This window comes from Somniosus microcephalus, chromosome 34, assembly GCF_052327205.1.
Source record: "Somniosus microcephalus isolate GS21.2 chromosome 34, FLI_Smic_1.0, whole genome shotgun sequence".
In the NCBI taxonomy this organism is placed as follows: domain Eukaryota; kingdom Metazoa; phylum Chordata; class Chondrichthyes; order Squaliformes; family Somniosidae; genus Somniosus; species Somniosus microcephalus.
The window spans coordinates 3,183,223-3,239,518 of record NC_141020.1 but is presented as its reverse complement, the minus strand read 5'-3'; the positions used below and the strand labels follow the sequence as shown (position 1 = coordinate 3,239,518).

The following is a 56,296-nucleotide window of genomic DNA, read 5'->3' as shown; positions in this document are numbered from 1 at the left end:
AGTTTCAATGAGATCCCCTCTCATCCTTCTAAACTCTAACGAATATAAGCCTAATCGACCCAATCTCTCCTCATACGTCATTCCTGCCATCCCAGGTATCAGTCTGGTGAATCTTCGCTGCACTCCCTCCATGGCAAGAACATCCTTCCTCAGATAAGGCGACCAAAACTGCACACAATACTCAAGGTATGGTCTCACCAAGGCCCTGTACAACTGCAGCAAGACATCCTTGCTCCTGTACTCGAATCCTCTCACTATGAAGGCCAACATAGTATTTGCCTTCTTAACCGCCTGCTGCGCCTGCATGCTTACCTTCAGCGACTGGTGCACAAGGACACCCAGGTCTCGTTGCACTTCCCCTTTTCCCAATCTATTGCTGTTCAGATAATAATCTGGCTTCCTGCTTTTGCCACCGAAGTGGATAACCTCGCATTTATCCACATTATACTGCATTTGCCATGCATCTGCCCAATCACCCAACCTGTCCAAATCATACTGGAACTTATCGAAGGCCTTCTGAAAATCCAGATACACCACATCTACCGGTTCCCCTTTGTCTACTCCACTAGTTACATCCTCAAAGAACTCCAACAGGTTTGTCAAACAGGATTTCCCTTTCTTAAATCCATGTTGACACTGCCCAATCTTACTATTAGTTTCTAAGTGCTTAGTTATTGCATCCTTTATAATAGATTCCAGCATTTTCCCAACTACTGATGTGAGGCTAACAGGTCTGTAGTCCCTGTTTTCTCTCTCCCTCCTTTCTTAAATAGCGGGGTTACATTTGCTATCCTCCAATCTGCAGGAACCGTTCCAGAATCTATAGAATTTTGGAAGATGACAACCAATGGGCCCACTATCCTAATGGCCACCTCTTTCAAAACCCTAGGATGTAGGTCATCCGGTCCTTGGGATTTATCGACTTTTAGTCCCATTTATTTAGCAATATTGCTTTGGACATGGGACTACAGGACCTTGAGCTTTAACAGGTCTTTTCCTGTTGCTGCACATGTTGTGATAGCCCACAATTTAAGCAAGCACAAAATAGACTCAAATGAAGAAGATTCTCAGGTTCCGATGAAGAGGACCATTCCGTGTGACAAGTGGTGTGTTTTTGCTTTCCAATCTGCTCTCCAGTTTCGCTTCCCTTACCCCCCACCCCTGCTGAAAGTGCAACTTTAACTTTAAAGCTCAAACAGCCAGAAAAAGGGCATTGACTTTCCAATCAGAAGTTAGATCAGCGAGAGTTCCGGTGAATTTCTTTGAAGCAACTCTGTGGTGAGCTGAACAGGATGTTGTGCGAGTCTTGTCTCCATCCAGTGTATGCCAGGGAGGAGTAACTCTCAGACACGGTCCCTCAACTGACATAAGCCACAGATTTCTCGAGAGTGAGGACACACACGGATCGATAAGCAGGGGATCGTTTTGGAAATTTGCCATTGCAATTTTGTTTTTGGAAGAACTTTTTTTTTTAACGCAAATTAGCAGCACACTATTGAGGAACTGACAGTTTGAGCATCCTGTCACAAGACCAGAGTGAGATTGAGCAGCCAAAGGCTGTAACGCAAAGACTGCAGAGGAGTCAACATGGTAAGTGATTGGTATTTTTTAAATCTTTGGGTTATCTCACCATTTTCTTACATATTTCGATATAAAGAGTAATTGTGGCAGATGTCTCTCCTCAATCCTCCTCCCACTTTTACTGACACCACCCTTCACAGGCTCATTTCACTTGCCCCTCGACAACAACTAACTTCAGGTCCTCCCTGTTTTATGTGTTTTGTATGTGACCCTAGATACTGAGTGTGTGCTGGCTGTTCAAGTGTGGGGGCATCACATCTCAGGTTAATCTAGTCCTTACCTGACATCACACACACACACACACATCAATACACACACACACACACACACACACACACACACACACAGACACACTCACATCAATACACACACACACAGACACAGACACACACACACAGACACACTCACATCAATACACACACAGACACACTCACATCAATACACACACACACACACACAGACACAGACACACACACACACACACACACACAGACACACTCACATCAATACACACACAGACACACTCACATCAATACACACACACACACAGACACACACAGATGCACACACACACACATCAATACACACAGACAGACACACAAATCAATACACAGGCACACACAGACACACATTTGGTAGCGGGCGAGTGATCGGGAGCAGGCACCCTGACGATTCTTTCCTCCTTCCAAGCTTAGGGATTCTGAGGTGAATTCCTGCACTCAGCTGGGACCAGCTAACTGCCCAGACCAGGATCAAACACACATGACGCACACACAGACACACGCACACAGACACACATGGTCTGCGCGATCACATTGCTTGGTGCATTTATTAGCTGAACCACAGGAAGCTTTGAAAATGGTGCATAGAAATAAGAAACGAAATACATTTGAATTTTAATGTGATTTATTGAGTGTGGAGTCTGGGGCTGAGGCTGCAGGGGGTCAGGGCAGGATCAGACCGCTCTGTGATAAACCTCACCTCTCAGTCTGTCCACGCTCACCATGGACAATGAGCCTCAGTATTCTGGGCTCAGGGTGGGGGGTCTTTGCACCATCCAGGTGAGGGCAGGATTTGGGGGTCAGAGCTAAGGCGCAACAGGCCGACAACACTCACAGTCTAAGCTCATCCATTAAATCCTGGGAGTGTTCCCAGAGGGGAGAAACTGTCCTAAAATATCAACTAGACGCCTCTGGTTTTTTTTAAAAATGGTTCACGATTCCAGTGCCCCGGTGCGATGGGTCCGTCCTCATTCGCGTTTTGAGTGAATTATCATCAGCAGCAGAGGAAATCTCAGGCCACGAGCACAAACCCTTCACCCTCCCGACCTGCAGTAGTCCGACACAAACTGGCTGAGTCAGTGAGGATTGACCGAACCGTCCCCATGGTCGGTTCCGTTCCGTTAGCCAGTGCGTTAACCCACTGGGATGGAAGGGAGAGTGAGAGAGAATTTAGGTGTGTCGGGAACGGTAGTATAGTGGTTACGTTACTGAGCTCGTCATCCAGAGGCCTGGACTAATGATCCAGGGCCGCGAGTTCAAATCCCACCACGGCAGCTGGGGAATTTAAAGTTCAGTTAATTAAATAAATCTGAAATCAAAAGCTAGTGTCAGTAATGGTGACCATGACACTTCCGGATTGTTGTAAAAACCCATCTGGTTCACTAATGCCCTTTAGGGAGGGAAATCTGCCACCCTTACCCGGTCTGGCCTATTTGTGACTCCAGACCCACAGCAATGTGGTTGACTCTTAACTGCCCTCTGAAATGGCCCAGCGAGACCCTCAGTTATAACAAACCGTGACAACGTTTGCAACGACTGCAGCCCTTCTTGAGGGCAAGTAGGGACGGGTAATCAATGGTGGCCTTTTCAATGATGCCAACACCCTGTGAACGAGTAAAAAAAACTCCCAGCCCTCTGAATCACACACCTTGGAGTTTAACATTTCAGTTTAGGTAAATATTAAAGCCACATTCTTTAATGTTTTCACTCCAGGTTCATTTATAATCTACGCAGTTAGACATTTTCAACATTTTCACATCCTCTTCCTCATCTATAGTCTTGTTTCAGCCCCTCCCCACCACAGTCACTTCCTGTTCAGGCCGAGTTTGTTTCTTTTATCGATTGTGTTATCCTCCCCTCCTCCTCTTCTTGGGTAACAGGCCTTCGAAATTTCACCAGATTGGCCGTCCTTCGCGTGTGAGGCCAGGCAGCAAGTGTTGGCTGTCTATTCACCACTGGGGGTCTCGCGACTGAGTCTGAACTTATAGAGTCAAGCGTCATAACGGCACAGAAAGAGGCCATTCAGCCCATCGAGTCCGTGCCGGCTCTCTGTAAAGCAATCCAGTCAGTCCCATTCCCCCGCTCTATCCCCGTAGCCCTGCAAGTTTATTTCCCTCAAGTGCCTATCCAGTCTCCCCTTGAAAACATTGAGTGTCTCCGCTTCCACCACTTCCGTCGGCAGCGAGTTCCAGGTCCTCACCACTCGCTGCATAAAAAAGTTTTTCCTCACGTCCCCCCCTGTATCTCTTGCCCAAAACCTTAAATCTGTGTCCCCTAGTCCTTGTACCATCAACTAGTGGGAACAGCCTTTCCCCGTCTAGCCTATCCAAGCCTGTCATAATCTTGTACACCTCTATCAAATCACCCCTCAACCTCCTTTGCTCTAATGAAAACAAATCCAGCTTCTCCAACCTGTCCTTGTAGCTAAGATCCCCCATCCCTGGAACCATTCTGGTAAATCTCCTCTGCACCCTCTCAAGGGCCTTCACATCCTTCCTAAAGTGTGGTGACCAGAACTGGACACAATACTCCAGTTGTGACCTAACCAGCCCTTTATAAAGATTCAGCATAACTTCTCTACTTTTGTACTCAATACCTCTATTTATGTAGCCCAAGATCCCATATGCTTTGCTAACCACTCCCTCAAGATGTCCCGCCACCTTCAGGGACCTATGCACATTAACTCCCAGGTCCCTCTGTCCCTGCACACTCTGTAAAACTGTGCCATTAAGTGTATATTGTCTCTCCCTTCTGCCAAAATGCATCACCTCACACTTCTCTGTATTAAACTCCATCTGCCACTTGTCTGCCCATTCTGCTAGCCTTTCTATGTCCTGTTGCAGTTGATTGGGATCATCATCACTGTTTTCCACACCCCCAAGTTAGGTGTCATTGGCAAATTTGTCTTCACACACGATTCCCACAGAGAGAGATCAGGGGGGGTGGAGGGGAGGTGGCTGATTTTCCACTTCTGACACCACTGTAAGATTAGGATCACAGGCCACACACAGATTACCCAAAGGGTTTTAGGAGTTGCAAGGCTTTTATTAAAGATTACAGTTTTAAAGCATAATCAGATATTACATATAGTTTAAGCCGAGTATAATAGACATACAACCCGTGACAGTAGGAGCGATCTACGACTCCCGAATTGGAATGCCACGACCGGACGGACGGGGAGGCAGTCGGGTGGTCTCGGATTGGGTGGATTCCTGCAGTCTGCTGCAGCGGTCACTTCCGTTGGGTCATCTCTGAAGCTGTTGGAGGTGTGAGGCCATCAGCCACCTCAGAGGCTAAACTTGACCAAGGTGTTAGGCCGTAGCCACCTCGGGGAAGCCTTCGCCCCTGAGTGCCCGATTTCCTCTCTCGGTCGTCTATATTTATAGTTATTTCGGTGGGCTGGTAATCACCTGGTGTCAATCATTTGATCCCCATCCTATTGTCCAATTGTGAAGCGGGAAGGCAGCCCTGGCCATCCCTTTCTGCATGACTGACGAGGCCTCCCTCTTATCTTTCTGAGGAATGTTTTATGTTTCTTTAAGGACACTTTATGACTTTTCGGCTCCACATTGTCTATTATCCCACTACCCTGTGTTGTTTTGCATTTTACAATTCCCTTATCACTTCTATTTGTCTTTTGGTGCTTATTATTCGACCTCGCTGGCATTTCTGCTCTCTGTTCCCGGCTGCATGTCGTCAGTCTCTGTTCTTAGGTTCAAAGATGGGTTTTAATTCTAACAGCTATTTCTTACAACACGATTCCCACAGAGAGCGATCAGATGTGGTGAATGGCGGTGGCGGGGGGGGGGGGGGAGGTGGCTGATTTTCCACCTCTCTGAACTTGGGGGCAAATTTGAAATTTTATTCTGAAAAAGGAAAGACTCGCATTTCTCCAGCGCCTTTCACCACCTCAGGATGTCCCAAAGCGCTTTACAGCCAATGAAGTACATAAGAACATAAGAAGTAGGAGCAGGAGTAGGCCATTCGGCCCCTCGGGCCTGCTCCACCATTCAATAGGATCATGGCTGATCTGAACCTAGACTCACGTCCACTTCCCTGCTCGCTCCCCGTAACCCCTAATTCCCTTATCAGCTAGGAAACTGTCTATCTCCGATTTAAATTTATTTAATGTCGCCGCTTCCACAGCTCTCTGGGGTAGCAAATTCCATAGATTTACTACACTCTGAGTGAAGAAGTGTCTCCTCATCTCAGTTTTGAAAGGGCAGCCCCTTATTCTAAGATTATGCCCCCTAGTTCTAGTCTCACCCATCAGTGGAAACATCCTCCCCGCATCCACCCGATCAAGCCCCCTCACAATCTTATATGTTTCGATAAGATCGCCTCTCATTCTTTGGAATTCCAATGAGTAGAGGCCCAACCTACTCAACCTTTCCTCATAAGTCAACCCCCTCATCTCTGGAATCAACCGAGTGAACCTTCTCTGAACCGCCTCGAGAGCAAGTATATCTTTTCTTAAATATGGAAACCAAAACTGCACGCAGTATTCCAGGTGTGGCCTCACCAATACCCTGTATAACTGAAGCAAGACTTTCCTGCTTTTATACTCCACCCCCCTTGCAATAAAAGCCAAGATTCCATTGGCCTTCCTGATCACCTGCTGTACCTGCATACTAACCTTCTGTGTTTCATGCACCAGGACCCCCAGATCCCTTTGTACTGTAGCACTTTGCAGTTTCTCTCCATTTAGATAATAACTTGCTCTTTGATTTTTTCTGCCAAAGTGCATAACCTCACACTTTTCAACATTATATTCCATCTGCCAAATTTCTGCCCACTCACTTAGCCTGTCTATGTCCTTTTGCAGGTTTTTTATGTCCTCCTCACTCACTGCTTTCCCTCCCATCTTTGTATTGTCGGCAAACTTCGATAAGTTGCACTTGGTCCCCTCCTCCAAATCGTTAATATAGATTGTAAAGAGTTGGGGTCCCAGCACTGACCCCTGCGGAACACCACTTGTCACTGATTGCCAACCTGAGAATGAACCATTTATCCCCACTCTCTGTTTTCTGTTAGATAGCCAATCTTCCACCTATGCCAGTATATTACCCCCAATCCCGTGATTTTTTATCTTGTGCAGTAATCTTTTGTGTGGCACCTTGTCAAATGCCTTTAGGTAGTCCTTTTTGAAGTGTAGTCACTGTTGTAATGTGGGAAACGCGGCAGCCAATTTGCGCACAGCAAGCTCCCACAAACAACAATGAGATAATGACCGGATCATCTGTTGTTTTAGTGATGTTGGTTGAGGGATAAATATTGGCCAGGACACCGGAATAACTCCCCCCTGCGCTTCTTCGAAAATTGAAAACAGTTATCTTGATTTTACAAGCTTCCTGGGTCAATATGTGGGTGGAGAAAAATTTCAAAACAAAAGGCCCATGCCTTTGGATAAGGAATCTGCCTGTTCCCGTGGTGGTGATGGGAGGTTACTGAGCCCACGGCAGTGTTTGAAGAACAGGGAGTCTTGGCCAATATTCCTCCCTCGGCCGTCACTCAGAACTACAGATTAATATGCCGCTGCCTGTGAGATCTTGCTTTGCGCGGAGTAAATACAGCCCCCTGATTGAGAGGCCATTCCTCCCCACCCACAACGCATTGCAAGGTGACGCCATGTATTTTTTTGCGGTGCTTCTTCCCGTTAGTCGGATTCGCTGGTCGTGTGCGAGGTGGATCCCCAGCTCCTGGAGCGGCTGAAGAAGTTCCGCTTCCGCAGGGAGATGACCAACGCTGCGATCATCAGTGAGTAAGAGCGCCAGGCGCCCACGGCAACGAGGCTTCCGCGCGACGACCCCCTCTGTCACCCCTCCCACCCCCACCCCCGGGCATGGGATGCCTCCCTCCATGGAGTGAGCGGGGGCCGCTCTCCTCCGCTCTGTACCCCGGGGAAAGCTCAGGTACAGCAGGCAATAAGGAAGGCAAATGGCATGTTGGCCTTTATTGCAAGGGGGTTGGAGTATAAGAGTAAGGAAGTCTTGCTACAATTGTACAGGGCCTTGGTGAGACCACATCTGGAGTACTGTGCACAGTTTTGGTCTCCTTATCTAAGGAAGGATATACTTGCCTTGGAGGCGGTGCAACGAAGGTTCACTAGATTGATTCCTGGGATGAGAGGGCTGTCCTATGAGGAGAGATTGTGTAGAATGGGCCGATACTCTCTGGAGTTTAGAAGAATGAGAGGTGATCTCATTGAAACATACAAGATTCTGAGGGGGATTGACAGGGTAGATGCTGAGAGGTTGTTTCCCCTGGCTGGAGTGTCTAGAACTAGGGGGCATAATCTCACGATAAGGGGTCGGCCATTTAAGACTGAGATGAGGAGGAATTTCTTCACTCAGAGGGTTGTGAATCTTTGGAATTCTCTGCCTCAGAGGGCTGTGAATGCTGAGTCTTTGAGTATATTCAAGGCTGAGATCGATAGATTTTTGGACTCTCGGGGAATCGAGGGATATGGAGATCGGGCGGGAAAGTGAAGCTGAGGTCAATGATCAGCCATGATCTTATTGAATGACGGAGCAGGCTCGAGGGGCCGAATGGCCGACTCCTGCTCCTAATTCTTATGTTATGTTCTTAGGTGGGAAGGGTGTTACGGGCGCTGCCCCTTCGGAAGGGCAGATCGACGAGGTTTGGTGGGTGGGGCAGCAAGGCCAGGGATAATGACCTGACCCTGCACCGGAGTTGTGCCCAGCCAGAATGGGGGAGGGGTTGGGGGAGGAAAATCAGCCCTTAAATCTCCTCCCTACCCCAGACAGTGACTCCCCCCTGCCCTCCCTCCCCCCCCACCCAACCCCTCGCCTGAGCTGGTTCTCAGGAAGAAGCAAGCTGCCCAAACTGACCTCATCTCACCCAGTCGCTGCTGAGCCACTTCGATGACTGGTCCAAATTCAGAGGCACTTTTACGGCGAAGGAGTGCCGGTGACCGCACTCACGGTCTCGCCGGTGTGACCGCGCTCACGGTCTCGCCGGTGTGGCCGCGCTCACGGTCTCGCCGGTGTGGCCGCGCTCACGGTCTCGCCGGTGTGGCCGCGCTCACGGTCTCGCCGGTGTGGCCGCGCTCACGGTCTCGCCGGTGTGGCCGCGCTCACGGTCTCGCCGGTGTGGCCGCGCTCACGGTCTCGCCGGTGTGGCCGCGCTCACGGTCTCGCCGGTGTGGCCGCGCTCACGGTCTCGCCGGTGTGGCCGCGCTCACGGTCTCACCGGTGTGGCCGCGCTCACGGTCTCGCCGGTGTGGCCGCGCTCACGGTGCTCTCGTAAAGATCCAACTGGTTCACCGATGTCCTTTAGGGAAGGAAACCCGCCGTCCTTACCCGGCCTGGGCCTATATGGGACTCCAGACCCACACCAATGGTGCTGACTCTCAAGTGGCCTACAAGCCCCTCATTCATATCAAAACACCAACAAAGAATAACAAGATCTTCACCACACGGACTGCAGCGTTCAAGAAGAAGGCGGCCCACCACCGCATTCTCAAGAGCAGCTGTTGGACGGGCAATAATTGCCGGCCTTGCCAGCGACGCCCACATCCCGAGAATAAATTAAATAACCTCGTGCCGTGCATTTACCCTCGGGGAGTCTTTTACCTTTCTACAAATGTCAACATTTTGCTTGTCTTCTCTCTTCTAGTCAAAGTTGACAAAGTAAACCAGCAGATGGTACTGGAGGAAGAGCATGAGGTGAGTGTCTTGCCGCTGAATTACTGACAACCTGTACAATGTTTGGGACCTTAGACAGCAAGTGTTACCCAAACTGCAAGTGGTCATGGTTGCGGCGCCCATCACCCCCTGTGCTCGCTGACCTACACTGGCTCCTGATCCGGCAACGCCTCGATTTTAAAATTTTCATCCTTATTTTCAAATCCCTCCATGGCCTCCTCGCCCCTCCTGATCTCTGTAATCTCCTCCAGCCCCACAACCCTCCTAGATCTCTGCGCTCCTCCAATTCTGGCATCTTGTGCATCCCTGATTATAATCGCTCCACCATTGGCGGCCGTGCCTTCAGCTGCCTGGGCCCCGAGCTCTGGAATTCCCTCCCTAAACCTCTCCGCCTCTCTCTCCTTCCTTAAGACGCTCCTTAAAACCGACCTCTTTGACCCAGCTTTTGGTCACCTGTCCTAATATCTCCTTATGTGTCTCGGGGTCAAATTTTGTTTGATAACGCTCCTTGGGACGTTTTACTATGTTAAAGGCGCTACAGGAATGCAAGTTGTTGTTGATGGGTTTCTGCCTGAGTTACCCAGCCAACCAGAAAATAAAACCCCTGTTGGATTCGGCAAAACCCACAGTGTGAAGAGGCTGAGCTTGTCCCCAAAGTGCGGATTGTGAGCCTGGTGTTGTGCAGCATTGTCAGCACTTCCCATTCAGTCCCCAACTGATCGACCCACAGAATCGTCTGTTTCGACGCAGACATCCGGAAAATGAACAGAAACTAAAGGAGGTTCGAAGTTTTCTTCTAATTCCTCCTCTCCTGCTGACTCTTCCGCTGGACACTAGTTGCTCGCAGTTAATGGATGTTCTTCAGGAGTGAGCCCAGGCTGTGGGTGAGGGGCTGATAGGCTTCCCTCCATGGCCCGGAGATCATCACACATCCCTGAACCCCATCCCGTCCTCACCCAATGTCACTTTCCATCGGGGGGAGGAGGGGTCATTGAATGGTGATCAAGGGCGGGAAACCTGGCTGATTTTCCTGCTCGCTCTCCCATTGGTACTGAGGCTGACTGCAGTGCTCCAAAGGCTGCCTCGTCTGAGATCATCTCAGTCAGCACTCAGGCTGAGACTCAAACTTGGGATCTTCCTGATCCTGTAGCGCTCAGCGCCACACGAAGTCTTCACCCGCTGATCCTTGATGGAGTTGTGACGGGGCCTGGTGCACGGATGGAATGCTGGCCCTTAACAGTGTGCCCATCAGTGGGAACGGTCGCTGTGTGTAAGACTGGCCCAGGCTGACATTGTAAAAACTGTCATGAATCTTATCATGGCTCATGAAGTAACACTGGGCGGCCAGCTGGTGGCGCCGTCCAAGGAGTATAAATACTCGGGCATGGGCCCAGCTTGCTCAGGATGTTTCTGTAACCAGGAACTAGTGATGTAACTAGAATCTCATGGTTTTGAAACAGTTGATTAAAGCCTTGTTTTATACTCAAACCAAGCTCTCAGTAGTCTTTTCACATCAAAGACGGATTGTGTGTAAACGTACGATATGAGGGTGAATGTTTGCACCAGTCCGCACCGCAGTCCCTGGATTTATCGCGCATATCATGAGTTCATGAGAGACGCCAATCATTTTTTAAACCTATGTCTTTTCCTTTTAGGACATTTCTCCGGATTCACTAAGGAACGAATTACCAGAGAGGCAGCCTCGATATCCTTTAGCAAAGAACTACCTTATCCTGTCCCAAAGCACTTCACGTACAGTGAATTATTTTGGCCAGTAGTCATGGTTCTTATGGAGCCAGATATTGGAGCCATTTTGTGCTCATCATGATCTTACAATGAGATGAGTCACCAGTTAACATAGGAAAATAGGAACATAGGAACAGAAGGAGGCTATTCAGCCCCTCGAGCCTGCTCCGCCATTCAATGAGATCACGGCTGATCTGTGACCTAACTCCATATACCCGCCTTTAGCCCATATCCCTTAATACCTTTGGTTAATAAAAAGCTATCAATCTCCGATATAAAATTAACAATTGATCTAGCATCAATTGCCATTTGCGGAAGAGAGTTCCAAACTTCTACCACCCTTTGTGTGTTGAAATGTTTCCTAATTTCACTCCTGAAAGGTCTGGCTCTAATTTTTAGACGATGCCCCCTAGTCCTGGAATCCCCAACCAGCGGAAATAGTTTCTCTCTCTCTACCCTATCTGTTCCCCTTAATATCCTGAAAACTTCAATCAGATCACCCCTTAACCTTCTAAATTCCAGGGAATACAACCCTAGTTTGTGTAATCTCTCCTCGTAATTTAACCCTTGGAGTCCGGGTATTATTCTGGTAAACCTACGCTGCACTCCCTCCAAGGCCAATATATCCTTCCTAAGGTGCGGTGCCCAGAACTGCTCCCAGTGCTCCAGGTGTGGACTAACCAGAGTTTTGTACAGCTGCAGCATAACTTCTACCCCCTTGTACTCTAGTCCTTGAGATATAAAGGCCAACATTAAGAACATAAGAAATAGGAGCAGGAGTCGGCCACACGGCCCCTCGAGCCTGCTCGGCCATTCGGCCCCTCGAGCCTGCTCCGCCATTCAATAAGATCATGGCTGATCATCGACCTCAGCTCCACTTTCCCGCCCGATCTCCATATTCCTTGATTCCCCAAGAGTCCAAAAATCTATCGATCTCAGCCTTGAATATACTCAAAGACTCAGCATCCACATCCTCTGGGGCAGAGAATTCCAAAGATTCACAACCCTCTGAGCGAAGAAATTCCTCCTCATCTCAGTCTTAAATGGCCGACCCCTTATCCTGAGACTGTGCCCCCTGGTTCTAGACACTCCAGCCAGGGGGAAACAACCTCTCAGCATCTACCCTGTCAATCCCCACATAGAATCTTGTATGTTTCAATGAGATCACCTCTCATTCTTCTAAACTCCAGAGAGTATCGGCCCATTCTACACAATCTCTCATCATAGGACAGCTCTTTTCCATTCCATTAGCCTTACTGATTATTTTCTGTACCTGCTCATGACATTATAATGATCAGTTCACCTGAGCAACCTTATCTGAGGAAGGATGTTCTTGCCATGGAGGGAGTGCAGCGAAGATTCATCAGACTGATACCTGGGATGGCAGGAATGACGTATGAGAAGAGATTGGGTCGATTGGGCTTATACTCACTGGAGTTCAGAAGAATGAGAGGGGATCTCATTGAAACTTATAAAATTCTAACAGGACTAGACAGACTGGATGCAGGAAGGATGTTCCCGATGGCGGGGGAGTCCAGAACCAGGGGTCACAGTCTAAGGATAAGGGGTAAGCCATTTAGGACAGAGATGAGGAGGAATTTCTTCACCCAGAGAGTGGTGAACCTGTGGAATTCTCTACCACACAAGGCAGTTGAGGCCAATTCATTAAATATATTCAAGAAGGAGTTGGATATATTTCTTAAGGCTAAAGGGATCAAGGGATATGGGGAGAAGGCAGGGACAGGGTACTGAATTTGGATGATCAGCCATGATCTCAATGAATGGTGGAGCAGGCTCGAGGGGCCGAATGGCCTACTCCTGCTCCTAATTCGTATGTGCGTATGTATGTTCGTATGTTCGTCTGTACGTTATAAAGGAGGAGCGGTCCAGTTGCTGAGCCGCCGGCTCCTCCCTGCTCCGTGTGGCTCCGATGACATCAGGTTGACCCTGTCAGAGAGGTTGTGGCACAACAGAGAAATTGTTTGTGTGGTGACATCGTCAGTTATCTCTGCGTAGTTCAGCTGAAGAGTTCATACAAAAGCAACCCACGTCCCAATCTTGCAACAGACCTGGCCGCATCCAGATATGGCTGGTGAGGTCATCACCTTGACAACAGGCTTCATTTCACATTTCTCTCTTTTTGCAAATTTGGTGGCACGATTTGACCAGATTGGCAGCGTCTCATTAAGGCTACCAGCTGGCTCACTGGGTCTTCAGTACACTCTTCCGCTCTGGCTTGGAATCCAGCCCAGAATGACGAGATGCAACTCTTTCTGTGCTGATAAAGGCCCTTAGTGTTTGGGCGTTCTCGAACCCATTACTCAGTGGGTGTGGGACCAGGGCAGAGGACGGCCGCGAGTTCGGCACAAACTAATAATCTCACTCAGAGAGAGGCAAAAGGACAGCTGCTGTGGGCAATGTAAAAATGTCACACTGTGCAGTAAGGGCACTGTTCCCAGGATGGGGCTGCAGCACAGTGTAGAGGGTGCTTTACTCTGTATCTAACCCGTGCTGTACCTGCCCTGGGAGTGTTTGATGGGACAGTGTAGAGGGTGCTTTACTCTGTATCTAACCCGTGCTGTACCTGCCCTGGGAGTGTTTGATGGGACAGTGTAGAGGGTGCTTTACTCTGTATCTAACCCGTGCTGTACCTGCCCTGGGAGTGTTTGATGGGACAGTATAGAGGGAGCTTTACTCTGTATCTAACCCGTGCTGTACCTGCCCTGGGAGTGTTTGATGGGACAGTGTAGAGGGAGCTTTACTCTGTATCTAACCCGTGCTGTACCTGCCCTGGGAGTGTTTGATGGGACAGTGTAGAGGGTGCTTTACTCTGTATCTAACCCGTGCTGTACCTGCCCTGGGAGTGTTTGATGGGACAGTATAGAGGGAGCTTTACTCTGTATCTAACCCGTGCTGTACCTGCCCTGGGGGTGTTTGATGGGACAGTGTAGAGGGAGCTTTACTCTGTATCTAACCCATGCTGGACCTGCCCTGGGAGTGTTTGGTGGGACAGCGCAGAGGGTGCTTTACTCTGTATCTAACCCGTGCTGTACCTGCCCTGGGAGTGTTTGATGGGACAGTGTAGAGGATGCTTTACTCTGTATCTAACCCGTGCTGTACCTGCCCTGGGAGTGTTTGATGGGACAGTGCAGAGGCTGCTTTACTCTGTATCTAACCCGTGCTGTACCTGCCCTGGGAGTGTTTGATGGGGACAGTGTAGAGGGAGCTTTACTCTGTATCTAACCCGTGCTGTACCTGCCCTGGGAGTGTTTGATGGGACGGTGTAGAGGGAGCTTTACTCTGTATCTAACCCGTGCTGTACCTGCCCTGGGAGTGTTTGATGGGACAGTGTAGAGGGAGCTTTACTCTGTATCTAACCTGTGCTGTACCTGCCCTGGGAGTGTTTGATGGGGACAGTGTAGAGGGAGCTTTACTCTGTATCTAACCCGTGCTGTACCTGCCCTGGGAGTGTTTGATGGGACAGTGTAGAGGGAGCTTTACTCTGTATCTAACCCGTGCTGTACCTGCCCTGGGAGTGTTTGATGGGGACAGTGTAGAGGGAGCTTTACTCTGTATCTAACCTGTGCTGTACCTGCCCTGGGAGTGTTTGATGGGACAGTGTAGAGGGAGCTTTACTCTGTATCTAACCCGTGCTGTACCTGCCCTGGGAGTGTTTGATGGGACAGTGTAGAGGGAGCTTTACTCTGTATCTAACCCGTGCTGTACCTGCCCTGGGGGTGTTTGATGGGACAGTGTAGAGGGAGCTTTACTCTGTATCTAACCCGTGCTGTACCTGCCCTGGGAGTGTTTGATTGGGCAGTGTAGAGGGAGCTTTACTCTCTATCTAACCCGTGCTGTACCTGCCCTGGGAGTGTTTGATGGGACGGTGTAGAGGGAGCTTTACTCTGTATCTAACCTGTGCTGTACCTGCCCTGGGAGTGTTTGATGGGACAGTGTAGAGGGAGCTTTACTCTGTATCTAACCCGTGCTGTACCTGCCCTGGGAGCGTTTGATGGGACAGTGTAGAGGGAGCTTTACTCTGTATCTAACCCATGCTGTACCTGCCCTGGGAGTGTTTGATGGGACAGTGTAGAGTGAGCTTTACTCTGTATCTAGCCCGTGCTGTACCTGCCCTGGGAGTGTTTGGAGTGTTTGGTATGTATCTACTGAAGCTACAGCACCAATGCAGATTAATTGATCTTTTTCTCAGTGCTGTTTGCAAATTAACGGTCGTGCTTGTCTGCAGAACAATGATCAGAATTTCAAAGTAATTAATTGGCTGTGAAGCACTTTGGATGTTTGAGAATGCGAAAGACACTGTATAAATGCAAATGATTTCTTCCTTCTCATTATTGATTATTCTCCATTATTATTAATTATCTTTGTTATTATTATTGATTATACTTATTATTGATAATTCCAAACTATTATTAATTTTCCTGATTATCATTAATTATTCCTACCCATTTTCAATGGGAGCTGTTTATATTTCTTCCTTGACAACTGAGCAGATTTATAGTTTACAGCTATAAGTACGTGCACCATGACAACAGGGTTTCCTACCCAATGTGCTTGATTTTCAGCAGCCCGGTGGGTAAGTACATGGGTCCATCTCTCGAACCACCTGTGATCTGAGAGCCTGGGCAACATTGTGACTGATCGGAGACCTATCTTGCTTCCAGTGATAGTGGCCACTGTTTTGCCATTGTTTGATGGGAAGTTGTGTCTGATGCTCATTGACGTAATGAAACTCACTGTGCACTTGGTTCGAGTATAAAGCAAGGCTTTAATCAACTTGTTTCAAAACATGGAGGTCTAGTTGTCCTTCACTAGTTCCTGTCTTACAAAATGTCCTTGGGCAAGCTGGGCCCATGCCCGAGTATTTATATCCCTTGGACGGCGCCACCAACTGGCCGTCCAGCGTTATTTCATGAGTCGTTTCCTCATGAGGATGAGATTTACAACACTCATTTTTCATGAGTTGACTCTTGGCCAGGATTCATTTCCAGAGGGAAGACGCACGACAGAGGTGAGGATCTGAGTTCACGCTGCCCGTGAGGAGCCCCACCCACCAACCACGCAGGTCAGGAAATTATGGCCGGCACATTCGCCAGTTCCCAATACGCGTGTCCTCACAGGCAGGGTGAACTCGCAAGATCACCATCCACCGTCCACTGGCTCATATCTCTGTAAATAGTGCATCGCCGTTCCTTTTCTCAGATACCTTTGCATTGCATCTAAAGAAACTATATATGGCGGAGGTGCGGGCAGGTGTAATTGCTGGATCATTAGGCTACTGAAGGAGCTAGAGCTCCCAGACCCCTGCTCCGCTATCCAGGTGGAGGATTTGTGAGAGTTTGTGTCTGGTAAAACTTTGCGTGACAGGTGGTTGGTCCAAAGTAAAAGTGTAATATTACAAAGAACTCGCTTCCTTCCCTAATCTCCCGCCTCTTACTGAGGTTTGGATAGTTGGGTCGGTGTGGGCCTCTCTCCAAGTGACCACTCTCCAAGTGTGAACTCGGACATCGAGTGTCACCAGGTGATTTGACCAGAAAGTAAGTCACAGCCAATCCTTAAAACAGGGAGATTTAGGGAGGGAATTCCAGAGCTCAGGGCCCAGGCAGCTGAAGGCACGGCCGCCAATGGTGGAGCGAAGGAAGCCGGGGATGCTCAAGAAGCCGAGAATTGGAGGAGTGCAGAGATCACGGAGGGTTGTAGGGCTGGAGGAGGTTACAGAGACAGGAAGGGGCGAAACCACGGAGGGATTTGAACATGAGGCTGAGAATTTTAAATTTGAGATGTTCGGGAAGCAGGAGCCATTGTAGGTCAGCGAGCACAGGGGGTGATGGGTGGACGGGACTCGGTGCGAGTTAGGACACGGGGCAGTGAGCACAGGGGGTGATGGGTGAACGGGACTGGGTGTGAGTTAGGACACGGGGCAGTGAGCACAGGGGGTGATGGGTGGACGGGACTCAGTGCGAGTTAGGACACGGGGCAGTGAGCACAGGGGGTGATGGGTGGACGGGACTGGGTGTGAGTTAGGACACGGGGCAGTGAGCACAGGGGGTGATGGGTGAACGGGACTGGGTGTGAGTTAGGACACGGGGCAGTGAGCACAGGGGGTGATGGGTGGACGGGACTGGGTGTGAGTTAGGACACGGGGCAGTGAGCACAGGGGGTGATGGGTGGACGGGACTGGGTGTGAGTTAGGACATGGGGCAGTGAGCAGGGGGTGATGGGTGGACGGGACTCGGAGTGAGTTAGGACACGGGGCAGTGAGCACAGGGGGTGATGGGTGGACGGGACTCAGTGCGAGTTAGGACACGGGGCAGTGAGCACAGGGGGTGATGGGTGGACGGGACTGGGTGTGAGTTAGGACACGGGGCAGTGAGCACAGGGGGTGATGGGTGGACGGGACTGGGTGTGAGTTAGGACACGGGGCAGTGAGCACAGGGGGTGATGGGTGGACGGGACTGGGTGTGAGTTAGGACACGGGGCAGTGAGCACAGGGGGTGATGGGTGGACGGGACTGGGTGTGAGTTAGGACACGGGGCAGTGAGCACAGGGGGTGATGGGTGAACGGGACTGGGTGTGAGTTAGGACACGGGGCAGTGAGCACAGGGGGTGATGGGTGGACGGGACTCAGTGCGAGTTAGGACACGGGGCAGTGAGCACAGGGAGTGATGGGTGAACGGGACTGGGTGTGAGTTAGGATACGGGGCAGTGAGCACAGGGGGTGATGGGTGGACGGGACTGGGTGTGAGTTAGGACACGGGGCAGTGAGCACAGGGGGTGATGGGTGAACGGGACTGGGTGTGAGTTAGGACACGGGGCAGTGAGCACAGGGAGTGATGGGTGAATGGGACTCGGTGCGAGTTAGGACACGGGGCAGTGAGCACAGGGGGTGATGGGTGGACGGGACTCGGTGCGAGTTAGGACACGGGGCAGTGAGCACAGGGGGTGATGGGTGGACGGGACTCAGTGCGAGTTAGGACACGGGGCAGTGAGCACAGGGAGTGATGGGTGAACGGGACTGGGTGTGAGTTAGGACACGGGGCAGTGAGCACAGGGGGTGATGGGTGGACGGGACTGGGTGTGAGTTAGGACACGGGGCAGTGAGCACAGGGGGTGATGGGTGAACGGGACTGGGTGTGAGTTAGGACACGGGGCAGTGAGCACAGGGGGTGATGGGTGGACGGGACTCAGTGCGAGTTAGGACACGGGGCAGTGAGCACAGGGAGTGATGGGTGAACGGGACTGGGTGTGAGTTAGGACACGGGGCAGTGAGCACAGGGGGTGATGGGTGGACGGGACTGGGTGCGAGTTAGGACACGGGGCAGTGAGCACAGGGAGTGATGGGTGGACGGGACTCAGTGCGAGTTAGGACACGGGGCAGTGAGCACAGGGGGTGATGGGTGGACGGGACTCAGTGCGAGTTAGGACACGGGTCAGCGAGCACAGGGGGTGATGGGTGAACGGGACTCGGAGTGAGTTAGGACACGGGGCAGTGAGCACGGGGTGATGGGTGAACGGGACTTGGTGCGAGTTAGGACACGGGGCAGTGAGCACAGGGGGTGATGGGTGAACGGGACTCGGAGCGAGTTAGGACACGGGGCAGTGAGCACAGGGGGTGATGGGTGAACGGGACTGGGTGTGAGTTAGGACACGGGGCAGTGAGCACAGGGGGTGATGGCTGAACGGGACTGGGTGCGAGTTAGGACACGGGGCAGTGAGCACAGGGGGTGATGGGTGAACGGGACTTGGTGCGAGTTAGGACACGGGGCAGTGAGCACAGGGGGTGATGGGTGAACGGGACTCGGAGCGAGTTAGGACACGGGGCAGTGAGCACAGGGGGTGATGGGTGAACGGGACTGGGTGTGAGTTAGGACACGGGGCAGTGAGCACAGGGGGTGATGGCTGAACGGGACTGGGTGCGAGTTAGGACACGGGGCAGTGAGCACAGGGGGCGATGGGTGAACGGGACTTGGTGCGAGTTAGGACACGGGGCAGTGAGCACAGGGGCGATAGGTGAACGGGACTGGGTGCGAGTTAAGACACGGGGCAGTGAGCACAGGGGGCGATGGGTGAACGGGACTTGGTGCGAGTTAGGACACGGGGCAGTGAGCACGGGGTGATGGGTGAACGGGACTCGGTGCGGGTTAAGACACGGGGCAGTGAGCACAGGGGCGATAGGTGAACGGGACTGGGTGCGAGTTAAGACACGGGGCAGTGAGCACAGGGGGCGATGGGTGGACGGGACTCAGTGCGAGTTAGGACACGGGGCAGTGAGCACAGGGGGTGATGGGTGGACGGGACTCGGTGCGAGTTAGGACACGGGGCAGTGAGCACAGGGGGTGATGGGTGAACGGGACTTGGTGCGAGTTAGGACACGGGGCAGTGAGCACAGGGGGTGATGGGTGGACGGGACTCGGTGCGAGTTAGGACACGGGGCAGTGAGCACAGGGGGTGATGGGTGGACGGGACTCGGTGCGAGTTAGGACACGGGGCAGTGAGCACAGGGGGTGATGGGTGGACGGGACTCAGTGCGAGTTAGGACACGGGGCAGTGAGCACAGGGGGTGATGGGTGGACGGGACTCGGTGCGAGTTAGGACACGGGGCAGTGAGCACAGGGGGTGATGGGTGGACGGGACTCAGTGCGAGTTAGGACACGGGTCAGCGAGCACAGGGGGTGATGGGTGGACGGGACTCGGTGCGAGTTAGGACACGGGGCAGTGAGCACAGGGGGTGATGGGTGGACGGGACTCAGTGCGAGTTAGGACACGGGGCAGTGAGCACAGGGAGTGATGGGTGAATGGGACTCGGTGCGAGTTAGGACACTGGTCAGCGAGCACAGGGGGTGATGGGTGAACGGGACTCGGAGTGAGTTAGGACACGGGGCAGTGAGCACAGGGGGTGATGGGTGAACGGGACTTGGTGCGAGTTAGGACACGGGGCAGTGAGCACAGGGGGTGATGGGTGAACGGGACTCGGAGCGAGTTAGGACACGGGGCAGTGAGCACAGGGGGTGATGGGTGAACGGGACTGGGTGTGAGTTAGGACACGGGGCAGTGAGCACAGGGGGTGATGGCTGAACGGGACTGGGTGCGAGTTAGGACACGGGGCAGTGAGCACAGGGGGCGATGGGTGAACGGGACTTGGTGCGAGTTAGGACACGGGGCAGTGAGCACAGGGGCGATAGGTGAACGGGACTGGGTGCGAGTTAAGACACGGGGCAGTGAGCACAGGGGGCGATGGGTGAACGGGACTTGGTGCGAGTTAGGACACGGGGCAGTGAGCACAGGGGGTGATGGGTGAACGGGACTTGGTGCGAGTTAGGACACGGGGCAGTGAGCACAGGGGGTGATGGGTGAACGGGACTGGGTGTGAGTTAGGACACGGGGCAGTGAGCACAGGGGGTGATGGGTGAACGGGACTCGGTGCGGGTTAGGACACGGGGCAGTGAGCACAGGGGGCGATGGGTGAACGAGACTGGGTACGAGTTAGGACACGGGGCAGTGAGCACAGGGGGCGATGGGTGAACGGGACTGGGTGTGAGTTAGGACACGGGGCAGCGAGCACAGGGGGTGATGGGTGGACGGGACTGGGTGTGAGTTAGGACACGGGGCAGCGAGCACAGGGGGTGATGGGTGGACGGGACTCGGTGCGAGTTAGGACACGGGGCAGCGAGCACAGGGGGTGATAGGTGAACGGGACTCGGTGCGAGTTAGGACATGGGTCAGCGAGCACAGGGGGTGATGGGTGAACGGGACTGGGTGTGAGTTAGGACACGGGGCAGCGAGCACAGGGGGTGATGGGTGAACGGGACTGGGTGCGAGTTAGGACACGGTGGCAGCAGAGTTTTGGATGATCTGAAGTTGACGGAGGGTGGAGGATGGGACCCTGGCCAGGAGAGCGTTGGAATAGTCGAGTCTGGAGGTGATTAAAGCACGGATGAGGGTTTCAGTGGTAGATGGAGTGGAAGGTGGGCTCATTGTAAGTGACGGAGGCAGCAGCCTGATGGTCCGTCACCCAGCCAAGGTTTGCGAGGCGATGATGCTGGGTGGTTTACAGAACGGTCTGCAGCTACTTCCAGAGACCCTGTAAGCTCCTGTATATATGTATATATATATATGTAATGCACAGCAAGAAAAGGAATGGTGATCCATTGATGCCTGGAGCCGTTTGGGGAGCTGGATTACTCACGTTGGAAGTTCATCATCTCAGTTCATGGCCAAGGAGAGCAACAGTCAGGTGCTTTTCCCACAGGGACTAATGGGAACTTAGAAAGTGAGTCACTGCCCACTGGATCAGGGGCCGAGTGGGGGGACTACTTTTCAGTCTTTGTCATTCATTATGTAGAGTGGAGGTTAGAATGAAAATGGTCATTGTATGACCCCAACACCCACCCTTACCGTCTGTGTCTGATTTCACTCATTGTTCACTTATCCTTAGGGAGTCAGCCCGTGGCTCAGTGGGCAGCACTCTCGCCTCTGAGTCAGAAGGTTATGAGTTCATATTCCCACTCCAGGGACTTGGGCACAAAATTCCAGGCCGACACTCCCAGTGCCAATGCTGAGGGAGCGCTGCACTGTCGGAGGTGCCGTCATTCGGATGAGACGTTAAACCGAGGCCCCGTCTGCTCTCTCAGATGGACGTAAAAGATCCCATGGCCACTATTTCGAAGAGCAGGGGAGTTCTCCCCGGTGTCCTGGGGCCAATATTTATCCCTCAATCAACATCACTAAAACAAATGATCTGGTCATTATCACATTGCTGTTTGTGGGAGCTTGCTGTGCGCAAATTGGCTGCCGCGTTTCCTACATTACAACAGTGACTACACTTCAAAAAGTACTTCATTGGCTGTAAAGCACTTTGAGACGTCCGGTGGTCGTGAAAGGCGCTATATAAATGCAAGTCTTTCTTTCTTTTATCCTTGATATTGACCTGAAGCCTACAGCTAACTGCTCTCCCCTTTGGCCGCAGGATGTAATCCCCAACAGCAGATGATGTATGCTGGGAGTAAGAACAGACTGGTGCAACTCGGAGAGCTCACCAAGGTGGGTACATCGCAGGAACAAGTGCTCTTCAATACGCCCCTCAATACCATTTGTTGTTAAATGCTCTCACTTTTCTCCTCTTCTCAATGATTTGTGTCGGATGCAGTTCCACAGGCAGCCTTCAGCACCTCGCCCATTCTTTGTGTGAGGTTAGATAGTGAGTTTGGCAGGTTATTGAACCATGGGGGTAATCACAGCCGCGTTATGTCTGGCCTGGAAATGACCAGGGGGAGGAACTCGGGTGGATATCATCCAGGAACATTGTACCACCCAACGATCCCAATCTCACCCAACGATCCCATCTTCACCCAACGATCCCAATCTCACCCAACGATCCCATCCTCACCCAACAATCCCCATCCTCACCCAACAATCCCAATCTCACCCAACGATCCCATCCTCACCCAACGATCCCAATCTCACCCAACGATCCCATCCTCACCCAACGATCCCATCCTCACCCAACGATCCCAATCTCACCCAACGATCCCATCCTCACCCAACGATCCCATCCTCACCCAACGATCCCATCCTCACCCAACAATCCCCATCCTCACCCAACGATCCCAATCTCACCCAACGATCCCATCCTCACCCAACGATCCCATCCTCACCCAACGATCCCAATCTCACCCAACGATCCCAATCTCACCCAACGATCCCATCCTCACCCAACGATCCCATCCTCACCCAACGATCCCATCCTCAGCCAACGATCCCAACCTCAGCCAACGATCCCAATCTCACCCAACGATCCCAATCTCACCCAACGATCCCATCCTCACCCAACGATCCCATCCTCAGCCAACGATCCCAATCTCACCCAACGATCCCATCCTCACCCAACGATCCCATCCTCACCCAACGATCCCATCCTCACCCAACGATCCCATCCTCAGCCAACGATCCCAATCTCACCCAACGATCCCAATCTCACCCAACGATCCCATCCTCACCCAACGATCCCATCCTCACCCAACGATCCCAATCTCACCCGACGATCCCATCCTCACCCGACGATCCCATCCTCACCGGACATTCCCATCCACACCCAACGATCCCATCCTCACCGGACATTCCCATCCTCACCCAACGATCCATCCTCAGCCAACGATCCCATCCTCACCCAACGATCCCAATCTCACCCAACGATCCCATTCTCACCCAACATTCCCATCCTCACCCAACGATCCCAATCTCACCCAACGATCCCAATCTCACCCAACGATCCCAATCTCACCCAACGATCCCAATCTCACCCAACGATCCCATCTTCACCCAACGATCCCATCCTCACCCAACGATCCCATCCTCACCCAACGATCCCAATCTCACCCAACGATCCCATCCTCACCGGACATTCCCATCCTCACCCAACGATCCCATCCTCACCCAACGATCCCAATCTCACCCAACGATCCCAATCTCACCCAACGATCCCAATCTCACCCAACGATCCCATCCTCACCCAACGATCCCATCCTCACCCAACGATCCCATCCTCACCGGACATTCCCATCCACACCCAACGATCCCATCCTCACCGGACATTCCCATCCTCACCCAACGATCCCATCCTCACCCAACGATCCCATCCTCACCCAACGATCCCAATCTCACCCAACGATCCCATCCTCACCCAACGATCCCATCCTCACCCAACGATCCCAATCTCACCCAACGATCCCATCCTCACCCAACGATCCCAATCTCACCCAACGATCCCATCCTCACCCAACGATCCCATCCTCACCGGACATTCCCATCCTCACCCAACGATCCCATCCTCAGCCAACGATCCCATCCTCACCCAACGATCCCAATCTCACCCAACGATCCCATCCTCACCCAACATTCCCATCCTCACCCAACGATCCCAATCTCACCCAACGATCCCAATCTCTCCCAACGATCCCAATCTCACCCAACGATCCCAATCTCACCCAACGATCCCAATCTCACCCTAAGATCCCATCCTCACCCAACGATCCCATCCTCACCCAACGATCCCAATCTCACCCAACGATCCCAATCTCACCCAACGATCCCATCCTCACCCAACGATCCCATCCTCACCGGACATTCCCATCCTCACCCAACGATCCCATCCTCACCCAACGATCCCATCCTCACCCAACGATCCCAATCTCACCCAACGATCCCAATCTCACCCAACGATCCCAATCTCACCCAACGATCCCATCCTCACCCAACGATCCTATCCTCACCGGACATTCCCATCCTCACCCAACGATCCCATCCTCACCGGACATTCCCATCCTCACCCAACGATGCCATCCTCACCCAACGATCCCAATCTCACCCAACGATCCCAATCTCACCCAACGATCCCAATCTCACCCAACGATCCCATCCTCACCCAACGATCCCATCCTCACCCAACGATCCCATCCTCACCCAACGATCCCATCCTCACCCAACGATCCCATCCTCACCCAACGATCCCAATCTCACCCAACGATCCCATCCTCACCCAACGATCCCAATCTCACCCAACGATCCCATCCTCACCCAACGATCCCATCCTCACCCAACGATCCCCTCCTCACCCAACGATCCCCTCCTCACCCAACGATCCCAATCTCACCCAACGATCCCATCCTCACCCAACGATCCCATCCTCACCCAACGATCCCATCCTCACCCAACGATCCCATCCTCACCCAACGATCCCAATCTCACCCAACGATCCCATCCTCACCCAACGATCCCATCCTCACCCAACGATCCCAATCTCACCCAACGATCCCCTCCTCACCCAACGATCCCCTCCTCACCCAACGATCCCATCCTCACCCAACGATCCCCTCCTCACCCAACGATCCCATCCTCACGCAACGATCCCATCCTCACCCAACATGCCCATCCTCACCCAACGATCCCAATCTCACCCAACGATCCCAATCTCACCCAACGATCCCAATCTCACCCAACGATCCCAATCTCACCCAACGATCCCAATCTCACCCAACGATCCCATCCTCACCCAACGATCCCATCCTCACCCAACGATCCCATCCTCACCCAACGATCCCAACCTCACCCAACGATCCCATCCTCACCAGACATTCCCATCCTCACCCAACGATCCCATCCTCACCCAACGATCCCAATCTCACCCAACGATCCCATCCTCACCCAACGATCCCATCCTCACCCAACGATCCCATCCTCACCCAACGATCCCAATCTCACCCAACGATCCCAATCTCACCCAACGATCCCATCCTCACCCAACGATCCCATCCTCACCGGACATTCCCATCCACACCCAACGATCCCATCCTCACCGGACATTCCCATCCTCACCCAACGATCCCATCCTCACCCAACGATCCCATCCTCACTCAACGATCCCAATCTCACCCAACGATCCCATCCTCACCCAACGATCCCATCCTCACTCAACGATCCCATCCTCACCCAACGATCCCATCCTCACCCAACGATCCCATCCTCACCCAACGATCCCATCCTCACCCAACGATCCCATCCTCACCCAACGATCCCAATCTCACCCAACGATCCCATCCTCACCCAACGATCCCATCCTCACCCAACGATCCCATCCTCACCCAACGATCCCATCCTCACCCAACGATCCCAATCTCACCCAACGATCCCCTCCTCACCCAACGATCCCAATCTCACCCAACGATCCCAATCTCACCCAACGATCCCATCCTCACCCAACGATCCCATCCTCACCCAACGATCCCATCCTCACCCAACGATCCCATCCTCACCCAACGATCCCATCCTCACCCAACGATCCCATCCTCACCCAACGATCCCATCCTCTCCCAACGATCCCATCCTCACCCAACGATCCCAATCTCACCCAACGATCCCATCCTCACCGGACATTCCCATCCTCTCCCAACGATCCCATCGTCACCCAACGGTCCCATCCTCACCGGACATTCCCATCCTCTCCCAACGATCCCATCCTCACCCAACGGTCCCATCCTCACCCAACGATCCCATCCTCACCCAACGATCCCAATCTCACCCAACGATCCCAATCTCACCCAACGGTCCCATCCTCACCGGACATTCCCATCCTCTCCCAATGATCCCATCCTCACCCAACGATCCCATCCTCACCCAACGATCCCATCCTCACCCAACGATCCCAATCTCACCCAACGATCCCAATCTCACCCAACGGTCCCATCCTCACCGGACATTCCCATCCTCTCCCAATGATCCCATCCTCACCCAACGATCCCATCCTCACCCAACGATCCCCTCGTCACCCAACATTCCCATCCTCACCCAATGATCCCAATCTCACCCAACGATCCCCTCCTCACCCAACGATCCCATCCTCACCCAACGACCCCAATCTCACCCAACGATCCCATCCTCACCGGACATTCCCATCCTCACCCAACGATCCCATCCTCACCCAACGATCCCATCCTCACCGGACATTACCATCCTCACCCAACGATCCTATTCTCACTCAACACCCACTTCTATTTGTGGTCATTGAATATCAATCAGCAGTGTAAAAGAAAAAGTTAGCACCTGATCGACATCACTAAAAGTTACTGGAAACATGTATCTGCACCGTCGATTTTTGAATGTTCCCCCGCATGTTTCACATTCTCCATATTCCTTGAAGATCTGATACCTCACCCAGGTGTCTGTTCCTGAGATTGGGGTGTTGACAGGTTGACTGTGAGTGGCATTACAGCAGAGCCATGACTTGTGCACTCACTCCATGGATAGCCGTCAGTATGGGGACCCTGGCCTCCCTCTCTCTAAGTAAATCAGCACAGACCGAAGGATCCAACCTGGGATGGTCTGGTCTGGTCTGTGCCTCTCATTGCTCCACCTGATGACACCCTCACCCACTGAGCCCAGGACCACTCTCCAAACCCTGTAAACCCCCGGGGATTCCCTGCAGGATGAGTCCTGGCTCATCACCTGAGCATCTCGGTCTCCAAAACAATCGTGGTATGATCCAGGGAAAGGAAAATGGTGGGCAGAAGATTCTCGTCGATGAGCTGCCACTGATGAAGCTTTCAAACCTTTCATAGAAACATAGAAACATAGAAGATAGGAGCAGGAGTAGGCCATTCGGCCCCTCGAGCCTGCTCCGCCATTTAATGAGATCATGGCTGATCATCCAAATTCAGTACCCGGTCCCTGCTTTCTCCCCATATCCCTTGATCCCTTTAGCCTTAAGAAATATATCCAACTCCTTCTTGAATATATTTAATGAATTGGCCTCCACCGCCCTCTGTGGCAGAGAATTCCACAGGTTCACCACTCTCTGGGTGAAGAAATTCCTCCTCATCTCTGTCCTAAATGGCCTACCCCTTATCCTTTCTGCTCTTTCCTAACTGAGAATCGACTTTGGCTTCATAATATTAGCGACGGGTCATCTGAGATTTTCTAAGAGTTTGATAAGGAAGCTTTGTGTGTACCGATAGTGCTCTCATGCTCCGCATTATCTCTCATTGATTGAAAACAGGTCTTCGAGATTCGGAGCATTGAGGAACTCACAGAGGATTGGCTGCGTGAGAAACTGGCGTTCTTCCGCTGAATCCGTGATTCTGGCCTCGGCCCTTTAGGTTGCAACACTGTTTAATTCAGAAAATTTCATTTGGTTTATTGAGGGATATTAAACAAATTTTACTTTATTTCATATTGGATTTTTATTACCATATAAATAAATGAAATCACAAAAGCTTTAGTGACTTGATGTTCAGACTGCACCTCAACCATCCCTATTCAAATATTAGATTTCAACTTCAAGTCATTTTTATACAAAGTTTTCTCTCCGCCTGGTGTAGTGGGAGCTTTACTCTGTATCTAACCCAAGCTGTACCTGCCCTGGGAGTGTTTGATGAGACAGTGTAGAGGGAGCTTTACTCTGTATCTAACCCGTGCTGTCCCTGCCCTGGGAGTGTTTGATGGGGCAGTGCAGAGAGAGCTTTACTTTGTATCTAACCCGTGCTGTACCTGCCCTGGGAGTGTTTGATGGGGCAGTGTAGAGGGAGCTTTACTCTGTATCTAACCCGTGCTGTATCTGCCCTGGGAGTGTTTGATGGGACAGTGTAGAGGGAGCTTTGCTCTGTATCTAACCCCGTGCTGTACCTGCCCTGGGAGTGTTTGATGGGACAGTGTAGAGGGAGCTTTACTCTGTATCTAACCCAAGCTGTACCTGCCCTGGGAGTGTTTGATGAGACAGTGTAGAGGGAGCTTTACTCTGTATCTAACCCGTGCTGTCCCTGCCCTGGGAGTGTTTGATGGGGCAGTGCAGAGAGAGCTTTACTCTGTATCTAACCCGTGCTGTACCTGCCCTGGGAGTGTTTGATGGGGCAGTGTAGAGGGAGCTTTACTCTGTATCTAACCCGTGCTGTATCTGCCCTGGGAGTGTTTGATGGGACAGTGTAGAGGGAGCTTTGCTCTGTATCTAACCCCGTGCTGTACCTGCCCTGGGAGTGTTTGATGGGACAGTGTAGAGGGAGCTTTACTCTGTATCTAACCCGTGCTGTACCTGCCCCGGGAGTGTTTGATGGGACAGTGTAGAGGAAGCTTTGCCCTGTATCTAACCCCGTGCTGTACCTGCCCTGGGAGTGTTTGATGGGACAGTGTAGAGGGAGCTTTACTCTGTATCTAACCCGTGCTGTACCTGCCCTGGGAGTGTTTGATGGGACAGTGTCGAGGGAGCTTGACATTGTATCTAACCTGTGCTGTACCTGCCCTGGGAGTGTTTGATGGGACAGTGTAGAGGGAGCTTTACTCTGTATCTAACCCAAGCTGTACCTGCCCTGGGAGTGTTTGATGAGACAGTGTAGAGGGAGCTTTACTCTGTATCTAACCCGTGCTGTCCCTGCCCTGGGAGTGTTTGATGGGGCAGTGCAGAGAGAGCTTTACTCTGTATCTAACCCGTGCTGTACCTGCCCTGGGAGTGTTTGATGGGGCAGTGTAGAGGGAGCTTTACTCTGTATCTAACCCGTGCTGTATCTGCCCTGGGAGTGTTTGATGGGACAGTGTAGAGGGAGCTTTGCTCTGTATCTAACCCCGTGCTGTACCTGCCCTGGGAGTGTTTGATGGGACAGTGTAGAGGGAGCTTTACTCTGTATCTAACCCGTGCTGTACCTGCCCCGGGAGTGTTTGATGGGACAGTGTAGAGGAAGCTTTGCCCTGTATCTAACCCCGTGCTGTACCTGCCCTGGGAGTGTTTGATGGGACAGTGTAGAGGGAGCTTTACTCTGTATCTAACCCGTGCTGTACCTGCCCTGGGAGTGTTTGATGGGACAGTGTAGAGGGAGCTTGACATTGTATCTAACCTGTGCTGTACCTGCCCTGGGAGTGTTTGATGGGACAGTGCAGAGGGAGCTTTACTCTGTATCTAACCCGTGCTGTACCTGCCCTGGGAGTGTTTGACGGGACAGTGCAGAGGGAGCTTTACTCTGTATCTAACCCGTGCTGTACCTGCCCTGGGAGTGTTTGATGGGACAGTGTAGAGGGAGCTTTACTCTGTATCTAACCCTATGTTATACCTGCCCTGGGAGTGTTTGATGGGACAGTGTAGAGGGAGCTTTACTCTGTATCTAACCCGTGCTGTACCTGCCCTAGGAGTGTTTGATGGGACAGTGTCGAGGGAGCTTTACTCTGTATCTAACCCGTGCTGTACCTGCCCTGGGAGTGTTTGATGGGACAGTGTAGAGGGAGCTTTACTCTGTATCTAACCCGTGCTGTACCTGCCCTGGGAGTTTTTGATGGGACAGTGTAGAGGGAGCTTTACTCTGTATCTAACCTGTGCTGTACCTGCCCTGGGAGTGTTTGATGGGACAGTGTAGAGGGAGCTTTACTCTGTATCTAACCCGTGCTGTACCTGCCCCGGGAGTGTTTGATGGGACAGTGTAGAGGAAGCTTTGCCCTGTATCTAACCCCGTGCTGTACCTGCCCTGGGAGTGTTTGATGGGACAGTGTAGAGGGAGCTTTACTCTGTATCTAACCCGTGCTGTACCTGCCCTGGGAGTGTTTGATGGGACAGTGTAGAGGGAGCTTGACATTGTATCTAACCTGTGCTGTACCTGCCCTGGGAGTGTTTGATGGGACAGTGTAGAGGGAGCTTTACTCTGTATCTAACCCGTGCTGTACCTGCCCTGGGGGTGTTTGATGGGACAGTGTAGAGGGAGCTTTACCCTGTATCTAACCCCATGCTGTACATGCCCTGGGAGTGTTTGATGGGACAGTGTAGAGGGAGCTTTACTCTGTATCTAACCCGTGCTGTACCTGCCCTGGGAGTGTTGGGCAAACAGAAACTGCAGTGTGTGCAATTCTTTACCCAGTTATCAGTCAGAACAGGTTGTGCCTGGGTGAGAATTGTCTGCTATGCAACGGTGCTTTAAGCTGGAGTTGTGATTTTGGGGTTTACTCCCGACACCACGCTGGGAAATCGAGCAGTAGGTCACCACACACACAGAATACTGGCAACTCCAGGGCCAGTAGAATAAGTTGGATCGATGCTTTATTATGTTGCAGAGCAGCCACTGGGGGAGGTGCGTGTTTGCCATCAGCTCGGCTTTGTGAAGGCTGGGGATGAAGCAGTCGTGGGTCGAGGCCTCGCGGTGGGAGATATTTGAGGGGATAAATTACCAACAAGTACTTCCTTTAACGTAGAAAACATCCCAAGATGCTTCGCAGGTGTGTAAGGAAACAAATGGACTCGGAAGCAACGATATAGATATCAGGAGGGGCGACCGAAAACTTGGTCAGAGAGGTCGGATTTAAGGACCATCTTAACGGAGGAGAGAGAGGCGGAGAGGTTTAGGGACGGAATTCCAGAGCTCAGGGCCCAGGCAGCTGAAAACACGGCCGCCAATGGTGGAGCGATGGGAATCGGGGGATGGGCAAGAGGCCGAGAATTAGAGGAGCGCAGAGATCTCAGGGGTTGTGGGGCTGGAGGAGATTACAGACATTGGGGGTTGGGGGGGTGAGGCCATGGATGGATTTGAAAATGAGGAAGCGAATCTGGCATTAGATAGGAAGTGTATTGTCTTAGTGATTTTTCCATAACACCAATAAACTGAATGGGGAAAAATTGGGTTGCTTTGCGCCTCCTGTTAGCACCCCCAGGAGGCGCAGAGCCCCTAGTGCTCGGGCGCCGCGCCACTAACGCCTCCCGCGAAATTCAGCGGGAGGTTAGCGGCGGCGGTAGCCATCGGCGTGCGCAACGCCCCGGCTGCAAACCTCAATCGCGCCCCCTGACCTATCACCGAACCATTTGTCCGACAGGGTCAGGGTGGCCTTTGTGCAGCCGTGGTGGCGCGAGTTAAAGGGGCAGGTGTCGGGCGGCCATTTTTTTTTGGGCTGACTGCCAGCACCTGTCCCCTCTCCCCCTCTTTGATTCGAGGCGCCGGCTGCGATCGCTCAGCCCGGCACCCCGCTCCTGGCCCTGGTGGTCTGGCAGAGCCCCGGTGTGCGCGGCGCTAGGCCCCTCCCCTTTAATCAGGGGAGGGAGGCATGCAGAACCGCGGTGCCATGTTTCAGTTGTATTATTGGGTGGTAGCGATCCAGGACGGAGGGGGGAGCACTTCCAGTAGCGGCCCCGCCTCCTGCCTGGGGCGCTACCACTCAATTTACGGCGCGGGGGCGCTAACTTTTTCAGGGCGCTAAAAGTAGTGCCTCGGCCTCCCAAAGAGGGCGCCACCGAATTTCTCACGCGCACACACAGAGACACACGCACATGCATGCAGACACTCGTGGGCACGCACACACACATGTTTGCACATACGTGCCCAGACACGAGAACACGCTCGCACACACACGGACGCACCTTCCAGCAGGAAGAATGTTGGCTTCTATTTCTTGCCCAGTGAGCGTCAGCACCTTCAGGAACTGTACCCCAGTGAGAGTATGCACCTTCAGGAACTGTACCCTAGTGAGAGTCAGCACCTTCAGGAACTGTACCCCAGTGAGAGTCAGCACCTTCAGGAACTGTACCCCAGTGAGAGTCAGCACCTTCAGGAACTGTACCCCAGTGAGAGTCAGCACCTTCAGGAACTGTACCCCAGTGAGAGTCAGCACCTTCAGGAACTGTACCCCAGTGAGAGTCAGCACCTTCAGGAACTGTACCCCAGTGAGAGTCAGCACCTTCAGGAACTGTACCCCAGTGAGAGTCAGCACCTTCAGGAACTGTACCCCAGTGAGAGTCAGCACCTTCAGGATCTGTACCCCAGTGAGAGTCAGCACCTTCAGGAACTGTACCCCAGTGAGAGTCAGCACCTTCAGGAACTGTACCCCAGTGAGAGTCAGCACCTTCAGGAACTGTACCCCAGTGAGCGTCAGCACCTTCAGGAACTGTACCCCAGTGAGCGTCAGCACCTTCAGGAACTGTACCCCAGTGAGAGTCAGCACCTTCAGGAACTGTACCCCAGTGAGCGTCAGCACCTTCAGGAACTGTACCCCAGTGAGAGTCAGCACCTTGAGGAACTGTACCCCAGTGAGAGTCAGCACCTTCAGGAACTGTACCCCAGTGAGAGTCAGCACCTTCAGGAACTGTACCCCAGTGAGAGTCAGCACCTTGAGGAACTGTACCCCAGTGAGAGTCAGCACCTTCAGGAACTGTACCCCAGTGAGAGTCAGCACCTTCAGCAACTGTACCCCAGTGAGAGTCAGCACCTTCAGGAACTGTACCCCAGTGAGAGTCAGCACCTTCAGGAACTGTACCCCAGTGAGAGTCAGCACCTTCAGGAACTGTACCCCAGTGAGAGTCAGCACCTTCAGGAACTGTACCCCAGTGAGAGTCAGCACCTTCAGGAACTGTACCCCAGTGAGAGTCAGCACCTTCAGGGACTGTACCCCAGTGAGAGTCAGCACCTTCAGGAACTGTACCTCAGTGAGAGTCAGCACCTTCAGGAACTGTACCCCAGTGAGAGTCAGCACCTTCAGGAACTGTACCCCAGTGAGAGTCAGCACCTTCAGGAACTGTACCCCAGTGAGCGTCAGCACCTTCAGGAACTGTACCCCAGTGAGCATCAGCACCTTCAGGAACTGTACCCCAGTGAGAGTCAGCGTCTTCAGGAACTGTACCCCAGTGAGCGTCAGCACCTTCAGGAACTGTACCCCAGTGAGCGTCAGCACCTTCAGGAACTGTACCCCAGTGAGCGTCAGCAGCTTCAGGAACTGTACCCCAGTGAGCGTCAGCACCTTCAGGAACTGTACCCCAGTGAGCGTCAGCACCTTCAGGAACTGTACCCCAGTGAGAGTCAGCACCGTCAGGAACTGTACCCCAGTGAGAGTCAGCACCTTCAGGAACTGTACCCCAGTGAGAGTCAGCACCTTCAGGATCTGTACCCCAGTGAGAGTCATCACCTTCAGGAACTGTACCCCAGTGAGAGTCAGCACCTTCAGGAACTGTACCCCAGTGAGAGTCAGCACCTTCAGGAACTGCAGCCCAGTGAGAGTCAGCACCTTCAGGAACTGTACCCCAGTGAGAGTCAGCACCTTCAGGAACTGCACCCCAGTGAGAGTCAGCACCTTCAGGAACTGTACCCCAGTGAGTGTCAGCACCTTCAGGAACTGTACCCCAGTGAGAGTCAGCACCTTCAGGAACTGTACCCCAGTGAGCGTCAACATCTTCAGGAACTGTACCCCAGTGAGAGTCAGCACCTTCAGGAACTGTACCCCAGTGAGAGTCAGCACCTTCAGGAACTGTACCCCAGTGAGCGTCAGCACCTTCAGGAACTGTACCCCAGTGAGAGTCAGCACCTTCAGGAACTGTACCCCAGGGAGAGTCAGCACCTTCAGGAACTGTACCCTAGTGAGAGTCAGCACCTTCAGGAACTGTACCACAGTGAGAGTCAGCACCTTCAGGAACTGTACCCCAGTGAGAGTCAGCACCTTCAGGAACTGTACCCCAGTGAGCGTCAGCACCTTCAGGAACTGTACCCCAGTGAGAGTCAGCACCTTCAGGAACTGTACCCGAGTGAGAGTCAGCACCTTCAGGAACTGTACCCCAGGGAGAGTCAGCACCTTCAGGAACTGTACCCCAGTGAGCGTCAGCACCTTCAGGAACTGTACCCCAGTGAGAGTCAGCACCTTCAGGAACTGTACCCCAGTGAGAGTCCGCACCTTCAGGAGCTGTACCCCAGTGAGAGTCCGCACCTTCAGGAACTGTACCCCAGTGAGAGTCAGCACCTTCAGGAACCGTACCCCAGTGAGAGTCAGCACCTTCAGGAACTGAAGCCCAGTGAGAGTCAGCACCTTCAGGAACTGTACCCCAGTGAGAGTCCGCACCTTCAGGAACTGTACCCCAGTGAGAGTCCGCACCTTCAGGAACTGTACCCCAGTGAGAGTCAGCACCTTCAGGAACTGTACCCCAGTGAGAGTCAGCACCTTCAGGAACTGTACCCCAGGGAGAGTCAGCACCTTCAGGAACTGTACCCCAGTGAGAGTCAGCACCTTCAGGAACTGTACCCCAGTGAGAGTCAGCACCTTCAGGAACTGTACCCCAGTGAGAGTCAGCACCTTCAGGAACTGTACCCCAGTGAGAGTCAGCACCTTCAGGAACTGTACCCCAGTGAGAGTCAGCACCTTCAGGAACTGTACCCCAGTGAGAGTCAGCACCTTCAGGAACTGTACCCCAGTGAGAGTCAGCACCTTCAGGAACTGTACCCCAGTGAGAGTAAGCACCTTCAGGAACTGTACCCCAGTGAGAGTCAGCACCTTCAGGAACTGTACCCCAGTGAGAGTCAGCACCTTCAGGAACTGTACCCCAGTGAGAGTCAGCACCTTCAGGAACTGTACCCCAGGGAGAGTCAGCACCTTCAGGAACTGCACCCCAGTGAGAGTCAGCACCTTCAGGAACTGTACCCCAGTGAGAGTCAGCACCTTCAGGAACTGTACCTCAGTGAGAGTCAGCACCTTCAGGAACTGTACCCCAGTGAGAGTCAGCACCTTCAGGAACTGTACCCCAGTGAGAGTCAGCACCTTCAGGAACTGTACCCCAGTGAGAGTCAGCACCTTCAGGAACTGTACCCCAGTGAGAGTCAGCACCTTCAGGAACTGTACCTCAGTGAGAGTCAGCACCTTCAGGAACTGTACCCCAGTGAGAGTTGTTAAGTATGTGTATTGTATTGAACAATTAACACAAAGACTTAAACGTATAACTCAAACAGGTCTTTACTGGTTGGAGGTAGGGACTATACATAGGTCTTTACTTCATGCCCACAGGCGGGAACTGAGGGGAGATCAGTACCCACAGTACTATTTATACCCCTATGGCCAGGAGTGGTACTGCGTATCACTACGCCCAACAAGTCGTGCAGTCCTGTCCATAGGTTCAAAGTAGCACACATATTACATACACAACAAGAGTCAGCACCTTCAGGAACTGTACCCCAGGGAGAGTCAGCACCTTCAGGAACTGTACCCCAGTGAGAGTCAGCACCTTCAGGAACTGTACCCCAGTGAGAGTCAGCACCTTCAGGAACTGTACCCCAGTGAGAGTCAGCACCTTCAGGAACTGTACCCCAGTGAGAGTCAGCACCTTCAGGAACTGTACCCCAGTGAGAGTCAGCACCTTCAGGAACTGTACCCCAGTGAGAGTAAGCACCTTCAGGAACTGTACCCCAGTGAGAGTCAGCACCTTCAGGAACTGTACCCCAGTGAGAGTCAGCACCTTCAGGAACTGTACCCCAGTGAGAGTCAGCACCTTCAGGAACTGTACCCCAGGGAGAGTCAGCACCTTCAGGAACTGTACCCCAGTGAGAGTCAGCACCTTCAGGAACTGTACCCCAGTGAGAGTCAGCACCTTCAGGAACTGTACCCCAGTGAGAGTCAGCACCTTCAGGAACTCTACCCCAGTGAGCGTCAGCACCTTCAGGAACTGTACCCCAGTGAGAGTCAGCACCTTCAGGAACTGTACCCCAGTGAGAGTCAGCACCTTCAGGAACTGTACCCCAGTGAGAGTCAGCACCCGGGGAACTGTACCCCAGTGAGAGTCAGCACCTTCAGGAACTGTACCCCAGTGAGAGTCAGCACCTTCAGGAACTGTACCCCAGTGAGCGTCAGCACCTTCAGGAACTGTACCCCAGTGAGAATCAGCACCTTCAGGAACCGTACCCCAGTAAGAGTCAGCACCTTCAGGAACTGTACCCCAGGGAGAGTCAGCACCTTCAGGAACTGTACCCCAGTGAGAGTCGGCACCTTCAGGAACTGTACCCCAGTGAGAGTCAGCACCTTCAGGAACTGTACCCCAGTGAGAGTCAGCACCTTCAGGAACTGTACCCCAGTGACAGTCAGCACCTTCAGGAACTGTACCCCAGTGAGAGTCAGCACCTTCAGGAACTGTACCCCAGTGAGAGTCAGCACCTTCAGGAACTGTACCCCAGTGAGAGTCAGCACCTTCAGGAACTGTACCCCAGTGAGAGCACCTTCAGGAACTGTACCCCAGTGAGAGTCAGCACCTTCAGGAACTGTACCCCAGTGAGAGTAAGCACCTTCAGGAACCGTACCCCAGTGAGAGTCAGCACCTTCAGGAACTGTACCCCAGTGAGAGTCAGCACCTTCAGGAACTGTACCCCAGTGAGAGTCAGCACCTTCAGGAACTGTACCTCAGTGAGAGTCAGCATCTTCAGGGGAGAAGTGGAGAAATTAATAAAAAACCTCTTGTTTTAAGCTGACTGTAACTGAGATGTAATGACTAGAATAACCCAGTGGATGGCAATGACTCATTGGGTTTGACATCCCTTCTGCAGGGATGTGCTGTTCCGTGTAACACGCTGATATAATTGTTCAATTAAAGCCTTAATTCAAATATCAAAAAGCCTTCCTTGAAAATAAAACAACAATGAGGAAGAACAGAGCTGTTCGGGGACCTTTACCAAGTCTGCTACCTTGGCTGGGGCCCAACTCCTGCCACAGAATTTCTGTCTGCGCTGGTTTCGCTCCAGAGCAGCAGACACAGACAGTGTAACCCGGAGACAGCAATCGCACGCTCACTACCCGCCGGATCCATCACTGCCACACGCCCTTAGTAAGTGTGGAGGCTGGGATCTTGCTGCCCCGGGGGACTCAATCCAGGTTTATATCACAATCTGCTGGTGAAGTGAATTCAGACCCAAAGCAATGATTGCAATGTTCCTTCCTCGAGGCTGTAAGACCATCCCCGCTAACCATGAACCATCATCACCCTGTATCCTGGTCTTTGTACTGTGGCCCCTATACCTGTAACCCATCCCCATTATCACAACAACAACTTGCATTTATCTAGCGCCTTTAACGTAGTAAAACGTCCCAAGGCGCTTCACAGGAGCGATTATCAGACAAAATTTGACCCTGAGCCACATAAGGAGATATTGGGACAGGTGACCAAACGCCCGGTCAAAGAGGTCAGTTTTAAGGAGCATCTTAAGAACATAAGAATATAATAGGAGCTGGAATCGGCCATTCGGCCCCTTGAGCCTGCTCCACCATTCAATAGGATCATGGCTGATCATCGACCTCAACTCCACTTTCCAGCCCGATCTCCATATCCCTCGATTCCCCGAGAGTCCAAAAATCTATCGATCTCAGCCTTGAATATACTCAAAGACTCGGCATTCACAGCCCTCTGGGGCAGAGAATTCCAAAGATTCACAACCCTCTGAGTGAAGAAATTAAGTGGCCGACCCCTTATCCTGAGACTGTGACCCCTGGTTCTAGACACTCCAGCCAGGGGCAACAACATCTCAGCATCTTAAAGGAGGAGAGAGGGGCTGAGAGGTTTAGGGAGGGAATTCCAGAGCTCGGGGCCCAGGTGGCTGAAGGCACGGCCGCCAATGGTGGAGTGATGGAAATCGGGGGATGGACAAGAGGCCAGAATTGGAGGAGCGCAGAGATCTCGGGCGGGTTGTGGGGCGGGAGGAGGTTACAGAGATAGGGGGGGGCAAGGCCGTGGAGGGATTTGAAAACAAGGATGAGCATTTTGAAATCGAGGTGTCGCTTAACCAGGAGCCGATGTAGGGAGGTTGAATGGTGGGGGTGGGGGTGCGAGTGGGGGCGGCTGGAGGAAGGAAGTCATGTGATAAAACCTCCAGGACTATGTCCACCCAGAGTTGGCGAACTCTCGTTGTATTCCTGGACCATGGGACAGCGACTAAGGGGAAGAGCGACTGCCACAGGTCCCTGGCACTGACTACAATACACCAGGGGCATGTGAAATGGAGACCAGGAACCAGATAAAGGCCAAGTTTAGATTAAAAGACCCCTTCCCTATCAGAGAGGAGCCATTTATACAAGGGAGCAGGGAGTAAGTGCCTGGGGCAATGGCAGACGCAGCATCAATCAAACAGGCTTGGCGACCATAGCCCAGATGAATAATCTGCTTTGGACCTTTGCCTCAGAGACCAGAATAATTCAATCCTGAAGGTAACAGAGATTAAACAATCAGTTTGATCCCACCCTCTTTAAAACTCACCTATCCATTATTTATTGAGGCGTAAAATAACACCCTCAATAATGTCCCCTCTCAACGGAAGATCCCTCTCTCTGGGGTACAGGTCTCTCTCTCTCTGGGGTACAGGTCTCTCTCTCCCTGGGGTACAGGTCTCACTCTCTCTGGGGTACAGGTCTCTCCCTCCCTGGGGTACAGGTCTCTCTCTCTCTGGGGTACAGGTCTCTCTCTCTGGGGTACAGGTCTCTCTCTCTCTGGGGTACAGGTCTCTCTCTGGGGTACAGGTCTCCCTCTCTCTGGGGTACAGGTCTCTCTCTCTGGGGTACAGGTCTCTCTCTCTCTGGGGTACAGGTCTCTCTCTCTGGGGTACAGGTCTCTCTCTCTCTGGGGTACATGTCTCTCTCTGGGGTACAGGTCTCACTCTCGCTGGGGTACAGGTCTCTCTCTCCCTGGGGTACAGGTCTCACTCTCTCTGGGGTACAGGTCTCTCTCTGGGGTACAGGTCTCTCTCTCTGGGGTACAGGTCTCTCTCTCTCTGGGGTACAGGTCTCTCTCTCTGGGGTACAGGTCTCTCTCTCTCTGGGGTACAGGTCTCTCTCTCTCTGGGGTACAGGTCTCTCTCTCTCTCTGGGGTACAGGTCTCTCTCTCTCTGGGGTACAGGTCTCTCTCTCTGGGGTACAGGTCTCTCTCTCTGGGGTACAGGTCTCTCTCTCTCTGGGGTACAGGTCTCTCTCTCTGGGGTACAGGTCTCTCTCTCTGGGGTACAGGTCTCTCTCTCTCTGGGGTACAGGTCTCTCTCTCTGGGGTACAGGTCTCTCTCTCTGGGGTACAGGTCTCTCTCTCTCTGGGGTACAGGTCTCTCGCTCTGGGGTACAGGTCTCTCTCTCTCTCTGGGGTACAGGTCTCTCTCTCTCTGGGGTACAGGTCTCTCTCTCTCTGGGGTACAGGTCTCTCTCTCTGGGGTACAGGTCTCTCTCTCTGGGGTACAGGTCTCTCTCTGGGGTACAGGTCTCTCTCTCTCTGGGGTACAGGTCTCTCTCTCCCTGGGGTACAGGTCTCTCTCTCTCTGGGGTACAGGTCTCTCTCACTCTGGGGTACTGGTCTCTCTCTCTCTGGGGTACAGGTCTCTCTCTCTCTGGGGTACAGGTCTCTCTCTCTCTGGGGTACAGGTCTCTCTCTCTGGGGTACAGGTCTCTCTCTCTGGGGTACAGGTCTCACTCTCTCTGGGGTACACGTCTCTCTCTCTCTGGGGTACAGGTCTCTCTCACTCTGGGGTACAGGTCTCTCTCTCTCTGGGGTACAGGTCTCTCTCACTCTGGGGTACAGGTCTCTCTCTCTCTGGGGTACAGGTCTCTCTCTCTGGGGTACAGGTCTCTCTCTCTCTGGGGTACAGGTCTCTCTCTCTGGGGTACAGGTCTCTCTCTCTCTGGGGTACAGGTGTCTCTCTCTCTGGGGTACAGGTCTCTCTCTCTCTGGGGTGCAGGTCTCTCTCTCTCTGGGGTACAGGTCTCTCTCTCTGGGGTACAGGTCTCTCTCTGGGGTACAGTTCTCTCTCTCTGGGGTACAGATCTCTCTCTCTCTCTGGGGTACAGGTCTCCCTCTCTCTGGGGTGCAGGTCTCTCTCTCTCTGGGGTGCAGGTCTCTCTCTCTCTGGGGTACAGGTCTCTCTCTCTCTCTGGGGTACAGGTCTCTCTCTCCCTGGGGTACAGGTCTCTCTCTCTCTGGGGTACAGGTCTCTCTCTCTCTGGGGTGCAGGTCTCTCTCTCTCTGGGGTACAGGTCTCTCTCTCTCTGGGGTACAGGTCTCTCGCTCTCTGGGGTACAGGTCTCTCTCTCTCTGGGGTACAGGTCTCTCTCTCTCTGGGGTACAGGTCTCTCTCTCTGGGGTACAGGTCTCTCTCTCTCTGGGGTACAGGTCTCTCTCTCTCTGGGATACAGGTCTCTCTCTCTCTGGGGTACAGGTTTCTCTCTCTCTGGGGTACAGGTCTCTCTCTCTCTGGGGTACAGGTCTCTCTCTCTCTGGGGTACAGGTCTCTCTCTCTCTGGGGTACAGGTCTCTCTCTCCCTGGGGTACAGGTCTCTCTCTCTGGGGTACAGGTCTCTCTCTCTGGGGTACAGGTCTCTCTCTCTCTGGGGTACAGGTCTCTCTCTCCCTGGGGTACAGGTCTCTCTCTCTGGGGTACAGGTCTCTCTCTCTCTGGGGTACAGGTCTCTCTCTCTGGGGTACAGGTCTCTCTCTCTGGGGTACAGGTCTCTCTCTCTCTGGGGTACAGGTCTCTCTCTCCCTGGGGTACAGGTCTCTCTCTGGGGTACAGGTCTCCCTCTCTCTGGGGTACAGGTCTCTCTCTCTCTGGGGTACACATCTCTCTCTCTCTCTGGGGTACAGGTCTCTCTCTCTGGGGTACAGGTCTCTCTCTCTAGGGTACAGGTCTCTCTCTCTCTGGGGTACAGGTCTCTCTCTGGGGTACAGGTCTCCCTCTCTCTGGGGTACAGGTCTCTCTCTCTCTGGGGTACAGGTCTCTCTCTCTCTGGGGTACAGGTCTCTCTCTCCCTGGGGTACAGGTCTCTCTCTCTCTGGGGTACAGGTCTCTCTCTCTCTGGGGTACAGGTCTCTCTCTCTCTCTGGGGTACAGGTCTCTCTCTCTCTGGGGTACAGGTCTCTCTCTCTCTGGGGTACAGTTCTCTCGCTCTCTGGGGTACAGGTCTCTCTCTCTGGGGTACAGGTCTCTCTCTCTCTGGGGTACAGGTCTCTCTCTCTGGGGTACAGGTCTCTCTCTCTCTCTGGGGTACAGGTCTCTCTCTCTCTGGGGTACAGGTCTCTCTCTCTGGGGTACAGGTCTCTCTCTCTCTGGGATACAGGTCTCTCTCTCTGGGGTACAGGTCTCTCTCTCTCTCTGGGGTACAGGTTTCTCTCTCTCTGGGGTACAGGTCTCTCTCTCTGGGGTACAGGTCTCTCTCTCTCTGGGGTACAGGTCTCTCTCTCTCTCTGGGGTACAGGTTTCTCTCTCTCTGGGGTACAGGTCTCTCTCTCTCTCTGGGGTACAGGTTTCTCTCTCTCTGGGGTACAGGTCTCTCTCTCTCTGGGGTACAGGTCTCTCTCTCTCTGGGGTACAGGTCTCTCTCTCTCTGGGGTACAGGTCTCTCTCTCTGGGGTACAGGTCTCTCTCTCTCTGGGGTACACGTCTCTCTCTCTCTCTCTGGTACAGGTCTCTCTCTCTCTGGGGTACAGGTCTCTCTCTCTAGGGTACAGGTCTCTCTCTCTGTGGTACAGGTCTCACACGCACTGGCCACTCTCGGTATCTTGGTCATTTGACCAGTCTTCATGCTTCATGTTTGTACCCAGGCGGTGAGTTTCGGCAACTGATATTATGGGATGGGGCATCAGAACCAACTGTGATCCTCTCCTCAATTGATGTTGTTACACTCACACTTACATACTCACACACTCACACTCACACTCACTCACACACTCACACTCGCACTCACACTCACACTCGCACTCACACTCACACTCGCACTCACACTCACTCACACACTCACACTCGCACACAAACTGACACTCACATTCGCACTCACACTCGCACTCACACTCACACTCGCACACACACTCACTTTCACACACACTCTCACACTCACACACACTCACTCGCACACACACACTCATATGCACACTCACACTCACTCACACTCACACTTGCACACACACACACTCGCACACACACTCGCACACACATTCACACTCACACTCACACTCGCACACACACATGCACTCACACTCGCACACACACTCGCACACACATTCACACTCACACTCACACTCGCACACACACTCGCACACACACATGCACACACACTCGCACACACACTCACACACACACTCACACTCGCACACACACTCGCACACACATTCACACTCACTCACACTCGCACACACACTCGCACACACACATGCACACACACTCGCACACACACTCACACACACACACTCACACTCGCACACACACTCGCACACACACTCGCACACACATACACTCACACTCGCACTCACACTCGCACACACACTCGCACACACATACACTCACACTCGCACACACACTCACATACAAACACGTGCACACACACACACACACACTTACATTCACCACACACAGATACACACATTACCCAGCGGGGGTCACGGGATGGTAGCGGGACTGTGCCCCTCCTCCTCTAGCTGTGCCCTCCGAGTGTTGGTTCAGTTTATCCAGCCCCTGTTTGGTTTCGAACCAATGGGGAGAAGGGTGACGGTGGCTGAAGGTGGTGGCTTTGTCGGATTAAACAAAGAAAGACAGGCCATTAAGCGATGACAGTGAGAATAGGTACAGGGCAGCTGCACTGAAATATAAATTGAAGGCTGGAGTGGAAATTCGTGAGCAGTGCACTGACTGATCGAGATCATTAACGGGCAAAGGCAGAGCTTGCAAAAAGTGAGCTCAGTCCAGCCAGCTTTGTCAGTGAGTCTCCATTCCCAGTGACCAAACCCGAGATTGGGGCAGGAGAGATGCTGAATTGCTTTTAAGTTGTGTGTGTGTCTGTATCTGAATCTCTCTCACGGGCGCAGTAACCTTCAGTGTGAAACGCCCTGATCGCCGGCCTCCCCGAACTCGCTTTAGAAACAACTGATGCTGCTCCTGCTTGTCAGGCTCCAGGTACTGGTACCGTGTTATGGTGCAGGGTGGGAGAGGGTGTCAGGGTGGGAGGGGGGTGTCAGGGTGGGGAGGGGTGTCAGGGTGGGAGGGGTGTCAGGGTGGGAGGGGGGTGTCAGGGTGCGGAGGGGGGTGTCAGGGTGGGGAGGGGGGTGTCAGGGTGGGAGGGGGGTGTCAGGGTGGAAGGGGGGTGTCAGGGTGGGGAGGGGTGTCAGGATGGGAGGGGGTGTCAGGGTGGGGGGGGTGTCAGGGTGGGAGGGGGGTGTCAGGGTGGAAGAGGGGTATCAGGGTGTAGAAAATATAGGGACAGAATGATCTCCTGGACGAGTTTCGATCGCCTAGATGGGTCGGAGAGGAATTTCCCAGATTTTTTTCTCCCAAATTGGCCATTGGGTCTTTTATCTGGTTTTTCGCCTCTCCCGGGAGATCACATGGGTTCGGGTGGGATGCAGAGTGATAGAAGATTTGAGGTTAGGATCAGATCAGCCATGATCTTATTGAATGGTGGAGCAGGCTCGAGGGGCCGATTGGCCTACTCCTGCTCCTATTTCTTATGTTCTTATGTTCTTATGAGGGGGGTGTCAGGGTGGGGAGGGGGTGTCAGGGTGGGAGGGGGGTATCAGGGTGGGGAGGGGGTGTCAGGCTGCACTGCTCTCTCGGGTGGATGCAAAAGATCCCACGACACTATTTCGAAGAGCAGGGGGAGTTCTTCCCGGTGTCCTGGGGCCAATATTTATCCCTCAATCAACATCACTAAAACAGCTGATCTGGTCATTATCACGGTGCTGTTTGTGGGAGCTTGCTGTGTGCAAATTGTCTGCCACGTTTCCTACATTACAACAGTAACTACACTTCAAAAGTACTTCATTGGCTGTGAAGGGCTTTGGGACGTCCGGTGGTCATGAAAGACGCTGTAGAAATGTAAGTCTTTCCTTCGTGGTGATGCCCCCCTTGGTTGATCGGCCCTGGTTCTTGGGGCAGACCCCGCCCCCCACCCCGGGGATCAAGGCCCATTTCGCTCCCTGTCTCTTGGATCAGCGAAGAAAGTGAGATTGCGAAGAGGGAGCGATATTTCCGATCGGGTTCCTCTGCGGTCAGGGCGAGGCGGTAACTGCGTCGCAGGCAGGTGCCCCGGCCCAGGAGCCGAGCGCGGAACGTGGGTGGTGCCAAGGGGAGGGGGAAGGGAGGGGAGTCTAACCCTCAGTCTGGGGTGCGTCTGCTGACCAGCTCCGGCCGCGGGCAATCTGGGCTGCGTCTGACTGCTCAAGAGGGGAGGAGTGAACATCAGGCAGACTGCAGTTAGCGGAGAAATAACAAGGTGAAAAGTTTCATCAAAGTAATAATTATGGTGCTAAAGCTCTGGCAGTTTATCGCACCTGAAAACATTTCTCTTCATCGGCACCACTCAAAATAAACCAAAGTGTAAAATGCATCAGGTATATTTTTAAGCTTCCGATAATCGCGTGAAGATTGTAAAAACTCGAGCATGTAATTAGCTGCCTGTCTCTACACACAGCTCCCCACACTCACTCGCACAGTGAGTCGTCCCGTGTCAAAGTGGGGTCTGTGGCAAAAACGTTAAGGGTCTGGGTGACTTTGACAGCCACAGGCAGTGCCGTCCTATGTTGTCTTATTAAGAAAGGTTGAGCAGGTTGGGCCGACACTCATTGGAGTTTGGAAGAATGAGAGGGGATCTTATTGAAACATATAAGATTCTGAGGGGGCTCGACAGGGTAGATGCTGAGAGGATTTTCCCCTCGTGGGGGAATCTAGAACTAGGGGGCATAATTTCAGAATAAGGGGGCACCCTTTTAAATCGGAAATGAGGAGGAATTTCCTCTCTCAGAGGGTCGTGAATCTTTGGAATTCTCTTCCCCAGAGAGCTGTGGAGGCTGGGTCACTGAATATATTTAAGGTGGAGATGGACAGATTTTTGAATGATAAGGGAGTCGAGGGTTATGGGGAGCGGGCAGGGAAGTGGAGTTGAGGCCAAGATCAGATCAGCCATGATCTTATTGAACGGCGGAGCAGGCTCGAGGGGCCGAATGGCCGACTCCTGCTCCTATGTCTTATGTTCTTATGTCCGCGCCCTGGTGTGACGGCCACAGGTGGCACCGGCTCTGTGACAGCCTCCTGGCTGATGTGAAGACTCCTCAAACATTGCTCCTCAGTGAAGTTGATGTAGCAGTGACTCCTCATGGACCCGCTGTGGCTCTGGCCCTCCACCTCCTCCCTCTTGTCCCGGGCGCTCCTACACGCTGCTGTCTTTCTCGCGGCTTACCCTCGTCCACCAGCCCCGACCAGAGCACCCAAGCCTCCGGTCAAACTGTGTCGAAGGCGGCCGACACCAGCAAGGGCTGCTCAGCATCAAACTTAACTTTTCAGAGTCAGAAAACAGGCCAAAAAAACACCCAGAGGTTGCCCAGCCTGAAATAACTCGCACCAAGTCCCGTTCACCCATCTCCCCTGTGCTCACTGACCTACATTGGCTCCCAGTTAAGCAGCGCCTCGATTTCAAAATTCTCATCCTTGTTTTCCAATCCCTCCATGGCCTCGCCCCCTCCCTATCTCTGTAATCTCCTCCAGCCCTACAACCCCCGAGATATCTGCGCTCCTCTAATTCTGCCCTCTTGAGCATCCCCCGATTTTAATCGCTCCACCATTGGCGGCCGTGCCTTCAGCTGCCTGGGCCCCGAGCTCTGGAATTCCCCCCCTAAACCTCTCCGCCTCTCTCTCCTCCTTTAAGACGCTCCTTAAAATCCACCTCTGTGACCAAGCTTTTGGTCACCTGTCCCAATATCTTCTCACGTGGCTCGGTGTCATTGTTGTTTGATAATCGCTCCTGTGAAGCGCCTTAGGACGTTTTACTGCGTTAAAGGCGCTAGGTAAATGCAGGTTGTTGTTGTGATTCTGCCTGCTTGCTCCATGCTGTAGATTCCCTCCGCCTCACCTACTTGGCGACCCTAACTATCCCCATCCCTCCTCTTCTCCCATTCATGCCTTTGGACTCTCTCCCCACCCCTCGTATTTCCATCCAGCTCCCGTCGATGACCCGGGACGGCCGAGTGAATGGTCACTGGTGCAAACCCCAGGTCCTGTCACTTGGTGGCGCTGTGCACCCACATCAAAATCCTGAACATTACAGTTAAAAATATTAAACACTAAAATATAAAGTTTAATTTTATGCATAAGGTCAATAGTAGAATTAATAATAGTGATTCGGTCACCAACACACAGTGTAACATACATGCTATGTGTGTTAAACAGTGTAACATACATGCTACATGTGTTAAACAGTAACATACATGCTAGGCATGTTACATGGTGTAACATACATGCTAGGCATGTTACACGGTGTAACATACATGCTAGAGTGTGTTACATGGTGTAATATACATGCTAGAGCATGTTACGTGGTTTAACATACAGGCCATAGCATGTTACATGGAGTAACATACATGCTAGAGCATGTTACATGGTGTAACATACATGTTAGAGCATGTTACATGGTGCAACATACATGCTAGAGCGTGTTACATGGTGTAACATACATGCTAGGCATGTTACACAGTGTACATACATGCCAGGCATGTTACACAGTGTAACATTCATGCTAGAGTGCGTTAAACAGTGTAACATACATGCTAGAGCACGTTACATGGTTTAACATACATGCTAGAGCATGTTACATGGTGTAACATACATGCTAGAGCGTGTTACACCGTGTAACATACATGCTAGTGCATGTTACATGGTGTAACATACATGCTAGGCGTGTTCCCCATTTCTCCGCCAGTGAAGTATGTTGGATCCCCCACTCGCTGAGAGAGATTGCCTGTCAATTCAATTCAATTCAAATCTCTTTATTGGCATGACAAGTTACATCTTATGTTGCCAAAGCATCAGAAAACATTCATGTTTGTTCACAAAAATACAGATCTATCCATACAGTGTATAAACAGATATATCCCTGAGTGTATAAATATACTTTCATATAATTTATATATACTCTTTTCTTATCTTTAGTGGTTGTCCCTCTGTTTATGGCAAGCTGTAACATAGTGTGCCGCTAGTGTTACGCAACTTCTCTCTTCCCCTAGTAGGTATGGGAGTTTTTGGTCGTCATTCAATTTTCTGAATTCCGGGCATATTTTTGTAAATTTTGGGTAGAAATTCTCCCTTATGCCCTGATATTTTCTACAAGCTGTGAGGAAGTGCATCTCTGTCTCCACCATTCCCTGACTGCAGTGAGAGCATATCCTGTCCTCTCTTGGTAGCCGGGTCTGCCTGTGTCTACCTTTTTCGATCGCCAGGCTATGTTCACTAAGTCTGTACATTGTCAAGATTTTTCTCAGTTTGCTGTCCTTTACCCCCCTCTCTCTCTCCCCCCTCTCTCTCTCCCCCCCTCTCTCTCTCCCCCCCCTCTCTCTCCCCCCCTCTCTCTCTCCCCCCCCCTCTCTCTCCCCCCCCTCTCTTTAATTAGGAAGGGCAGTCTGAGCCTGTATGGAGTTTAAAAGCTGGGAGTCTTGCACAGGGGCTGGCGTGCAGAGAGGAGATTTATTTTCACACTGGGTTTGAGGAGTTTAAAATAGGCTGTGACTGGGGATCGCGCGATGCCCTTGGGAGCGGTGCTTTGGGAAACCGCGCTATCTCTCCGTCAGTACCTGATGAATTTGCCTGGAGATTGCACAGTTCTGAACAGCAAACGCATTCACTATCCCCGTTAATTGGACTGCGAGCCTTGTCTTACACTGTGACTGTCAGAATCTCGAATACTCTGTTGAATTAGGAAATCCTCCCTTACCACTGCACACCTATTTACAAACATCTCAACTTCTTTACCCATCGAGCTGAACGTGCTGGTGTTGGAGAATTGGTCACTTTCTGACAGTCTTATTTTAATTTCCTCTGTGTGCTATTTTTAGCCACTGGTTCTGATGTGTTTAACGTCACGTCTGTGAAATTCTAAAGCGGTTGTTAACCCTTTAATGTGGACAGGAAGTCTGTGCCCTCTAAGATTTTTAATAATATCCAGAAATAAGAATTTTTCAGAACAAGAAAAGCCCTCCCTTTTGGATAGATCAGTCCCACCCACCCACCTTCTCCCCAATCCCTTAACCCCACCCACCCACCCCCTCCCCAATCCCTTAACCCCACCCCCTCGCCCTCTCCCCATATCCCCCCAGTTCCACCTACCCTCTTCTCAGCTTCTCACCACAACCCCCAACCCCACCTTGTACCCTTCGGTCCTTGCTCTCATGGTGAGATGCACGGGGTACAATCAGGTCCCTGGAGAAAGTTTGCAACCTGTGGTCCCTTTCTCCGAGTGACTTTGACACATGGACGCAGTTCAGAGCCTCTCAACCCCGGCTCTTACTGCCTGCACAGAGATTACCATCCGTGCTGTAATAAGCAATAAATAAGACAAGCTGAAAAACAACTGAAGCGGGATTGAGCTGGGCTACGAGATCACAAACCCTGCTGGGTCCTTATTACCTGCGGCTCCAGTTTGCCGCTAATTCATTAGAATCCAGCTTTAAAACTATTGCTCATGGATGGATGCAAGAAAAATAAGTTTCTTTTTTTTAAAGAAGTTGAAAGATGCATTTTCTTTATCATTTCTTCTCCCGTGTCACCCTGCGTGATGCTAGTGGTTTATCACAGGGCGGCCTTGCCTGGTGTCTGCTACGGCCTCCTGTGCAGGCCATTCTCCGGGTGTGAGCCGAGACTTGAGGCTCAGTCAGATAGTCGGCCATGAGGAGCAGGACTCGAGCCCATCCTCACCCATGCTCACTCTCACGCTCTCTCTCTCTCTGCCTTTCCCACTTTCTCTACTTCTCTCTCGGATTCCCTCACTCTCTATCCTATTTTTCTCACTCTTTCTTTTTTTAAATTCATTCACGGGATCAGGGCGTCGCTGGCAAGGCCGGCATTTATTGCCCATCCCTAGTTGCCCTCGAGAAGGTGGTGGTGAGCAGCCTTCTTGAACCGCTGCAGTCCGTGTGGTGAAGGTACTCCCACAGTGCTGTTAGGGAGGGAGTTCCAGGATTTTGACCCAGCGACGATGAAGGAACGGCCGATATATTTCCAAGTCAGGATGGTGTGTGGCTCGGAGGGGAACTTGGAGGTGGTGGTGTTCCCGTGCGCCTGCTGCCCTTGTCCTTCTAGGTGGAAGAGGTCGCAGGTTTGGGAGGTGCTGCCGAAGAAGCCTTGGCGAGTTGCTGCAGTGCATCTTGTAGATGGTACACACTGCAGCCACGGTGCGCCGGTGGTGGAGGGAGTGAATGTTTAAGGTGGTGGATGGGGTGCCAATCAAGCGGGCTGCTTTGTCCTGGATGGTGTCGAGCTTCTTGAGTGTTGGAGCTGCACTCATCCAGGCAAGTGGAGAGTATTCCATCACACTCCTGACTTGTGCCTTGTAGATGGTGGAAAGGCTTTGGGGAGTCAGGAGGTGAGACACTCGCTACAGAATACCCAGCCTCTGACCTGCTCTTGTAGCCATATTATTTATGTGGCTGGTCCAGTTATCTCTGCTGCTCTCTACTTCTCTCTCTACTTTCTCTCTCTCTCTCTTTCTGCCTCGTTCTCTCTTTACTCTCTCTCTCTCTCTCTAGAGGCATTGGAGAGGGTGCAATAAAGATTTACAAGGATGATATGAGAAATGCGAGGTTATACTTATCAGGAAAGATTGAACAGGCTGGGTCTCTTTTCTCTTGAATAGAGAAGGTTGAGGGGTGACCTGATAGAGGGCTTTAAAATTATGAAAGGTTTTGATAGAGTGGATACAGAGAGAGTGTTTCCACTTGTGGGGAAGAGCATAACTAGAGGCCATCAATATAAGATAGTCACCAAGGGAATTCAGAAGAAACTTCTTTACCCAGAGAGTGGTGAGAATGTGGAACTCGCTACCACAGGGAGTGGTTGAGGAGAATAGTATAGATGCATTTAAGGGGAGGCTGGATAAACACATGAGGGAGAAAGGAGTAGAAGGATATGGTGATGGGGTGAGATGAAGAGGGGTGGGAGGAGGCTCGTGTGGAGCATAGAAACATAGAAGATAGGAGCAGGAGTAGGCCATTCGGCCCCTCGAGCCTGCTCCGCCATTCAATGAGATCATGGCTGATCATCCAAATTCAGTACCCTGTCCCTGCTTTCTCCCCATACCCCTTGATCCCTTTAGCCTTGAGAAATATGTCCAACTCCTTCTTGAATATATTGAATGAATTGGCCTCTACTGCCTTCTGTGGTAGAGAATTCCACAGGTTCACCACTCTCTGGGTGAAGAAATTCCTCCTCATCTCTGTCCTAAATGGCCTACCCCTTATCCTTAGACTGTAACCCCTGGTTCTGGATTCCTCGACCATCGGGAACATCCTTCCAGCATCTAGTCTGTCTAGTCCTGTTAGAATTTTATAAGTTTCGATGAGATCCCCTCTCATTCTTCTAAACTCCGGCGAGTACAAGCCCAATCGATCCAATCTCTCCTTCCATGGCAAGAACACCCTTCCTCAGATAAGGCGACCAAAACTGCACACAATACTCAAGATGTGGTCTCATCAAGGCCCTGTACAACTGCAGCAAGACATCCTTGTTCCTGTACTCAAACCCTCTCGCTATGAAGGCCAACATACCATTTGCCTTCTTAACCGCCTGCTGCACCTGCATGCTTACCTTCAGCGACTGGTGCACAAGGACACCCAGGTCTCGTTGCACTTCTCCTTCTCCCAATCTATTGCCATTCAGATAATAATCTGCCTTCCTGTTTTTGCTACCAAAGTGGATAACCTCACATTTATCCACGTTATATTGCATCTGCCATGCTTCTGCCCAATCACCCAACCTGTCCAAATCATCCTGGAGTTTCTCGGCATCCTCCTCACAGCACACACACTCACCCAGCTTTGTGTCATCTGCAAATTTGGAGATATTACATCTAGTTCCCTTGTCTAGATCATTAATATATATTGTGAATAGCTGGGGTCCAAGGACCGATCCCTGCGGTACCCTACCAGTCACTGCCTGCCACTCGGAAAAAGACCCGTTTATTCCAACTCTTTGCTTTCTGTCCGCCAACCAGTTCTCTATCCAAGTCAATACCTTGCCCCCAATCCCATGTGCCTTAACTTTGCACGCTAACCTCTTATGCGGGACCTTATCGAAAGCCTTCTGAAAGTCCAAATACACCACATCCACTGGTTCTCCCTTATCTATTCTACCAGTTACATCCTCAAAAAATTCCAGTAGATTAGTCAAGCATGATTTACCTTTTGTAAATCCATGTTGACTTTGTCCGATCCTGTCACTGTTTTCCAAGTGCTCTGCTATTACATCTTTTATAATGGACTCTAGCAATTTCCCCACTACCAATGTCATAAACACTGGCACAGACCAGTTGGGCCGAATGGCCTGTTTCTGTGCTGTAATTCTCTGTAAGACTCAACGTGGCGAAGAGGGGAGAGAGTTATGGAAAAGACTAAGCGGGAGAAATTGACTATAGCCCCGTTTGGGGTGCCAGCCTCGCCAGGGTGCTAAAAGTAGCGCCCAGGAAACATTTGCGCCCCCGCACCGGAAATTGAGTGGTAGCGCGCCAAAGGGAAGCGCGGCGCTGCTGGAGGTGCCCCGCCTCCCTCTTGGGGCGCTGCGAGTGAATATCGTGGCGCTACGTGCCGCAGTGCCACACGCTGTGGCACGTCACGCCGCGGTATTGCAGGCCTTCCTCCCCTTCTTAAAGGGGAGGGGCCTTGTGCAGCGCGATCTGGGGCCCAGCTGGGCCCCCGAGGATCAGGAGTGCAGGCAATAGAGCCCGGCACCGAGGAGAAGTGCCGGGCTCTTGGAGCGCAGCCGGCACTCCGCGGGGGGGGGGGGGGGGTTCAGGAGGCCGGGGACGGGAGTGCAGGCAGGTGCTGGCAGGCGGCCAGCAACAAAAATGGCCGCCCCGCACCTCGCCTTTAATTTGCGCCTCCCCGGCCGCAGGTTCGTCCCCCTGACCCTGTCGGACATAGCGTCCGGCAGTAAATCAGGGGGCGCTGCCGAATATCGCGGCCGGGGCGTCAGCGGGGCGCTGCGCACACCGATGATGTCATCGGCAGCGGCGCAGCGCTAACGGTTAGCGCCACCACTAACGTCCCGCGGAATTTAGCGGGTGGCGTGGGCAGTGCCGCGCCCGGGCGCCAGTTGGCTTGCGACCCACTTAGCGCCCTCTTAAGGCGCTAACGGGTGGCGCAACCAACTGAATTTCTCCCCCTAAAAATCTTAAGTTGAATGGAGTTTGAGGTGGTGCGACTGCTGGGTAAGAACAAGGGCAAATCGGTTCGCGCTTCCAATCAAATAATTAAAAGCCTTTTATCTTGATTAAAAGACAGTACTTAGCGGGTAAAACGGTCCCATTTACTCTCTCCCGGTATTGTATTACTGTGCCATTAATCCTGTGAGACACAATCATAAAAAGGGATAATTTTCATGATGTAGATTAATTGGAACGTGTCAGGTTAATTTGCGTGTTCTGGGGTCGGTAGGGCAAAGCAGCTCAGATCATCAATTCTCAGTCCCACTAGTGGGCTGCCAGAACAAAGCTGAAGTTTTGGGCCTTTATGGGGTATTGCAGATTTGCTCTCCCATTTCTTTCCCCTCCTTTCCCTTAAGGTGCGTATCACACAGCACTGGGCCCTTCCATGGCTCCTTTGGGAGCTGTGCCACATAAGAAACATCTTCTCTACGTCTACCCTATCGAACCCCCTTCATAATCTTAAAGACCCCTGTCAGGTCACCCCTTCTCTTAACTAGTTCAGTCTTTCCTGATAGTTGTAACCTCTCAGTTCTGGTATAATTCTGGTATCCCTGGTCTCAACTCCTGCAGGTGACAGTGGAATAAATTCTGCGAGGGCCCTGTTCTGATCACTCCTGCAGAGATAGTCACAGTGGGCGGAAGCTGAATAGCAACAGGATTAGCCGTGGATCAGTGGGCAGCACTCTCTCTCTCGCCTCTGTGTCAGAACGTTGTGGGTTCGAGTCCCACTCCAGAGACTTGAGCACAAAATCCAGGCTGACACTCCCAGTGCAGTACTGAGAGAGTGCTGCACTGTCGGAGGTGCCGTCTTTCAGATGAGACGTTAAATCTAGGTCCCCGTGGCACTATTTCGAAGAAGAGCAGGGGAGTTCTCCCCGGTGTCCTGGGCCAACATTTATCCCTCAACCAACATCAATAAGAGATTATCAGGTCATTTATCTCATTGCTGTTTGTGGGAGCTTGCTACATGACTACAGTGACTACACTCCAAAAGATTCATTGTCTGTGAAGTACTTTGGGACGTCCTGAGGTGGTGAAAGGCGCTGGAGAAATGCAAGTTTGTCCTTCCTCGCTAACCTGATTTGATCAAATCACCTAGTCAAATGGTATGTTGGCCTTCATTGCAAGAGGATTTGAGTACAGGAGCAAGGATGTCTTACTACAGTTATACAGGGCCTTGGTGAGACCACACCTGGAGTACTGTGTGCAGTTTTGGTCTCCTTACCTAAGAAAGGATATACTTGCCATAGAGGGAGTGCAGCGAAGGTTCACCAGACTGATTCCTGGGATGGCAGGACTGTCGTATGAGGAGAGATTGGGTCGACTAGGCCTGTATTCACTAGAGTTTAGAAGAATGAAATGTATAAAATTCTGACAGGGCTAGACAGATTGGATGCAGGGAGGATGTTTCCCCTGGCTGGGGGGGGGTCTAGAACGAGGAGTCACAGTCTCAGGATACGGGGTAGGACATTTAGGACTGAGATGAGGAGAAATTTCTTCACTCAGAGGGTGGTGAACCTGTGGAATTCTCTACTACAGAAGGCTGTGGAGGCCAAGTCACTGAATATATTTAAGAAGGTGATAGATAGATTTCTAGACACAAAAGGCATCAAGGGGTATGGGGAGAGAGCGGGAATATGGTATTAAGATAGAGGATCAGCCATGATCATATTGAATGGCGGAGCAGGCTCGAAGGGCCGAATGGCCGACTCCTATTTTTCCATGTTTCGATGTTCCTAGTTGAGGAATGGCAGCAGCAGAGGTCACTGTGGCCGGGGTTAAACAGTTTGCTTTGGCCGTTCCTATTTCCGTGTTTTTCTGATGAAAGATGCTTACGTTGGAGCAGGAACATTCCGATTGGTTGAACTGGTAAAGGGTTTATTGGTTGCTATGCAACTCCAGCCTCACGGAACGGAAGGCCGAGCGATGATTGAGCTTCGCTCTTGACGTGTGTGAAGGCTGCAGACACTCAGGAACAGGCCTTAAACGCGCACAGTCCAGTAATACAGTGACACGGCCTTCATTATTCACTAATATTCTCCTGATAAGATAATAGCAAGACAATCGGAGTATTCATTAAGGGCAGATTCTCACTGACTGAAAACCAAATTGACTCCAGCAGGAATCCATTTCTAGAAAGTATAAAATGAGCTGATGGGAAGATCTCACTAATGGAAAACGCTGTTTATGACAAGGTTACATTCCGAGGGATACAACTGTCTCCCAGAGTTACATTTTGCACAGGCTATAATTAAAAGGAAAGACCGTCCACAAACATCCAGCCAATTATTTCCGAGAATATTCACGCCTCTTCCATCTCTCATCCATACTCTGTAATAACATGGATTCTCCCAGTGTGTTTACGATTCTGCCAAGTTCCTGCTCACTGTCTGGGGGCTCAGCTCGGCAGTGCTGGGAGAGGGAGTTACAGTACATGCCACACTGAACCCAACCATCGAGAGAAGCCCCAGAACTGAAGGAACGGCGAGGTGCCTCCGTCTACCTCTCCCACCGAGGGGAGGAACAGGGAGAGCGGAGAGACAGGGAGAGGGGAGAGAGACAGGGAGAGGGGAGAGAGACAGGGAGAGGGGAGAGAGATAGGGAGAGACAGGGAGAGGGGAGAGAGACAGGGAGAGGGGAGAGAGACAGGGAGAGGGGAGAGAGACAGGGAGAGACAGGGAGAGAGACAGGGAGAGGGGAGGGAGACGGAGAGACAGGGAAGAGACAGGGAGAGGGGGAGAGGGGAGAGGGGAGAGAGACAGGGAGAGACAGGGAGAGGGGGAGAGAGACAGGGAGAGACAAGGAGAGGGGAGAGAGACTGGGAGAGGGGAGAGAGACAGGGAGAGGGGAGAGAGACAGGGAGAGATAGGGATAGGGGAGAGAGACAGGGAGAGGGGAGAGAGACAGGGAGAGATAGAGATAGGGGAGAGAGACAGGGAGAGGGGAGAGAGATAGGGAGAGATAGAGATAGGGGAGAGAGACAGGGAGAGGGGAGAGAGATAGGGAGAGACAGGGAAGAGACAGGGAGAGGGGAGGGAGACGGAGAGACAGGGAAGAGACAGGGAGAGGGGGAGAGGGGAGAGGGGAGAGAGACAGGGAGAGACAGGGAGAGGGGAGAGAGACAGGGAGAGACAGGGAGAGGGGAGAGAGACTGGGAGAGGGGAGAGAGACAGGGAGAGACAGGGAGAGAGACAGGGAGAGGGGAGGGAGACGGAGAGACAGGGAAGAGACAGGGAGAGGGGGAGAGGGGAGAGGGGAGAGAGACAGGGAGAGACAGGGAGAGGGGAGAGAGACAGGGAGAGACAGGGAGAGGGGAGAGAGACTGGGAGAGGGGAGAGAGACAGGGAGAGGGGAGAGAGACAGGGAGAGATAGGGATAGGGGAGAGAGACAGGGAGAGGGGAGAGAGACAGGGAGAGGGGAGAGAGACAGGGAGAGACAGGGAGAGGGGAGAGAGACTGGGAGAGGGGAGAGAGACAGGGAGAGGGGAGAGAGACAGGGAGAGATAGGGATAGGGGAGAGAGACAGGGAGAGGGGAGAGAGACAGGGAGAGATAGAGATAGGGGAG

The 56,296-nt window shown here is 52.3% G+C and overlaps 1 protein-coding gene across 1 annotated transcript; it reads left to right on the top strand.

Annotated features, from left to right (window-relative positions):
- Positions 1–1,275: 1,275 nt before the first annotated feature.
- LOC147096642 (glia maturation factor gamma-like) lies at positions 1,276–28,008 on the top strand. The gene is made up of 7 exons (XM_085973187.1): positions 1,276–1,590; positions 7,523–7,619; positions 9,501–9,550; positions 11,185–11,236; positions 15,789–15,869; positions 22,260–22,333; positions 27,840–28,008. The coding sequence occupies exons 1-7, from the start codon at positions 1,588–1,590 to the stop codon at positions 27,909–27,911; spliced, it is 429 nt and encodes a 142-aa protein (XP_085829313.1). The 5' UTR covers positions 1,276–1,587; the 3' UTR covers positions 27,912–28,008.
- Positions 28,009–56,296: the final 28,288 nt, after the last annotated feature.

Coding starts and splice junctions, on each gene's coding strand:
- LOC147096642 (XM_085973187.1), top strand. Junction 7,620..9,500: donor GACCAACGCTGCGATCATCA/GTGAGTAAGAGC, acceptor TCTCTCTTCTAG/TCAAAGTTGACAAAGTAAAC. Junction 15,870..22,259: donor GATTTTCAGCAGCCCGGTGG/GTAAGTACATGG, acceptor CTTTGGCCGCAG/GATGTAATCCCCAACAGCAG.